At 37.0% G+C, this 72,089-nt stretch overlaps 1 protein-coding gene across 1 annotated transcript; it reads left to right on the top strand.

Annotated features, from left to right (window-relative positions):
• The first annotated feature begins 12,337 nt into the window (after positions 1–12,337).
• LOC149280798 (nuclear receptor subfamily 5 group A member 2-like) lies at positions 12,338–48,985 on the top strand. Its single transcript, XM_089500079.1, has 7 exons — positions 12,338–12,419; positions 16,496–16,614; positions 18,088–18,229; positions 21,353–21,999; positions 35,226–35,345; positions 36,786–36,933; positions 48,738–48,985. The coding sequence occupies exons 1-7, from the start codon at positions 12,338–12,340 to the stop codon at positions 48,983–48,985; spliced, it is 1,506 nt and encodes a 501-aa protein (XP_089356205.1).
• Positions 48,986–72,089: the final 23,104 nt, after the last annotated feature.

Here is a 72,089-nt window from a genome sequence, read left to right as displayed (position 1 = left end):
CCCCCCATTTAACACTCCCCCGCCCCCCCCAAACTTACCGGTGCTTCTGACTTCCCTGTCATGTAGCCGGGGCAGCGTGAAGATCCCACGCACTTATGCTGCAGCCGGAAGGGGGCGTGGCTAGCAGCGGGGGTTGTCTGCGTCCATCGCGCAGACCTTCCCCGACTGTCAGAGATCAGAGTTCCCCGCACCGGTGCGGAGAACTCTGATCTCTGACAGTCGGGGAAGGTCTGCACGATGGACGCAGACAACCCCCACTGCTAGCCACGCCTCCTTCCTGCTGCAGCGGAGGTTGTCTACGCGAATCGCGTAGACATCTACACGCTGCCCCAGCTACACACCGGGGACTCAGAAGTACCGGTAAGTGGGGCAGGGGGGGGGAGACAGGAGGATCCAGGTCCCCTGCATCGCTGCGGGGGATCTGGATCTTAGTCATCTCATAGTCAGACCTATTTGAGGTCTGATTATAAGACGACCCCGATTATAAGACGAGGGGTATTTTTCAGAGCATTTGCTCTGAAAAAAACCTCGTCTTATAATTGAGCAAATACAGTAGTTGTTGTGGATGCAGCCTGAAATTTGGTTATATTTAATAGCCGAAGTATGCTAGCACTTAATAAATAAAGGTTAATAGTAAAAAGGTTAATAGTAGCGACACTTGTCTTAAAGAGGGAAAACATTTTCAGAAGCCTTTTATATTACTTTAATGGCTGCAGTTTTTTTCCGCTGTAGTAAACGTTTGATAAGTTTGCACAAACAATGGCTGTCCATATGGGGTATTTGCCTCCCCAAAGAAGTGTACTATGTGTCGAAGTGTCTATGTACTGAGTGGAAAGCGACTCCATAGGTAAATAGTTCTCTCGTTCAATGAAATATATGTTTTGTTCCTAAATCTTCCATTTTTGGTATTCTGGTGTTTTTGGTACAAAAAAATAGTGTTTTATTACTTCTACATGCATCATTATGAGAATGTAAGACATTGAAAACCTCAAATGTATTTTGAATATAGATGAGAGTCCAAAGGACCCTAAATAAACATTTATTAGATATTTCGAGATATAAAGGGATAGAAAATATGGTTGTGTCTCCGAAACAATGATACTAATCCGAATCATATCCTGTTCAGTAATCTTATCAAAGTACATTATAAAAACAATAATAATAAAAATAATAATTCAAATTATAATCACGCTTCAATGTTCTCAAAAACAATTATGTTATCTCTGGACATGGTGTAAAGCCTGTGCATCAGATTATTACACATATCAATTACTTCAAGTACAAAAAACAATATATTTTCTCTACAACGTTAACTCATCACTATACAGAAAAAGTAGCATAGTCAAATTATTTGTCCCAAGAAAATTCCAACCCCTCTAAATTTCCAACTACATAGCATGCTTTTCTTTATGTAATATGTCCTGAAATGTATCCCATGTGATTTAAATGGAATTTAAATTATATTCTCTATTTGGCCACCTGGTCTAAATTGTGAAGGATTTGACTGAAAAGATGATGCTTTTGGTGTTGAAAGGATGCCAAATCAACATTAGTAAAGCCAATTAGATTGTTCCCTTCTTTGTTATATCAATAATACTAGGCCTGCAAATCAATCGATGTGGATCTAGTTTTAAATTTGGTTATATTTAATATACGGAACATGCTAGCAGATAATAAATAAAGGATAATAATAATAAAGGTTAATAATACAAATATCACTGATATTGACTCTTTGGTATTCAAATATAAGTATTTTCCATCCAAAGTCTTAAAAAAAACTGATATTATTAGGCAGAACATATTACAACAGCATTTTGCTTTTACTTTATATACTTTTTAAGCTAAATTTGACAAAACTTTGCAGTATGGGTTACTAAACGTAAAATCTTAATTTGGTGTTCATAATAGTTCATTATGACACATGAATGTCCGTATACTGACGACCAATACTCAGGATCCTTGAATTCTCAGACCACCCAATATCACTGAGTATAACACAGCTCTGTATAAATTCTTATGGACTCTTACAGCTCAACCCCTTGCAAAAGGAAATAAGTTCAAGATGTGGGTCTGACAGCACTACAGAGGGGCTAACACCCTTCTTACCCTTACCTCCCCTCCACCTCAATCTAAAATATGTTTACAAGTGCTTGTTAATTTCAAGTCTATGAAATCATTTGCCTGGTGTGTAAGGGGAAAGAACTTGAAGCCAAAGACAACTTGGTCTGGATATGAGTTGCCAAGATGAGGAGAAGCAAAGGATTTAGCACAGGAGTGTAAAACATAAAGTGTACTAACAATCAATGTGTATTATATATATTATATAGAAATGCAGATGAAAGATGAAGTGGTTTGTGGGGTTAGTACATTGAATGAGGTAAGACAGATAAGAGGGAATGTTAGGATTGGCATAGACAAAAAATGTCAGACCGTAAATCATGCTCACAGGAAGTGCATCAGAATTCCAGAGGTCCATGTCAGCTCAATTCCCTAAAAAAGAACATAGACATAATTAATGTTTTTTTCTGTCATGCTTACTGTTTTTGCATCTGAGGGTATTTGTTTCTTCAGGAAATCCAGGTTTTAACCTGAGCCTTTTTATTTGTTTCACCCCAAGATACTGATCACAAGACCGTTGTTAGGAGCACCAGAGAGGACACCGTCCAAGGATGTCTCTTGGGTTGGATGTAATTTTGTTAAGAACTGTGAAGGCTTTATCTTTGAAAACCTTTTACCGTCTGTCACAAACATAGCTAGCCATCTCCAAACCCTGCCAAAGACAAATCATTTTTGTCAAAATTAACACTGTTTTCTGATGTACCCAGATGTTCTAAATGTGGGTCCTAGTGTTAAGCTTTTTTTACTTTTAAACAATCCCAGTTACCGTCAAAACACAAGAGCATCTTTATAAAATTATAGCTGAATCTCCCTCCACGCATGCTTAACAGACTATTATAAGTTAGATCTCTCTGCTTCTCTACTTTGGAGTTAATCATTTGTTTGCTGCTATCTACTAGAACTTCTTATCTCTTCTCCTGTCACTTTACAACCTGGGTCCTCTTATCGCCCAGGCAAAAAGCATGTGACGCAAAGCAGCCAATGGAGGCCCTCATCCTTCTTATTACATCCCATCTCTAAATGGGACGGATGGTTTACAACAGGTCAGTAATGCTCAGAAGAGTACAGAGTCCAGGCTGAGAAATACCTATTACTTTCCATACTAGGCATTAGTGTTTTTAAAGCTGTATGCTAACTTTCTCTGGAGTATCCAAAGTCATCTTGTCCCAAGGCCAGCAACATTTTCGAGTCACCCATTGCCACAATCGATGCAACTTCCAAGGACATTGGCATTACGCTTTACCTGGAACTGATCATGGCTGTAAGACATGAAAGTGTCATAATGCAGGATACCATGAAACATGGATGTAGCACACAGGGTGAGTCTGTCTCCTGGAATTTATAGGGTTAGTCTGAATACGCTAAGAGGAATTTATTTGATTGGCAGCACAGAATGTCCTATCCACGTTTTTCATTTCATTATTTATTTTTTTAGGATATCTTACATTGTTACACAGCAGCTATGAATGTTTGCTATGTCAGTATTAGCTATGATGGTAGACCCCAAAAGTTTTATGTATTGAGTTTCTTTAAAAGGAAAAATAAACAAGATTTGATACAGATATTTGGTATTTTGAGTGTTCTGATACATCTTTAATAGCCACAGGGGATATCGCCTTATTCAATAAGGGAAATTAAATATATGTATTTTTGGGATTTATTCACACATATGTATAGTAAGCATTGCATGCAGCAGGAATGAATAATTTGTAGGGTTGGTTATATAGACATGCAGGTGGAGCTATAGGTAATTATTGTATGAACTAATAAAAAAGACATAGAGACTGGATAAATGGAGCATAAAGAAAAGTTGTGCGGGGAGGGTTACAGATATATGGCGTTATATGTGGTTGGTGGGTGTGATTATCTAGAATAGGAGGAGTTCTACGAACAATGCGAATACACACATAGAGCAGTTAGATTACAAGAAAATGTATCAAGGTATATACTGACGAAGCTTACTGTATATTTATTAGAGATGTCTCACGTGGCATCGCATTGATGGTTATGACATATGTTTCATAATATGTGCTGGATTTCCTTATGATATAATCCAGATGTTCTCTGACTTCCCCTTCAATCACTTATAATGAGGTTAGGGGAACATCAGAATAGGACCAGCAGTGGTGGGCTCAACCTCCCCATTACCCGTAGACTACTGCTTTCTCCTATGTTCACCTGCAGATCCTTCAGTGCTCAAAGAACCTGCCTTATGTCAGCACAGGAATAGGATTGATTTGAAGCTGTACTGTATACTTTTTTTTACCGATAACCAAAATGTTCTCAAACACAAAAGAAAAAATGGTTCATACATATGACATTTAAAGTTGTTTAAAGTTTGTCCTACTCCCAATGAAGAATTAAAGAAAATGAGATAGTTCTACAAGTAAGAAATTTAAATGTCATTTAATTTAAATGTCTGGAGTGTGTCACTTTTAGGTCACTATAGCTGTTTCCATTCATTTATGCTGTCTTAATTAGGTAATGATTCCAGACCTTGTCTTATGCCTTGCTAAAATGTCATCCAAGTGTGAATTTGAAAGCAAGGTCACACCCCAGAAATTGCTACCAACATATGTTTAAGATGATGATGTTTTAAAGAGCATGCTATCCAGAAAGCAAAAAAATCTTCCTATTAACCCCTCGTAAATTAATTTCCATGTTGTATGCTGAACAGAGTGAGTGGCTGTCAATCTCACTTGGGCCTCCTATGTTGCAGACCTACTGCTTGACAAGAGAACATCTGGAAATGTGTAGGGGGACAAGGGAGAGATAAGGGCACTAACCTATAATTTTCAATATTTTGGGTTTCTAAGGAATTTTTAAATTGTCTTATGGGGCCACATGCCACAGAGTTATATGGAATGGTATATACATCCTAAAATACACAGAGAACCTAGAAATATACAATTTAATGGGAAATATAAACCACAGAGCCCACCCAGTCTCTCTTAACTAGACTTAACTAAGTCTAAGTTGAGATGTTTGCTCTTTTATATTCAGGATATTCTTACAGTGTAAAACAAGCTTTACAGATATAGTGGTATCCAGCAATATATTTATGTGGCAGCCTCCATCACTCAAAGTCTTGCTTACTAACACACTGCATCATTGGTGTGAATGACAAGATGTGCTATAAGGAAAAGATGTGGCAATTGTGTTGGGTCTGCCCTCGCGTATGGCCTGAGCAAGGTCTCTCTCTAGAGTTCTGTGTCTATATACTAGGGACAACTCTTATTATTAGAGCTATGGCAGATGTAAGGCCATAGCTTAGGCATGCACAGACAGATATCTTTCTGTGGTAGTCAATATCTAAATCAGTGGTGCTCAACCCTTGCTTCCAAAAATACAAAATTAATAGTACATGTAATATTGTTTGACACCATAATATTAATTGAATGTGAATTATAGAAATCTTGAAACTAAAGATCCGCATAACAAAAGTGCAGGATCTGAGACACTCCCTTATGTTAATGGTTGTGATCCTAGGAATATTGGTTCAAAACAAAGGATTTGTGCCTGTTTCTCCACTAGGCTACAAGCCTCATCCTTGCACTACATTGTACATATAGTACAAATGTTTGCCTTAATTAGGACATATTGGGAGTATAAATAGTTTTTCCCATGGAGAAGTTGTAAACTTGGAATAATCAGCAAGGACTAGTTACTATGGGTTTTGCTCCTCTTTTGAAACTTTGCACCAGAACTGCTCCTTATACATAACCACCATTGTCTTTGTGGGTAGAATATCATAAAACAGGAATGTTCATTCCATTATTTTTTTTTTACTTGCTCTTCTCACAGCATGACATGTTTTGTGTTCTCCCTCTGATTGTACTAACATGATATCTACTGTACACTGCAGAAGGGAAGGATATGGTGTCTAATGTATATGGTGATAGCTGTGAAGCAAAATACTCATTGTTTATTAAAGTTTTTATAAATACATTGTAAATTGAGTCTTGTTAATCAGTTATATGATTGCCACCATATGCAGTTTATTCCAAGTAGATTAGATGTTCTCTAATACAGAAGACAGGGGGGCACCGTTAATTTATTCACATTTGATAATTTGCAGTGTCTGTTGGAAATCTGCCAACCTTTTTATTGATTGAAATCTAAGTGGTCTAAATTCCCTAGTTCTCTACAATGAACACTTTCTACTTTTCTATACTTGACTCATTGGCTTTTTAAAATAAAATATAGTATATATAGCAAAATAATACTTACTGGAGAAAAGTACCCACAACGTTTTTCCAATTAAAATGTCACAGAGATGCAGGAAACAATCTATTAGTTATTCTTCTAGGGCATAAGTACAAAGAACACAAAGTGGATCCCCATTTGCTATTTCAGTCAGTTTTAGCCCTGATCATTTTGAACTATTTATTTTGATATGTTTATACACAAGTGTCTGATCTCTCTTTCATTGTTTAAGGTATGTGCGTGCAGGAGTTAGTGTAATCTACGTGGATACACACAGATCACATACTGATACAATGATAAAGTTCCTAGTAACTGTAACTGTCAACCAGAGCTGAACATCTTGTGGTTCTCCTGCTTTTATCAGCTCTTTTTCCATCTACACAACCACCATATACATTATACATCAGATGGTTTCTGACTACCCAATCCTCATATGTAGAGAGGAGAGCTCTCAGTACCACATCCAACACAAGTGTATGACATTCATACATTGACATTAAATGAGTTACATAGGTATATGTTATTTTGTTCCACTAGATTATTATGATACTATCATGGCATTTCCATTTCTGGCTGTAATCTGTGAGTTATATTAAGCATTGCCATCCTCTGATTCAATGTTATTGTCCTAAAAGTTAGCAGATTACTATCCATAAATGCTTTTCATATACTGGGTCCAGGGATTTGTGTCAAATTTCTGAAAGGAACAGAGGCAATCCAAGAGGCAAGCCCACCCAAGTGACCCAAGACACTGTAAAGAAAATCCATTAATGATCACAGAAGGGAACCACTTCCTCTGTGAAGAACCTTTTAGCCTAAGCACTCTAATAGCTAGCCTGGAAATGCAATCAACACTAGAAAGGCAAAAAGCTTTTGGCAGAGGCCCAAAAATCTTCCAGTTAGTGCAACCTATGGGGTAGCTGTCCCTACTGCCTGTTGGACTCACCTACAGCAATAGAGGGAGATTTCACCAATCCAATTAATTTCTTATTCATATGTTGTAGATATGCTCAAACCTGAATAACCAAAAAGTAGCTTTACAGCTTTTACTAAACTGTCATGGCCATTAGGTGGTCTCTAGCTGTGTAAATCTTACATAAGAACAGATGCCAGACATCACATATAATGGTTTGGGGCTTTGGGCCATCCACCCTATACAAAAGAAGAGCTCTGGATAAACAGGTCTAGACACAAGTGATGACCACTTGTCAGATTTTTATATGGCTCCAGAATGACAACTCGTTGTAGCCAAGCATTAGCCTGGAGATGGGCTCAAGCCCACATAAACCCACCCAGCATATACTGAATCACGGAAGCTGTAGTTCAGCAACAGCTTGACAGCATTCCTCTACCTAGGATGTTGCTCCCTCAATGGGCACATTTCTCCACCACAAAATAAGTAAGCATACAATAGGCATGTAGGTATTATTTTTTGCATGTGATTTTACTATGTGAAACATAGAATTTGACAGCAGAACCAATTAGCCCATCTAGTATGTCTTTTTCTTAATATTATGACTCAAACATTAATCAGTCATTGGTCTCGTCTTACCTAGATTTAGGATAGACATGTGCCTACCCAGGGACAGTTTAAACTCCCTTACACTTCTGCAGGTGCGATGGGTGTAACAGAACAATTTTACCATTGTTATCAATAAAATATGAGACCCTTTTTCAATTTCCTTGTGAGGATTCAGTCTGGATAAAAAAGAAAACGTTTTCTTTCTTTCCCATATTAAAACAAAATTGCATACAACGGTATAGTAATTTGTTCTTGTAGAAAAAAAAAAATCTGCTAATAGCACATCTTATATCTGGTTTACTATAGGATATATACAGTATGTGTATCGTATGTATTTAACTTTACTGGGATTTCTGTACTTGATTAGATTGTATTATAGATGTGTGTATACTATACATTTATTTATTTGCTGTCTAACATTCCTTATCAGTGCCACCTTTGCTGCTACTGTGTACTCTGCAAACACCTTAACAGATCAAGAGCATATTGTCAGATCTAGACTTACTCTGAAGAGCTTGCAATCACTATATCCCAGTTTTCTTTCTTTCTCTGGAGCAGTCAGTGGGACTCTGAGGATAGTTTGTTTCTGGGCAGCTGTGACTTTTAAAATAGTTGCAGGTTTAAAACATTAGCATGTAACATAGAGAGCATATACCATATACATTTTGTGTGTTATTATTTCTGGCATAGAAAGGGTTTCTGGTAAGAGGTGGATTATAAACAAGATAAAGTGCCCATCATCATAACCTATGTTATAAGCAAAATCTGTATTAGGCATGCAGAATAAGTATTTAAAAAGGTATTGAAACATAAATAATGCAAGTAATAAAGCAATTTATGAGAAAATATTAATTTGATTTTTTTATTTAAAAAAGGAATGTTCATAGTAATTTAAAAAATATGGTAATATTGCAATAACTGAAAATAATGATTAATACATTTAGTGATAGGCTAGACATAAATTGCATGGACGATCTTATAAGAGTCCTCAGAACACCTAGTTTAAAGTTTCCTTGCTGGTTTTCTTAGGAGCTAAAATATATTTTTAGCTGTGAAAATACACTGTAAATGTATATATGATGTAGATTTGACCCTAAGGCTCTTAATAAAAATCTATTTGCAGTGTTTGTATACATCTATAAAGCTCTTCTAAGCTCATTAAGGAAAATCTTTATGATGTATGTCAAGCACAGCAGTGGAGGAAATGTCATCTAGAATTCTTTAGGTACAGTAAACTGGGTTTGGCTGACAGTTTAATACCCTTCAAGTCAAATGTTTTGCTATGAGGTATGAAAGATTTCTTATCTCTCTTGGGATTTTTTAAATAAATCTGACAAGATCTATGTAGTTGAATACCAAAAAATATACAATTATACACTTTAAAACATAATCAGAACAGAAATATTTATCCAAGAAAAAAAATCAGTTAATTTTGTTTTGTCAAAATTAATTCTACAAATGGGATTATAAACATTTATTTAATTGTAAATTATATTCTATTGTATTCTATTACATTTATTTATTTAGCGCTCACAGATTCCAGAGCACTATTACAATAGTAGACAGAGAAAAATATACTCCACAGTATGTTTGTAAGTTCCTGACATTTTAAACCTTGTTGCAAAAAAAGGGATTGTTTAAATATGACATCACAAGCATTTATTTAGATAATACTTAATACAACTATTGTGACGTAAACTGGCCAGATCTGGTACCAAAGTAAATTTAAAGGGGTGGGGGGGATTTACATACGAAATCCTTTAGATTAGTGCTACAAAACGTTTTCTTAATATAAAGCTTTAAAGTTTGAGCAACACAATGGTGTAAATTATATTGCCCTTAATTAGGGTATTGTTGTAGATTCGGCTGATTGGGGGACTATTAACCATCTTTAGATAAATAGTATTGTTAATAAACAAACACAAATGTAGACACAACTTAAATATCTATTCAGAAATAATCAATTTTTGAGATATACATAAAAAACAATTGAAATAAAAAAACAACTCATTTTGAGCATTTTTATTTATCAAAAGTATCTAATTTACTAAAAGTGCAAAAATTGTTAAAATTAAATGTTTTATTGTGAATATAAACGATGATACTCATTTAACTGTTAAATACCTTCCCCATATATGTTCCATGCCAGAGTCATAAATCGTCTGAGGTTTGTAAAATTGTAACTGTGTTGTTAAACAATCCTAAAAAAATTAAGTTTATTGTTGAATTCATTATGCTATAAAATCGCATTAAAATTATATATATATATATATATATGTATTTAGTATTTTAGGGGAAAGAACGTTTAATTGTGAAAAAAAGATTTAATTTCAATGGGAAAAATACAGATTTTTTTTCCCTTTTGCTCTGGAATGTCGGTAGAAATAATATATCTGTTTGCACAACCTCTTGACTCCTGCAGTTACATGGTGATAAGGTTAATTTTTAATTAAACTGTGATGTTGCATTGTGTAAAGATACATTATTTGCACTAAGGGAAATGACAACTTTGCAAAAACCTTAAGCCAAGAAAAAAAAGTGGCCATTTTTTCCAGATTCTCCAAAACTAAACTTAAACTTAAATTTACCAGTTTATATTCATAAACACTAATATATTACTCAACTCTCTGGCGCTAGATGGGTTAAATATAATTCTATGTTTCAATGAGAATAACTAATTTATATATTTCTTTAGCCAGTCTGCATATATTCTGGGAGTGGCAATTCGCCACTATATAATAATAAATACAATTTACTATCATATAATTTATAAATACAAATATTCATTTTAAAAGTTTTTCTTTCTCGTATAATGATACCAGATTTTGGCATCTAATTATATACAAGATGGTAAGAAAACCAAAATATAATCAATAGTAATAAAAATAACATAATCAATAGTTGTTAAAAACATGATTGTATAGCCAATACCTGTGTTCTAGACATATACTATATATATGTAATATTATATTAGTAATAATGTGTAACTATTAATATTTAGGTGTATGCTATATGTATGCATTATATGTTTAGTGCTCTTAACCCCGACAGATTTAAACCTATATGTCTTTATTCTGTAAATTGATTTATATATTTGGGGTATATTGGTAACCAATTCAGTACGATTTAGCTAAATTTCATTCATAAAGCTAACGTCTATAGTGCTAGTAACCTTCACCTCTATACACTAGCCGTATACTGTTTTCCTGTATGTATTTTTTTTATATACATTTAAAAGCACTATTGACACTAGGGGAACTCAGTGTGATCCATATGATTTTTTAAAGCAAATATAGCACGACATATTGGATCACCACCTGCACAGGTTTATTATGTTTGAGGCTGGATCGGTATGAAGAGAGGGTGTTTTTATAGGGTATTTTACAATCGGTACATAGGTGCCATAACACACATTGATGTTAAAGGTATGTCACATTCTGCAATGAATACACAAGGCGATGCGTGCAAATATGTAACAAAGCCACTGGAAATCCAGCAAATATATTATTATTTATTTAAAAAAATACAATTCAATTTATTGAATTATTATTAAGTCAAGAGGTCATAAATCGGGTGCTGCTGTTCTTAATGAATATCCCTTTATAAAAGTTATTTTATAAAGCGATACTTTTTATCTAACGCATTCTGAGGATGTTCCTATGGTGGGGTTAACCCTTTGACTTCTTTAAGAGATCATTTAAGGACCCTCTGTACTCATGTGCAGGGGCCATCAAGTGATGGCTTGAAGAAGCTCTTTCTAGCATTCGGTTTATAGAAGGGGAGATCGCTGTAATTGGAGTTTGTGTTGCGGATTGGCTGCTGGGATGAGTGATGTAAAGCTCCAGTCTTGATCCATGTGAGATAATGTGTATCGCTGCTCCGGGTAAACAGCAAGGAGCGGAGCATGAAGTTCGCAACTCAACACTTTGTAGAGCGATAGACACAACAGGCGAGTGGAAGGGGGGGGTGTGGCCCAGAGTGGGCGGGCCGGAGACCAGAGCCAGCCCCCAGTGCGCTCCAGTGTAGAGATCAGAGAAGAGAGAGCCTTCACAGTGTCAGCCGCGATCATAGACGGACTGGGAGGAGAGGCAGGAGGTACTGGCCAGAGAATTACCCCCTGACCCTTCAGCTCCTCCCTGGCACAGATAGTGGTACTGAGTATCTCAAAGCGAGAAGAACCTTGCACACCAGTCCTTCACACTAACCCCCCAAGAGGAGCTCTGATCCGACACGAATGGACCATCTCAGTCCCGTTTAAGCACCAAGTAGACTTTCTGCGAGATTAGGTACCACTGCATAGGTTCAGAGGAAGCCCCAACCGAACTTCAAGAAGAGCCGCTTACTTTATCCTGCAATAACCCCAATCCATACCCACCCAGAACATTTACCCCTCCCTAGAAGGCGCCCTGTTACCCTCAGTGCTGGGGTCTGATCCTAGTCCTTCTGTGTACCCCAGGTGGAGGTACCCGGGAGCCTCTTCCTGCCCGAGCCATGCTGCCAAAAGTGGAGTCGGAATCCCTGGGACTATCGAGGTCGCACGGAGAGCAGGGGCAAATGCCGGAGAACATGCAGGGTAAGTGACAGATGTGCCCCTATGCGCTTTACTCGCTCCTATACCATCCCTATACGAGCTGTGCTCCCCTGTAAGATCCCGGCTGCTATATAAAGTCTAATATATACCCTAAAAGTGACATTATACTTTCAACGTAAACATTGCGAGATGGCTATAGGCTTCAAACTTCATATGGAAAACCACTAAAATATATATATATATATATATATACCTGTATAACTGAATTTACCACATATGTCTACTACATATATTTTGCCTAGGGGACGAAATGTATTCTTGTGACAGCACATATGTACACATGCATGTCATGCAGGTGACTGGTATGTATGTAGAATGTATAGCGCACACGTGCGATCTCTCTGCCTCCCCATCCCCACTTCCTATAGAGGATTTGCAGGATGTTCCAGTATATGGGGATATATAGGAAGATGACAGCGTATTCCAGCGGATGATCTCAGGGGTCATACATCTGTCATACATGGCGCCTGCACAAGGAGAAGCCACTTTATTCCTAAATACAAGGGAGCCTGCAAAGTGCATCTGCCTCAATTCTACATATTTTTTTTTCACATCAGATTCATGTATTTTGGGTTTTATCTATAGACGTGTACATTTACACACGCATTGTATATTGAAATCAGACACATAGAAGTTCACTATATATATATAATAATATACATTATTTTTTTGTGTGCATAATTAATGCAATGTACTTTAATATTGTAATATTAAGTATATGTTGTTGTATATAAGTGCTCTTTAGGTTGTTTCTTTTATGAAATATATACCGCTTGTTGGCTTTTTGTCAGTGGAGAACTGTAAAAAAATATTGAAGATAAATGGCCAGTATTTCAGTACTCTGTAGAATATACAGTATTTTTTACTTCTACTTTGTTAAAAACATTGCCTTAATTTTTAAAATCAACCAATTTTGTAAAAAGGTATTGCATATATATATATATATACATAGATATATGTAGTGTGTATATATACAAGTAGCAGGCGATATCTGGAATCAGAGAAAAGAGAATTAAAGCCAACATTTTCTGTAGTCTTGATTACTTGCTAAAACAAATATATCAAAGTAACTGGATTTTTAGGTTTTATTTAATTTTTTTAACTTTAGGAACAGCAGTTCCAAATCTGGTTTCTATTACTTTTTTGAAGAGCTGTGTGCTAAGACGCAAAATAATCAGATCAAATTTTTGTGATTTTAAAACAATTTTTGGGGGTTAATTAAATATGTAATTGAAGGAGACTTTGAGCAAAATTAAAACGAAAAATACAATTTTCATAGAAACTAATGTAGAATTTGCAATCAAGTCAATTCACTCTGACTTGTTAGCCACAGTAAAGTATTCAGTCAAGGTACTGCTTCTAAATAAAGTTTAAAATTAACTTTCTTTCTTTTGGACTGCAAAAAAGTTAATTTGTTTTTTATTATACTACAAATTAAACATATTTATTACCCTTACATCAATATATCAAATATATTGTTTTTTAGTTGGATAAACCAACTGAAAAATAAAACTAAAGTATTTCTACTTTATATTACAAAGTTAATGCGGTGCCTTAAGCTAATACCAAATCCAGTGGATTTTCTATGGGAATTATCTATTATTTTTATTTTGAGTACTTTAAAAACGATAGGTAATTTCAATTGGTGGCATTATGTGATATATAAAATTTGAAAAAAAAATACTCTTTTGGTAAAATGGTGTATGCTACTCAACAATAAGTTAAGAATACTAAGTTTAAATATTCGCTGGTTTTGAAAATGAAAAAACACGTACATTAGTATGGACATGTAGTTATAAAAGTGTAGAGTAACCAAAAGCTATATTACTCCCTTGAACTTGGTATAGATGCAGTCAACATAGATTAACTTTTTTAATGCCTTAAAGATAAATTTGCAACATATATTTTCTTGTTTTATATACATACATATATATAAATATAAATATATATATATATATATATATATATATAATTCAGTGGAAAGATTTATAAAAGTAGAGTACACTTTACACGTTTTTGGAAGGCAGTACATTCCTGAGAATACGTAACACAAAACCAGACAGTGGAAATATAGCTTTGATGAGAAACGTTAACATGCATTTGTCTCAAAAGCTTACAGTCTATTAAGGCTATAGAGAGACTGACAGACACTGGAGTTTGACGTGCGCATGGAAAGAAATCAAAGTATGCATTAGTAAATGGATGTTATCCAACTCTGGATGAAGTTCTTTTTAGTATAAGTTTGAAATATATGAATAGAGATGGGTTATTCCCTGAGTATGTCCAGACTATTAACCCTACGGGGAGTCACAGTTTATTTACTCTTAAATATCTTGTTTACTAGTGCTATAAAGCAACATTTTTTATGTTGATATATGTTTGGAAGCAATGGTTTCATTGTTTGTAATTATTGTTGATAAAGTAGAAATTAAAAGAAAAATATTATGTGACATCAGAATGCAGCCTATGCCATATAAAAAAGAACAGCCGTAAAAGGTAAAGTTAATTTGTGCGGGGCACAGACTTCTCTTATAGCCATATTCATTTCTGAACCGGCTAAGCTTGCAGGGCTTTTAAATGATTTTCTACCAGCAGATCATCGGGAAGTAAACAGACTATTAATGCTGAAGACAGGAACTCTTCAATGAGAAATCCTATATAGTTTAGTGTAGCAAAAATAGATTTTATACCCTAATGAAACCATATGTATGATTAACCTTTTAACTATCTGCACAATTTATAATGAATCCATACATGAATAAATATTATATGTGATATTTTACTGCAGCTTTATGTCCAAGTAATGCAAACATATAATACATAGGTGCATTCTCTCGCTTTAAACATTGTTATTTCCATCTTGTCTGTATATCTGCCTATCTGTACTCATTTAAGTTTTACATATATATATATATATATATATATATACTTCTATAAATACATATATGAAAATCACTTTCTATATGCAACCTTAATCTATATATATATATATATATATATATATATATATATATATATATATATATATATATGGATTACGTTTACATAAAAAAAGTTTGCCATCTGCCTAATGGACAACAACAAATCAGAGGTCATATATATATGTAAGAAAATCACTTGCTATATGTAACCTTAATCCATATAAATATATATGGATTATGTTTACATATACCAAGTGATTTTATATATATATATATATATATAAATATATGACCTCTGATTTGTTGTTGTCCATTAGGCAGATGGCAAACTTTTTTTATGTATATATATCCATCAGACCGAGGCAAAGGACACATTAATTAACGTTTTCTGGTTAACATTAATTCTTCTGTATTTGTTATGTGACAATTTGAGGTCATTGTATAGCAAATGTGATGGATTGTTTAGAAGGAGCCTTTAATAGACAACCCAAAGTTATGTTTCCAAGGGGAATTTATATTAATGCCGCAAGTATGTAATGCTGATGGAGATAACCAATATAGCTGTCTGTGCCAAGCATGAAAATGTTTAAACTGAACTTCGTGTGAAAAGGGACTGACATGTAAGGCTAACTTGAACTGATCCCTACCTACATTTAACACGTAAATGGTTCTGGGTTTCTGTGGAAAATACAGTTTTAAAAAAAATGACTTAGGACCGTCATTATGCTTTTATGCTTTAGGTGCGCTTTTTTTAATTTGTTATAAAAAAAGTTGAAAATATTGTACTAAGTGAGGAAGAATAAATAATGATTATAATAAATGACTAGCAAGATAGAAGAAAGAATATATGTTTACACTGTGCATACAAAATAAATGTTTACGTTTGTACAGTTCCTAATAAAAAAAAATTACAGATTTTTTAAAATAAAATAACAGTTTTTCCAGTGCATAAGTATTTCATACAAATAATTCCCAATGAAGCCTTTAGTGATAAATATAGATAGATAGATAGATAGATAGATATACATATGTGGATTCTTTGCATTATTAGTCTACTTGGGAACAAGTAGTACTCTTTGTTGCTGGTATTCTTGTAATCATAACCCACTGTTTTGATCTTTTTACCTCTTTCTGCAGTTAACCAATTTAAGATGATGGGTTACTCTTATGATGATGACCTGGAGGAGCTGTGTCCTGTCTGTGGGGACAAGGTGTCTGGATATCACTATGGGCTGCTTACCTGCGAGAGCTGTAAGGTGGGTAACTGATACTATCCAGTGCTTTGGCCAGTTGTATTCTTTAGTAATACTGGAATTTCAAACTATTATAATCAAGGTATAATATATATATATATATATATATATATATATATATATATATATATATATATATATATATACATTGTATTTTTACCATTTAAACACAAGTGTTTATTTTTTTAAGGTACTTTACTATTGAAAAAAGAGATATTTTATGACACACAATGTATGTGAATATAGGCATAAGCTTATTTTAGTCTATAAAAAGTGCAATATTTGCCAAAATATTTATAGAAGGAATACATTTATTTTATAATCTTGTAGGTTGTTTTTTTTAAACATGTCTAATATCGATTTCTTTCATTTTATAAATTCCATCGGTGTACTCTGCATGCACATATCTGATCTATCATTTTCTGGACAAAATAAAGACAAATGGAACAAAGCTACATTTTATGTGAATAATTAAAATATATTAATAGATATATTCTACCCCCAAAACAGAGTGCATTTTTAGGATTTGCTTATTTTATCATTGTCACCTTGCATTTTTGCAAACCATTATAATTAGTATAAAGTATTAAGTGGATAGAAGTTGTTAGCCACACTTGTTGTTGCATAAATCATGATGGTAGATGGCATAACACTTCCCTATCCCAAACGAGTTATATTGTATATGAAATAATCACCCTTTTAAATATATTATTAAATTAAAACACTAAGTTGTCTAAGTATGTGCGCGATGACTTATACATTCAGAAGCATACTCTTATTTCAACCCCATTTTCAAATACACTTATTGTGTAGGTGCACCTCTGTGCCCTGCAATTATTTTTTTAATATTACATTTAGCTTGTGGGAATTTTTTTTTGCAATATTTTATAGTCAACTTGCTTGCAAAAATGTCACTCATTTGAGAATGCTTTTTTCCCTGTAAACCAAAGCTTCCATCATAACTTCTCTGCTGTGATGAGTTTCTCCATAGACATTTTGTGGGTTAATATTTTGGAAAGTTCAAAGGTACGGGTATGAAATGTAATGCAAACAATTCAGTGCTCAGCTCTTTGGTACAGAAGGTAAACAGTGATTACAAAACCTAAAGTAAGCTCCGCTAATATCAAAAGGGACTTTAGGAGAACTAAAATCTGTACTTTCACTATTTGTGCCTGTACTGTTTCCTGAAAGGCTCTTTCTCCTGTAGGACCAACGTGTTCTTATGACTGTGCCATGTCTCTGAGGTCAGGGTATGCTAGGATCAAAATGGACAAATGGCAACCACAACAGAACGGACTATGCTTGATCTAGTGTTTACTAACGGGAGGAACATGTTTAAATCTCACCTATGAGCAAAGTGTGCATGTTTATCTTATGAAAAGAAATGTGTCCTATCGACAATCATGGTTCAGCATTTCATACTACAAAGGGTTAAGCGTATCTGCCGACTGCTTTAAATCTTTGTTATCTGTTTAGGGTTTCTTCAAGCGTACAGTCCAGAACAATAAAAGATACACTTGTATTGAAAATCAGACCTGCCAGATTGATAAAACCCAGAGGAAGAGATGTCCGTACTGCAGGTTCCAGAAGTGTCTGAGTGTGGGAATGAAACTAGAAGGTAAGAGAACAACAGTTGGGTTAGGACTCTAACCTTAGCACTTGATTCTGGATTCATTGACTTAAAATAAGTACCTTATTTTCATGACAAAGTATGTTCATGAAGTTGATTCTTCGAACTGTTGCTTATAAAACATCATAACAAGAACTCTGGCAAGACATCACCGAGAAAAAGAAGGAGTGCAGAGGCTGGGTGAAGAGAGTCGGTCACCAGCCACCTATACTTGGGTTAATCACAGATTATAGGAAATATTATTTTGAATTTATTTTTGTAGGGATGGTATGCATTTATTCGAGCTACAATTAAGGCTCTCTTGTATATTTTGTGATGATAATTTCTGAAGTTTAAAATCTTTTACTTTTTGTTGTCTATCTTTTTTTCTGGTTTTAGCAATTAAAAAGCTTAGTACACATTTCTAAGTTTCCAGATGTGAAAAGAATAGCATATAGCAAGCATGAAAAGAAAAATAAACGAGGCAGACAGGGAAATGTGAGAGTGCACTGGGTTTTCTCTTCAGGACTTTTTAACATGCCGATCTTTTTCTGCGTCTAATTAATGTAGGAATTTCAGACATCATGGTAAAAATTAACACACAACCTTGTGCTGTATTATAATTCTTCGGATGATATATAAAATCATATCCAACATTTTGTTGATGCAGATGTCTGAAGGCTTTTTGGCTGGTGGTAGGCCTTAAAATGCTCACCCTGCCAAGTAAATTTGTCTTGAGTATAATCTCTTCTCTCGGAGCGAGAGGAAAAGAAGGCAGCGGGAGGTGAGCTGGCAGACACAGGTAGTGAAAAAAAAAAGAAAACGAGACAACTGCAGGAAAGAACGGGGCAGCGCAGGAATAGAGGTCAACTATGTTAGGAGAGAATATGACAGGAAAAGTGTAGGCTAAACAGTAGTCAGAGGAAAAGAAACAGCAGAATGCGAGAAGCGGAATAAGTGACACGCTTGCACACACACTGGACTACTGATAATAGTAGTGACGAAATGTGTAAGCACGCAGAGAGCAACACATGGGTCAAACAGATGTTGTGAAGACTGGCTAGTGTGCTGCTATGTAGTTAGGTGTTGTGGGGCCCGTGGTCTTAAAAACCTGTGGCATCCTGCCACTTTATGTCACTGCGCTCCCACACTTACCTGTTGATAGAGGAGTAGAGATCTGTCAATATTGAGACACGAGGAGCACCGTGCTATGATAAGTTAACCCTAAGGCACAAATGTTCCTGCACACAACTACCCTCCGCACCTCTTATCTGTAGTCCAGCTGGGCCTTTTTGGGATTCAGGGACAGATGGGAGCCGCACCGCTTACAACCCATATAGTAAGACCAAGTGACAAACACAGGACGGACCGAACTGCTCAAGGTTGAGAAATCAGATACAAAGCATGGTGGTAGCAGGACAAGGCCTTTCCCTTTAGGTTTCTACCTGATGGGTGTTTATAATTAAAAAAACTGGCAATATACAAAATTAACAATGAGATTAACACATGTTAAGACATGCTGGTTCAGAAAGACAAACTAGCAAACTGGTCCTATGGTTTCCCCAAGAAAGTAGAACTTAATGTGCCTAGAAATTTGTATTGTGTTCTATGAAAAGACAGCTATGACAGTATCGTGACTTTTGATATGGTTTGGTTGTTCATGGTCACATTTAAGGTATGAATCGGGCTCTCCTTGCCTAATGTACCAATATGAACAAACATCTCTCTCCCCCCAAGTACTTAATGCTTGTGTGTTAAGCCACATTTTTCTTATATCAATCCTTCTGCAAGTTCTTACATTATTGTTATATGTACAGCAATTTTAAATTAACCTCTTATATTTCATAATAAAATGACTCTGTATACATAGCTTATAGCCCCATTAAACATATGTTGCCATCTATAAATTAGTGACTAATTGCAGATTTCTTTATGCTAGATATGTATCCGATATCCCCATGCATTTTTAATAGTGTTATAATCTCTCCTTTGCATAAGAGCCAGTGGCCAAGGTGGGCTCTGTGTCACCAGTTATCCCATTAAAAGTTCACCGCAACAAAACGCACCGCTGTGACAATCCCCATTAAAATCACCCCCCTGGCTGCAGCTCAAGCACATTTATTTTTAATTATTCCTAAAACTGAATATCTTTCTTTTTTAGAAGCTGTGGCAATAACAAACTAAAATTTGTTCTTCTGTTAAAATGCCAAGTAGACAGAATAGTGGTGCATGCATACATATATACAGTACATATAAATCCCTTGAACTGCTTCTCAAGCCAGAATGTAGCAGAATAATTTATGAATTAGGAGGATATTTTTGTACCAGTTAATAAAAAAATAAAATTAAAAAAAAAGGTGTTTTTGAGATTGTATATGGTAATTGTAAAATATTAAAAACAAAAACCATTGAAGCTATATTAAAATACCGTAACACGTTACTTTTTAGAATTACTTCGGTTCCTATTCTTAATGCAGTGTATTAAAATGCCTAAATTGAATTTATGAACATTTGAATAAACATTTTTTTCCCGTTCATCATAACATCATAGATGTAATAGCGTGAAATCATAGGCGTCAAAGTTAGTTAAAACTATTTTTAATAGGCTTTTATATATATCATCATGCAAATCATAATTTTGAAATATCAGAAACACTGTTTTTGGAATGACGTTTAATAATATTTTGACAATACAGGTTCTTTAAGTAATGAAAAAATAGCACTAAGTAACCAAATTGTAAATAATGCAGAGACTACAATTTAAAAGCTAACTTAGTTGGTAAGCACAATAGAGAAGCCACTTTCCCCCCCCCCCCCGCTAGATTTAGACTTAGCTTTTGCATTCCAAGTCACCTTGTTGACATCGGCAGTAAAATTAATTGTTCACTTAATTTTCTTCTGTTTTGCTTAATGTCAAGCAGCCATATTCAACTAACAGAGTCTTGCAAACTCATACGATGTGTCTTTCAACCAGGTTGTTTAAAATATCTCCATTTTGGTGTCATTCAAGAATATTGGGAAACTGAGAATCTGTAGAAGGTTTTTTTTCCCCAACACTACACCACGGTGATTATGTGAGATAATACAAACTCTAGAGACAACTCTAATTTTAGACATTTCTTTGTTCCACAGCCGTACGGGCAGATCGGATGCGTGGAGGCAGAAACAAGTTTGGGCCAATGTACAAGAGGGATCGTGCTCTCAAGCAGCAGAAAAAGGCTTTAATTAGAGCAAATGGACTCAAATTAGAAGCAATGAGTCAGGTCATCCAAGCTATTCCCACGGACCTAACTATTTCATCTGCTATTCAAAACATCCACTCAGCCTCCAAGGGTCTACCTCTAAACCATGCTGCCCTGCCCCCATCAGACTATGACAGAAGCCCCTTCGTAACTTCACCTATCAGCATGGCAATGCCACCTCATGGTAGCCTACAGGGGTATCAGACCTATGGGCATTTCCCCAGTCGTGCAATTAAATCAGAGTACCCAGATCCTTATACTAGTTCCCCGGAGTCCATCATGGGATACTCCTACATGGACAGTTATCAGTCAAGTTCTCCTTCAAACATCCCGCACCTTATTGTGGAACTGTTGAAATGTGAGCCAGATGAGCCCCAGGTCCAAGGGAAGATCATGTCTTATTTACAACAGGAGCAGGCCAACAGAAGCAAACACGATAAACTCAATACATTTGGACTCATGTGCAAAATGGCCGACCAAACGCTGTTTTCCATTGTTGAATGGGCAAGAAGTAGCATCTTCTTCAGAGAACTTAAGGTAGGACAGACAACTCACAAGAGCTTGTTTATATTATTGCATTTCTGTTTTCCGATAAAACATTTATACCTCTAAGAATGTGATGCGGCAGAATATATGCTTATATGGGTTAAACCATTTTTTGGTATAACATTTACTACTAGCTGTATGTATTGTAGGTCAGGATATCTGACATAATATTTTTAAAGTTTAAAAGTCATATTACCAGTATAAATGGTAATATGACTTTTAAACTTTAAAAAATATTATGTTTTCTGTTAAACAAGTTAGATTTTTCATATAATATAATGTTTGTGCCAACCATGTATTTGCAACACAAATCTAATTTAGTTATTTTATCGTATCCAAATTCACTAGACCCAAATACTGCTTTCTTATAAAACAGCTTTGTTGTGAACAACGGAATGTCTCAGTATTATCTTCTCAGATAGACCGTCTGCCTAATCACGATATATAGGGACTTGATTCGAAACAACAGGATTTAATTGGTCCTGCCATAAACAGTAAACTCATTGTGGTGTTTCAGTACGGAATATCAACCAAATATCACATGACAGCAGGCCAGCAGATAAACAAACTTTATTGGAAAAGTGAGATACAAAACTTCAGGTAGGCAAGTCAAGCCAAGTCTAGCTCCTGTCCTCATCGCCTAGTCTATCTACGAGGTGAGCCAGACTTATTCTGCAAATACCAGGTCATCGTGAGTAAACCTACAAAAACATAGATGTGATGGCAGATCAGAACCATTCGGCCCATCTAACTAGACTATTATTCTTGGTGTAAAAACGTACCTTAATTGGTCCTTGATTTTTTTTGTATTCAGGATAGCCATAGGCTTATCCCATGCAAGGGTGCTGACATGGAAGAGGTCTATTTATTTGCTTCTAGTTCACACCAGCTTACCCATAATGTACAAAACACTCTGTTCTTCAATAATACATTTAATTACTATAGAGAACACCACATTTCATTTTCAAGGACAAAATATTTATTTTTCCATGTGCACTCCCCTTGATGGAGCACTTTTTATCTGTTTCCGATTGCAAATGATACGACCAATCTTAAAATGATTTACAAAGGTGAAGAAATATGGGGGAGGACTTTAAAAACATGTATTTTTTGGATCAGCATGAATAAACAAATAAAAAACAAAATAATATTGCATACAAATCAGGAAAAGAGATCAGGTGTTTTTGAGACATGTAGATATTACCTGCTCATATTTAGCAAGCTCAAGCTTCAAAGTGTGACTTTACCCTGGGTACATCAAACAAGACTACACTGTCCCAGCACATAGGTCACAGCATTGAAATTAGGTCCAACCTCAAACTGTGCCTTTAGTTTCCATAACCCAAATTACACCTTGACTCATTCTTCCAAAGTACACTTATAAACTCATCGGAGTTATTGAAAATACACTTTGGTGACCCCATGGGTCAGGATTTTCCGCAGCGGCGTTGAAAGGATGTTTAATTATTTAGGCTAACACGTCACATATAATTAGGTAGCTTGAATTATCTTTTTTTTTTTAAAGTTTTTTTTAAGTTATAAAAGCAGGAAATGTTTCTAACGGACTTGATGAAAGGAGCGTTCAGGTCTGTTCTTTCAATTACCGAGAACACAGAGCAGACACAGCAGTGTGCCTATTGTACAAGCGACTGAATTGTACGACTTCCCTGCCAGTTGTTAAAAAACAGCAGTAATTTTTCCAGCCACTTGCCTTGGACAGTGAGGATCTGCTGTGTGTTGATGTGTGTATTTTTTCCCTAACAGATACAAGCCTCTGTATGTCAGGTTGTTTTTAATACTATCGCACATTCAAGTATTTATTTATATTTATAAAAGTGAACTGGTTGATATTGTGATTTTTTTTTTGGCAAGATTAACTCCTTGAATGTGCCACTAACATCATACATCTTAAAATATTTATAGACTTTTTATTACCTTTTTATTATTAAACTCTCCCTTGCTATATAGTAACACTTTAAAGTAACACAATTTTAATATATTCCAAATAATATAAAAATAACCTTACTGTGTTACTCAAAAATGCATGTATTCTCTAAAAACACAAAATTTTCACTACTCACTATGTATTAGCCGCCTAGAGAGCCACAATAAAGGTCCGGGGGCTAATGATTTAGGTATTTTTGGCTTTAATGCACTTTGATAATGTTTAAAAAAAATGTTCCTTAAATGTGTTATTTTACCTTCTATTAAGCACTTGCTCGTTCTCTGAAAAGAACTAGAGAAATCTCGAAGTTTCTTAAGATAAAATACGTTCTTTGGACTAAGAAGCTAAAAATTAACTATTTCAATGTTGTTTTTACCCTTAAATAAATACAAACTCCTACAAACAGGAGAGTGAGGATCTGCTTAGGCTGATTATAAACAGAGGAAATATAAATGAATAAAGCTTTCTGGCCCCCCCATCCATATATATATTTAGCACTTCCAGTAATATGAGCCAAGCAGGAACAAAAGGAGTGTTAAATATAGAAGCAGTATAATAGATATTCTTAACCTAGTGTTCCCATCACAAGGAGCATTCAAAAGGGCAGCTACATGTGTCGGGAATGCTTATTATTATTATTATTGGTGTGGGCATCAATTCAGTGCCGTTGTTTTAAAGTGTATTAATGACTGTGACAGAATCCGAGGTTTAAAGGGTTAATGGCTTTTCAGAGGCAAAAATACTAATGACATATTTAAAGACTCAGACCGTCCTATGGAGTCGCCAGTTTATGCTAAGTCTTTTCCTCAAAGACCCCAAGTGCACCAGTAACACGTTTAAGTGGTAGGCCTGTCCCCGATCTAATGCCTGGTGACACGAGTAAGTGTGAAGTTCCTCCTTGATCTGATGTGTGCTAATAGTGGTGACATATTTAAGTGGTCAGTCGCCTCCTAGATTTAATGTGTTTTAATGTCAGTGACATATTGACGGGGTCAGTCCCTGGGGCGTTCACCTAGACAGCAGATGGCCCCATGCTGGATCATTTGTAGTGCCCTTTAGCTAATTTCTTCAAATCGTTCTGCCTGGGGCAACATTGGAATTTCATGGCGTAACTTTCGTTTAACTGGGACAGAGTTGTACTGCGTTAGCCGTGGAAAGAAAACGAGCAAATCTGGTAAAGATGATAACTTGATTGGCTGATGAATTGCATTGAATGTATGCTTTCAAGATGCCTGAAGATGAGACCTAAGTAGTTTGTCCTTTAGTAGAATTCCGCAAACCAAAAAATGTATCGTCTTTATGAAATCTGTTACCAAATGATAATTGCTTGCTCTGAGAATTATGGAACAAAACAAAACATTTTCATTTGTATTGGTTAATAATGAAGCAATTACCGGTACTATAGTTCGGTACACAAGTTCAATATCTAGAGTTTACCTACATCTGTATTTCATATTTGTGTATATGTGTCCATAATTAATTACACTATTCTGTTTATATATTTATCAAACTTATTATAACCAATATAACAATCCCATTGATATGCATGATGGCGGACTGTGTCCTGACATCATATTTCAGACATGTAAGGTTTTCGCAGTGTGTACAGTATCTAAAGTGTGTACACTAAGTATTAACAGCAGCAGCCGTGCACCGGCGATAGCCAAGATTGTGGTGACATGGGGGGCGTCATTGGCCCTCCAGGGATGTTCTCTAATGATGTCCCTGGTACGTCTTCGTTGCAAAGGGGTTAATCAGTCTTTGATCTTGTCTTCAGGATCTGTGTATGGCTATGCCATGCATGTTTAAATTCTGTATTAGCCTCTACCACTCTTGGTGGGAGGCTGTTCCATTTATCTACCACCCACTGGGGTTTCTATCACTTCAGCCCAATTACTCCATAGGTTTTATCTATTATTTTATGTACAGAAGATGCATCACGCGTGGGTCCCCATGCATCAAGGGGATGAGGGCAGAATGCACAAATTCCAGCTAATTAATCCAAAATCTTACATTAAGCAGGTAAAGGGTTTACCTGCCGAAAATGTTTGTGCTTTGTGGGGATTTTGACCTTAAGGGCTTTATGATAAATGCCCCATGACATATATTTACATACAGCATTAGTTGACAAATTAGGTTAACCCTTTGATCTCAAATATATTCTGATAGACCTGTATGAAGATCAGTATAGGAGAACCATAAGAAACTACCTGTTAAGTCTGAGACCTTGACATGCTAGTCAAAGTCTGGGACACACACACGTCACTGGGTAAACTATATTTGCTGTTCATCTTTAAAGCATCAACTGTACGTATAGCATCGCTGAGCTACAGCATTTGTGGCACCTTCAATTCTAGCAGTCTATGCAAGACACTGACTAGCAAATGTAATAAATACCATTAACAAGAACACACTCAAACACACAACCCTAATGAGTTGTCTTTTAGCTGGACTTGGTCTCAAATTAATCAAATTGTGGCTCCGCTAAATATGTAGCTATTGGTTGATTTAATACAATCAGAAGTAATGTTCACTTTAACCCCTTATTTCTCTCCTACTTGTCTTTAGTGTTTGTTTCATAGTCATCATTATAATGCGTATTTATCATGAATGAAAATTCAGTACTAATAAAAAAAAGAATCTTCCCTGCATTTTACTATCATTTGCATATTAATCCATGAAGTGTGAATTATTTAGTAAGTAAATGCGGTTTGACAGATTACAGCTAATAAAGCCCATGATTAAAATAACCTGTGCTACATTACTAGGTCCTTACAAACTTCCTGATCTATTTTTCTTATATTGCTATCCCTACCACCTCAGCTGAGAGTCTATTCCAGTATTTTGAATTATGTTTCCATCTGGAAGATGACAGTTTTGTATATGCGTTGCTGATCTTGGATGCTGTCTTCCCCCATTAGAGGTTATCCTTCTGTATAGTCACAGCTCCAGTAGCTTAGACCTGTCACAAGCTTCCTTGCTCCATTGCTTTTGAATTATCTCAGAACCCTCCCCATCTTCTGCATCTCCTGCTAGCCTCCCCTCGATAGATGAACTACAAATAAGAGGACAAGGGCAGGGTCGTCCTCTGAAGGACTAGGGTATACCAGGTGAAGTGTTAATGGACCTGGAGCGCATCCACTCTCTTGATATATGGGTCCCCATCTTAAAGCCGGCATTGCTTTTCAAAGATATATTATTTCATTTGAGCGGAGCCGTCCGAAAGTGGCTGCGCTTTTGTCCTGATAGATGATCCTGTGTCCACAATCCGTTATGGAGTGTGAGATTTTCTCTGCTGCCCTTTCCTGCAACTCATAAAAATTGTGCTGAGCTCTCGAAGTTTCCCATGGCTTTCCTTTAACCGTTCAGGTCACAGGTTCAAGCAAAATAGTAGAATTAGCTGGTAAGTAGATATGGATCTACAGCACCAGTGATATGATGAGCCCTGTAGTTATTGCATATGTGAAGGACTGCAAAAGTCTGGCAGAGTAGCTTAATCAAGCAAAAAAAAAGAAAACACTTATTATATTATATTTAAACTATTGTAAGGGGTATTGGTTTAAACCGTATACTATCATATTAATATTCTGCGCCATCTATATCTTTGATAGTTAATTTCCTTTTGGTTTGTGAAAGCGTTGACGTTTACGGGCAAATCATGTAACAATATATATCTATATGTACTTTTTACTTTTTTTTACTGTTATGTAGTTGTGAGAGGGATAATGGTAAAGAAAGTATCTGGCTGGCCACGCATGATGGCATACATACTACACACTAGTTTAAGTGGCAGGATGGGCAATGTTTTCCAAACCTTCTCAAAAAGATCTTTATTCTTGACTTTTGTGGTTGGTATCCCTTTTATTTGTGGATAGCGTGGTCTCATCTTGTTGTTGCTTTGTAGTCATAATGAGTCATACAATCAATTTAGCCAATTGTAGGCATTCTAGATCAATAAAAGCAGGCTCTTATAGTTACTGTAATAACCAGCTATGTGGCTGTATATTGGAAGAGAACTGAAATGTTACAGATTTAAGGTTTCCTCAAACAAAATAACGGATATTGCTGTTGCATTCTATAGAAGTCCTGAAAAGTTGGGGTTACCATTTAGTGGCCCAACATTCCTAGAGAAGGATGTTGAGCCAGAACCTCTCAAGAACACAGAGGTCCCTTGTTCAGATGTTATGACACCTGTTGAAGGGGCCGATGAGGAATCTCAGCTGTAATTACGTTAAAGAAATGGTCTCGGAGACTTGCCGTTCAACAACTACGAACTATGGCCCACAAGACAAAATTGTCGAAACTCAGCTCCTTCTCTGATGTCCTTTAAGTCCTCCCTGGGCTACTCTGATTTTATTGGCATATCAGCCAATTCAGTGTTTCTATTGGTTGTTATAAGACCTCTTTTTAAACTTTGTACCATGATTCCTTTTTATACATAGCCTACATTTGACTTCAATGTAATCTGTTTCCTATATATAACAAGCACAGGTATTTATGAATATTTTTAAAGACGGGTTAAATCGGTTCTTGTTAGTATAACACAGAATATAGTTAAGTGTGCAGTCTCATTAGAATTCTTTACTTTCCTAACTTTATAGATTCAAAGTCCAACAGATACATATGGTTAATCCTTATTGGTTACAGTAAAAAAAAAAGTTGATGTTCCGGTTATTACTAAGGCAAATATTCTCTGCCTTGGGGAAAACACCAATGACCCCAGAAGCGGACAGATACTAGGTTTTGGTAATCTGAAAAAAGATTATAGTATAGTGACTACAAGAAATGTATCGTAATAGTGATCTAGCTCCATGCTTATTAGCTGGAACTTATTTGATAACTGCAATAACACCCAACAATGTATAGATACATCTACGAATGGAGATAAGGAGCTGTCCTATTTACTGTAATAGAAAAAAATACGTGTTTAGTTCCCATTTCCACAGAAAACAGGTTTAAGCGTCATTGCACATAGATACGGTTTAGTGGCACCCATTGAGGGTCCGTTATCTATTTTATTTAAACTAATACTAATTTATAAGGAAAAATGCTTTCAGGTGTTATTTAGTCACATTGGCACATCTTAATATATTTATTTAATCCAGGAATAATAGTAATAGTAATTATTTTTATCAGGCAGTACATTGTAATCATTCATTATATACATAATAATAAATTCCTAATTGCAAAGTGCAGTAATGTTTTCTTGTACCTACGCACTCTATTACATATAGAACACGTGAAACCTTTTCTTTTTCTGTAAATAAAATATTTTGCACAGCGCTGAATGAGCTGTGTAATTATTAATAATAATGAATTGCTGTCAGTGATAATACATTACAATTCACTTCTCTTGTAAATTACAATATTCTTCTGTCCAACTTACTATCTCCACAGAGATGCCTGCAAAGCATTGTAAACTATTAATGTCAGACATATATGTGCCAGGGGATGTGGGACATGCTGCGAATGCCCCACCTGATACCTGATTCAGTTAATATTAATCATTCCGTTCTCAGTGCTCTGACTTTATGTAATTAGCTTTGTAAAAACACTCATTAGTGTCTCTTCTTCTGCTCTGAATAAGAACCCTTAATTAAATCCTGAGTAAGCAGGGGTCAGGACCGTGTCATTGGATAACAGCAGGGGACCACCATCCCTTGATTCTGTGTCTATTACAAATATACGCAGAACTGGAATATGCTTAGGTTAAAAAAAAAGGTTACTGACTCTATTTTACTACACAAACATGAAACATATACCATCTAGTTTAAATATTTTGTATATTCAAATATTATGCATCAGTAGCCCCGTCTACCCATGTAGCTATTATATTGCACTTATTTTTTTTCATGTATTTAGAATGCTCCTATGTTCCACGGTCATACTTGTTTAAGAGGGAGAATGTGCCCCCAAATCTCTCTGTGCCATTTTTCTTCCCCTGGTTTTCCTTTTCTAAAAAGATCAGAATTTTAGCTGGGTATGATTTTTTTCATGCTCTAAATGTCACAATAATGTCTGTATATATATATAAACAGCAGAAAATATCTTTTTAAATTAACTTGTGTAAATAAAGCATAGTGTTCTTCTTATGAATGGGCTATTTTGTTACATTAATAACTATTAATAGGGCACAGCCTCATTGACCTATTAATAGTCTTCAGAAAGCCCCGTTGATTCTCTAAATATACCTCTTAAAACCAGAGTATTCCTCTTTGGCTTTTTGTAATGTTGGTGGATACTTAGGGTTGCCACCTGAGTGCTGTTCTTCACTCTTTATGTCCCAGAAACCGCTGGGCTGGTGGTGAAGTCGAGGTTCAACAGGGTCACGTAACATCCTGTTGTGGTATGACATCACGTTAAACCCCATATGCCCCAAACAACACACGAGAGCTAATTAGTAGAATATAAGACATCTACTTATACATCAGTAGTTAAAAGATGGGTACGTGTACTGATCTTAACTGAGTATATTAATTTTGCCTCTGGAGGAGTGCAAAACCAATACAATAATGAGTTAAGTCAAGTTAGTACAGGAGATTACTGTGAGGTTACTCATAACAGATCAGTTATTCTGGGACAGGAATTTCTATTGTCAGGAAGACGTTATTGTCAGTGTGTAATTCTATGACTTTGGTCACAATACATAGACTAATGTTCTGAACATAGACACAGGAGCATTCCACATCCGAGGCTATGGGGGTTGTGTATAAAAAATGATTGTAGAGCAAGGTCTGAAAACTGGTCTTATAAATAAAGAATTATCCAGTAGGACCATAATCACTATGGCAATAAAATCACTTTTAAACGCTTTCTGTATGTAGAATTCTCCTTATCGGACTCTTTCACGGATGCATTTTGCATCTGGAATTGCCGCCAGGTCTGGTCAATGGGACATGGGCCAGGGCAACGACCAGATGGTGGTCCTGTCCTGGAGAATCCTGGTGTGCTGCCATCTTCTGCGGTGGGATGTTCTGCAAAACCCTTATTTCAGGTTTTCAGTATAAGCACGAGGAAGGAGCATCCTCTCAAGAGGATACATAGTGGCCCAAAACCATTTTGACAGACTGCCTTAATGCTTTTAATCTGTCTTTTTCATAGACACACTTTACAGAATATGGGCTTTATAGTTCAATTTCTGTTTTGCTTCCAGACAATCCTAAACTGCTGTTTATATAGATAATAGGTACCTAATATTTGTCTGAATAATTGATTGGATCATGAGACGCTTATAATTAGTTCCTAGACATGCTGTAGAAGCAGCAGCCTGCCAGTCTCTCAGCTGATTTAATTTATTAGTAATATATATAAGGGAAATATATCTAGAGGTTAACAGAAAAGCTTTTCTAATTTATTCCAGGGGGATAATTAAGGATTACAGTGGTGTGAACAAGGAAAGATCTGGCTTCTCAAAGCTTCTGAGTATTCACATTCTCATACATTTTACCCCAGGAATTATATTTTTGGGGAGAGCTAATATTAGCATATTAACATATTTCTTTGCTTTAACTCCTTAAGCTACACTGGCTCCAGCAAACCATATAAACATAGTACAACATGGAGTCATTTTTTTTCATAAATATACTTTGAAGAGGCAATATTTATGAAAAAAATCGATAATCGATAATCAAGTTGTCTCATTCATTATATTTGCTGGGAACATTTAATTATCATGTGATCCAGAAGCAGCTTGTTGTCATTAAAAATTCAAGAAAAGCTTCTTAAAAAATGGTGTTATTTTCATACGATAAACGCTTATTAGGGAAAAATATAATAATAGACTTGCTAAGGTTTATATGATTAAAATATTAGAGAGGGTTTTGTCAAAGTGGAACAGCACCCTTAAAAACAATTCTTGCTCAGTTTGATGCCAGCACTTGGACATTTCAGGCCACTGCGCGTGTAAAGCTGCCAACATTCTCAATGAACGGGACCTTGGCCAGGCTGGAACAGTGGATCACCTTCAAATATGTCCGGTATGGAGGATTGTTATTGCAAATTTGTGACATTTTTCAGCCACACAGGACTTTGAGTGAACATCATAGGGTTAAAACTTTTGCAACATAACATGTACGGCAAATGGCTTTAGGGAGTATCTGATGCTGCTTTAAAAGTAAATCATTAACATAATACACAGGTTGTGTTGTATGTTTAAAATAAAAAGCATACTAGATCTTTAGTATTTACAACTAGTTATGTGTCTTACATCCTTTATTGCCCAACAAGAACCAGTGGTGTCCTTTAGTGAAAACTGACATACGTTTTATGTTAATTCTGTGAAATGCAGTCAACTGTCTAAATTATGGCAATCTGGGCCATTTTAAGTTTTGTTTGTTTTTTTGCCCATATCTACGTGGCAAAAGTCATTATGGGTTCTGTTTTGCCAGTCAGTATCATGTCTGCCTGAACATGTAATAAATTCTTCTGTTTGTCAATCCCTAAAAGTTCCCCAGCACCCCAACTTCCAGGCTACTGTTATCCCAATTAGCCGTCCATCAGAGTGTCCCTCGTTTTTTCCTCCCTACAGGGCCGCGGAACCCACTGCATGGTTTGCCAGTATGTTTGCCCTGCTAAGATTATGGCAAAGAAATTTGACCCTACCTAATGAAAATCAGTATATATATATATATATATATATATATATCAGGCAAATGGAAAAATTATAACCGAAGGCATTGCATAGCCTCAAGCATTGAAAGCTTAGGAGCATCTTACTAGTAACACTGTTGATTTGTAATTTTTTTGTGTTTTGTTATCTTTTTGGTACGCAGATACAAAAAAAAAAGTGAATATCAATTGAATTTAATTCTGCTTGATTCAAATTATATTTTGAATTGTTAACCATGCTGATATTTAGCAATTAAAATGTGCCCTGTAGGCATGCCTTAGGATGCTTAATATAAGACAACCAAAAATCTATATATGTCGTATTAAGAAAGGTATAATTTTCAGTTCTAGGAATGAGGTTGTCAAGGAGGAAGGAAGGTCAAAGGTCACAGTGATGAAAACCTTTTTTCTCAGTTCTAGCATAGGGCTTAGATCAATTTCCTTGTTTTAGGCTATTGATCTCACATCCATTGGTATAGCTCTTGCTGGATTGATTGGCGTGTGTGTGATATGGGGTGGGTAAATTTCTGACCCTGAACATCATAAAAGAGAGATTGGGTGACAGGGTGCCCTGATCTATTGTGGGCCTAATGTTGGCGGTTATTGTGATTCGGTTCGCTGGGCATGAAATAAGAAGCAGGGAGTTATGGCAAGAAGTCTATGGGTCAGAACACGGCCACCACAGATCTGGTGCTTCAAAAAGGCAATCCTTCTCAGCGTTCCAAAAAAATCAATATTATAAACAAAGTAGCCATGTCATTTCCTGCCTTAATTACAAGTAATTGGGATTAATGTTCTCGTATAGCTGCTTCAGTGTCTTTTGGAATTCCAAAATGGTGAAAACGAACGCGAGAACATTCACAGGTTCAAAAGTCCAACAGGCAAGATACTATTTTCTCTCTTTTTTTCTAAATGGCATGAATTCTGTAGGATCTTTTATGCAGTTGACCCTTTACCCCATCAAGCAGGTCAACGGCATTAGGTCTTCTTGCTTCTACACAGGGAAGGTGATTTAACCAATTAGGTTCCAGATCGGTACAGTTCTCTACCACATAAAACTGTTCTAATTATGCAAATCATTGTTTTAAATATGACATAATGTAAGCCAGAGAAATGGAAATTGGAACCCAGCACTGAGAGCCTCACAAGTGATGGGTCACTCAGATCTGGCTAGGGTACCGTCTTTTGGTTGTTGAATTTTGTGGATCATTGGCCCATCTACCCTATATTTTTGTGTTTTCTGCAGTAGTTACCCACGTACAGTATAGTTTCAATGAAAAGGCTAAATTAAGGCCAGTCTTTGAGACAATTTATGAGGATATCTGCAGAAAAGCAAGATGCAAGACAGACACCCAATGTGTTTTTCCCAAATTCACATTTTAAAGTACACTCCTCATCATTGAGTACAGTCTATCAGGCTCTTTCTTTGTAACTTTTATAGTACGTAGTTTAACGTCTTTTTCCTACTGTTCATCTCTGTAAATGTGGATCTGGATCTGAGGGCAGCCAATGTGTCAGCACGAGAATTCCTTCTCCTGTGATCCTGTAACACAGGAAGGAAGCCATGTAATATACAGGAAGAACCTGCTCTGTCCCTTCAACATCATCGATTATAGACTTAGTCCTCTGCTGTTACATCCTCCGTATAGCCCTGCTTTATCCTAAATATCCGACGCTGTATCCCATGACAAGCCCCTGCTATATCAAATTTGAAATCCTGGCCAAAAAATAAGCAATACAGCTTTTTGAGCCTGGAGCAAATGTATCATAACGTTTTCCATCCGTTCATGGACATCAAAGTCTTATGCTTAATTTTATGAGCCCAGGTTTCAAGTCTCCTTATTTAATGGATGTCTTTTTAACAAGATAAATCCAGAGTTAGAGATGTTTCTTAAAGGACGCTTTACAAAACCCTATATTTTAGACTTTTCCTTATTGCATTGATTTTAACTATACTGTATATACACTATAACTATTTTATTAACAATGAATACGCTGTACATGTAAAGAATTGTCCATTTGAAATCATGATTAATGTATTTCTGTTGATTACAGAAAAACAGATATTTTGACATTGCATTTTTCTCGTTTGTTTACCGAAGTTTTTGCTCTTTCGCGAAATCAGGACATATCTTTAATCATTAACGATTTTGCCCCTGGGAACACTCACCCCTCTAACAATACGACTCCTGTCTGACTTTTGTTCTTGCGCACAACATCAATGCCGAGAATTGTCACATCTCTGTGAGCCAAGATAATTCTGCCTACCTCCTGTAATTAATGAGAGATATGTATTCAGGGGCTGTTGGGATAGCAGCTAGTTTTCCCAGAGGACAGCACAGCTGGTTTAACTGATCATTAGCTTGCTATTTTCCAGCCAATATACCAAATAGAACATTAAAAAAATATATATTTCCAACGTATTTATTGAGATGTCTTCCTCATTCCTTTTTTTGACCCTAAATTATAATTCATACTGTATTGATTGTATCAATATATTTTAGACTACAACGCAATGAATACTGTGAAACCTTGTGTATAATTAAAAAAACCCATATCTAAGTTCTAATGTAACCATTTATTGTACATAGGTTTAAATTATACCTGGGATCTTACAGTTAATACACAGGGAATATTTATAATAATCTAATATTATTTTATTTAGGTGGATGATCAGATGAAACTGCTGCAAAATTGCTGGAGTGAACTGCTGATTCTGGATCACATATTTCGGCAAGTTCTACACGGGAAAGAAGGTTCCATTCTTCTGGTTACCGGTCAACAGGTAATTTTTGAACTATTTCAGGAAGCAAAGGTTACAAACTACGATAAGAGCTTCTCCCCATTGCTATTCTTGGACCGCTCAGTGCACTAAAACAGGTGCACATTGTCACAGCTGTCACTAATACACTCAACCTGTCACCTGTTTTCATGCCTGCATTTCTCAGGCAGAACTCAATATGACTTAATGAAAATGGGGGAAGAGGTCAGTGCTATTGAAACGTGAAGTGACTGTGCCAAACAATACTGTGACATGTTTACCTCTACAATGCCAGGGTGCAAGAGAATGATCAGTGGGTTAACATGTTAGCACAGTTTGGTCTGGCATTAATAATGAATGAATTGTAACATAAAGAAGTCGAAGCACAGACAACACTCGCTTTGGATTTTAAGGAACAGTGTGATAAGTTAAAGCAATAGTTTATGAAGTAAGTAAAGCAAAACAAAAAGCTTATTCTAAGCCTCATTTACAAAGTCATGAAACAGGAGCATGGGGAACCAGACTAACAGGGGATCAGCTACTGGCAAGTGAGATTATTAAGGGCTGGAAGGTTTTCAATACCAAGCGTGAAATAGGCAGGTTTAAGCGACTTCAGCCCCCACAGATCAAGGGCCACCATGCTTTGGCCATTCCAAAGAGTCTGCTGGTGTGACCATAATAACTTAAAACATTAGCAGCTACCTTAAACATTGTAGATATTTGATGATGCTGCAGATGTAGATACACATGTTCGAGAGCAATTCCCATACTCTTTGGAATTGATTACTTGCTCTCCAGGGCAGTGTGGCCTCGTCCTGCGTCGTTAACCAAGACACTTCTTCTTCCTTAAGGAGAAGGAGAGTTCTGGGGCCAAAGATCCATGCTAAAGTAGAAAATGTTGTTTTCCCCTTTAAAATAATCTCCAACCAACATGTACAGATACGCATTGCATGCTTGACACTGGCTTAATTTAAAAATAAAATTAAACTATTAATTAGACTGGTCCTTATTTTTAATTGCTAATTGTGAGAGCATCTCCAGGCAGCTCTCATCTGTGCTGACGGGAGAGGCTTGCGCAAATAATTATGGAAATTAGCCATCAATATGTATAAAAAATTCATCTGACTTCGTCTGGCTGAGTGGCAGGTGAGAGAAGGGGAAACGCATACCAGGAATATTTTGCTGGGGCAGCAGATATTAACTGGACTGATTGCTTGTGGTTTGATGGGTTAACCCACAATGGTCCCTTCAATATCCTAGGGTGGAGGTTGTGCAACAAACCACAGAACTGGGGAAAAATAATAAAATATAAAACCAAATACAAATATTATATATCCACACTGTGCTTCTTTTTGTCACATAAGTCATTTATTTTAAATGTATTTTTATTTCCTCTAACTAGCTGAATTGCAAGAAATACATTTAATGTATCTCTAATCGAGCAATGCTTTGTATCTCTTACAGGTGGATTACTCTGTAATTGTCACACAGGCAGGCGCCACTTTAAACAACCTAATGAGTCACGCACAAGAATTGGTGGCCAAACTACGCTCACTTCAGTTTGACTTAAGAGAATTTGTGTGTCTGAAATTCCTAGTTCTATTCAGTCTTGGTAAGTCCTGTATGTGTTACCCGTAATTTAATGTGATTTTGATTTTTTGTGGAAGGTGAGGATGAATCCAGTATGCGCAAAAAGTTTATTTTTTGTTTTTGTTAGGTTGTAATTTTGTAAGCAGATATGGGTATTTATGGATTAAAACAAATCACTTGTTATGGAGTCTCCAGTAGTACTGGTGAGAAATGCCCCATTTCGTTTTCATTCCTATTTAATAAAAGATACAGAGAATATTGACCTAGCAGGCAAAAGGTGATTTAATCAAATGGTTTTTTGCAACAAAGGTCTAAATGGAATAGTAAGAAAACCAGGCTTAGGCTGACCATCTAGCCCACCGAGCAAGTGGCCACTGGCCATCGGCACCCCATACTCAATACCCCATGTATACCCTGTGCTGCAGTGTGTGCCATTCTCATGATGCATTAGCATAAACATGTAATGTAGAGCTGCACATATCAATACATTGTCCTCTCTTATGTCATCAGGTGGCCATCAGCCATAAAGCCCCAGGACTACCTTGTCATTGCCAGTCTGGCACCAATGAAAACTAAAACAAATTCTATAATGCTATTGGTCAACAGCCTGACAGGAACATACCTATGAAGTATGTTTTGTCAGTATTATGCTTTATATAAGCATACCTGGGAACTCTCAGGTTTTGACCCTTGAGTCTCATAGTCTTGCCCCCCAATTCAGGGTGAAAGAGCAGATTATCAGGGTCACGCAGTCTGGAACTGACTCCTTCCATGCTACATTGCTGTGATCGTATACTACCAGTTGGTTCATTTGCTAGTAGTATGTTATGTTTGAAATGTCTGCTTGAATGCAGGTAACTCAATTAAGTGTATCTTTAAGAAATGACAAGTCAAGGTTTGTATCAGGACAGGCAGTAACGACATTTGGTGAACACATCAAACGAGTTAGACGTTAGAAAGACTTAAACTTAACTGATTAAAGTTCTCCGGTTGGTTTCGCCTCAGAGTAGAATAAGTTCTGTGGGGTTGGCAATGAAGACCCCCCCCCCCCATTAATTGTCATTCTGCCTCAGCACCTAGGATGAGGTTCATGATTGCAGTTTGAGGTTTTGACCAGAAGGGGCACTGTAGTGTCACATAAAAGGGTTGATTGCAAAACGAATGCAATTGAAACAACTCCAGCAATGAATTATGTTCTAATTTGTTCAACTGAAAAATTACACTTTTTCTGGTTACATTATTTTAATAAATTATTTAGAATGCATTGCATTTTCACGTGCTATTAGAGTGAATGAGAAATTCATATTCTAGAATTTTAGATTAATTCACTGTGTGAATTCAGTGTACTGCTGGGCAGTGCTTGTCAAAGACTGGCCCCCAACGGGTACACTTTATAGGTGTCTAGTATAAAAAACCGATCATGATGTTCTGCCTGCTAAATAAAAATTCCATTATTAAAAGCAGCAGCAATTTCATGTTCATCTCCAGACAATTTAGTCACTAAAGAACACACTAAAATAACAAAATAATATAATTCTATACTGTATGAACTTGGCACCGTGGCAGTTCAAATACTTTGTTACACTTGCACAGAACGGAACATGGAGCATGTGTCTCTTTAAGGGGCTTTTACATTGAAAATGACCAAAGATCTGACCCCTCACAGACCTAGGACAGATGGGCTCTTAAACCCTTTATCAATGAACAAATAATAGTCCCAGTTGGTATTGATCGGTCACTTATCAGGAGACAGTCGGGGGAACCAAATGATAATCTGCGACATCTTAAATGTACTATTACAACCACTGCTGATTGAGATCGATTTACCTTTGGCATGTATGTATATATATATATATATATATATATATATATATATATATATATATATATATATATATATATGAGGGGGTTGTTTAAAGGCAACCCACATATATAGTTTTGCACAGAGCTATGTAGAGCGAACCAGTCTTTTGCATAATTGACCAGTTACACACAAATATGATGATTAAAGCTTTAAAACTTCCAACTATGCAGACTACAGCTGGGAGAGATGGGGTTAACATCTCCTCTGCATGACTTGCATCTTTATTAAATTGAATATAATAAGTATTTTTTTGTGTGTGGCAAAAGCAGATCATTGATCATAAGTCACTGTGAGGTTTATGTTCAGATCAATAATTATTTGTTTAGCAGGAGAGAAAACTAATATATGCAGAAGGATGAGTATTTTTAACTAGCTTAATAAAAACATTTTGATTGCCACTCATTCGTTTTAACCTCTAGTGAGAGGGAGAGAAAACAGAATTGCAGATCTGTTTTACAGAGGTCAAACAGAAGGTGCAATCATTCACCTGTCAGTTCTCTGATAGAGAATAGGTTAGACATTTAACAATTTATTACTAACCTAACATTCTTTTGTGCCCTGAACAGTATTTTCATGCAAACCACTATGCAAAGCTGCAGGTATCCCCTTCCAAACATCCCCCATATGAAACGTTTTTTAGCATTTTTAACCTATACCTTTATCGGTTAAATGTGGGGGGCACTGACCATTTAATCCCCCAGGGGTAGGGCCACTCATCGTTTAATGGGGCAGCAAGGATTGGAAAACAACCTTATATGTTTACATTCTTTGCTGCTTTCCATGAGTCTTCCACCCCTGAGGAACAAGTTCTACCATTAACCCAATTCATTGCCAACATAATATGAACTGAAGAGTCCATGTTATTCGGAAGCTTATTCTTCAATTATGTTCAATTTTATCTGTAGGGTTTTCAACTCTGATCACCGAGTACACTACCATTCGAAAGTTTGGTTTGACTTAGAAATGTCCTTGTTTTTGAAAGAGAAGCATAATGTGTTCATTAAAATAACATAAAATGGATCAGAAATACAGTGGAGACATTATGTAATGCTGTAAATGACTATTGTAGATGGAAACGGCTGATTTGTTATGGAATATCTTCAGAGGCATATAGCAACCATCTCTCCTGTGTTCCAATGGTACGTTGTGTTAGGTAATCCAAGTTTAGTATTTTAGAAGGATTATTGATCACTAGAAACCCCTTTTTGCAACTATGTTAGCACAGCTAGCTGTTTTCAAGGGAGACAAGGACATTTCTAAGTCACCCCAAACTTTTGAATGGTAGTGTATATCCAAACATTCCTTCAGGTATTGTTTTTTTTAATTGGATATATTCATTTGTTCTCATCTGAGGAGCTAAAAAATGTTGTGGCTGCCACTGCTCTTATTAGTTTCAATGGGAGTGCTACTTAACACGTGTAGGAAGCATACCTAAGTACACTTCCTGTTTGTAGAGACACCCAAGGGGAGGAGAAAAATGAGGATCACAATGAGAAATGCTGAACAAAAAATATCTACAAATTATAATGAGTAATACAGTTCTCCAAAAATGAACCCAGATAACCCTAATAAAAGCCCCCACAAAGTTCAAGCCAACTAACATCCAGGCTATGGGAATTGTTGTTTACAGTCCCCATAATGACAGTGGTTCCCTATTTCAACGACTGAACAAAATTACCAAACTGACATATCAAATAAGTGGGATTTTTTTATCCCGAAATCTTATCGGTTTTTACATTTGCTTCTGCTCTAAAGTAATTGAACTCCTTGATAAATGTGTCCCCTTCCAAACCCCGGAGCAAGAGTATATTATCTGTATGGATCTTTGTGCTCCCCAAATTTTCTAACCATATTTGTTTCCACAATTTGCACCTTTCCTTTGACTCTTCTCTTCCAGCTGTAGTTGTAAAACACTGGGCATCGCCCTCCATAAGTTACTGTCTAAAACACCAAGTAATCCTGCTTTTCTCCCCCTGAAACATTTTGCTTTCTTTTTGTATTGATGTAACACTTACAGGCGGCCGTAGAAAAATCAATAGAGCCTTTTCATTTAGTGTCCGCTTGTGGAGCCATCCGGGCCGCATGCTAGCCTCACGATTAATTGCTGTTATTCCACTTTCGGTAAAAGATGTCTGCGCGTGTCTCCTTTTTATTTAGACATAACAGTGTGATCTGTCATGTTTCTACAGTAGAAATTCTGTGTCTTTAGAATTTACTATGTTAACCTTTAGTAGAAGTGTCCAATGGGGATTATCCCATTAGATTACCAGGGATACTGGTTAAAAGACCTAGTGGGTGCTTTACCAGGGGCCACATCAACCTTTGGAGGATCAGGCATGTGGACCACCTCTTATTGTAGATCTAATGATCCAAGCAAGGGAAACCCTTCTTCAGGGTCAGCAACATCTTTACCTGTCTCTGATATACGAGTTAAGTTATTACTATTAAACATTATTATTATTATTCAAGTAGTAGTAACTAGCCCTTAAAAAAACATGAAATCTCCGATTTAATACTTTTTTCCCATTTTGTTTACTCTAAGATAAAAAAGTCATCTTTAACTCCAAACAACTGTATATATAATAGAAATGTATGCATTTATTCCCATGAATAATACAGATATAAGATTATGCCATCACTTTAAAAGTTGAACATTTTTTTTTTTTAAATGTATTTAAGCGTAATTGCCATCTGTGAGAACTATATATAAAATACTAAATCAAAAATACGTTAGAAACATCTGAAGATCATTATTAATGTTACGAATTACGATTATGTTTTATAATACACTCATAATGTCACTACAAGACATAACATCTTGCCCACCTATCATGGCTAGTGTACCATTCTCACTATTAAGAATGTTGGCATGTATGTATGTGTATGTATATATATATATATATGTATATATGCATGCATGTATATACACAGGGCCTGACTGGCGGCCGTCCCAATGACTTTAGTGCGGCCGACTGCTGTGATGTGATGTCGGTCAGCGGCCCTGCAAGCATTTGCCCAGTTTGCCAAATGGCCAGTCCGGGACTGTATATATAAAAGCCGTGCCTACACTCTGTAACATTGACATCACAGCCCCACAAACAAAGTATTGATCTGTGCAGCGTGGGATTGCAGACCTGGATGTCACTATGGGATTCCATCGGCTTGGGCTGTCCTGGCATCCCTATCCACCCATTCTGTGGACACTGAGATGAAATGGGGGGACATCTACCATTATTTTTAATATCACCTAGTTATGTATAATGACGATTCAAATATCAATTTGACTACAATGGTTGTAGTGCACGTTTCAGACACGTAACTGTCCTGGGATAGTGCAATCAAGGAATGTTAAAAGCAGCGTAGAAAGTCTTCAGTCAGCACTTGGTGCATCTCCAGCCAGCCAAATTACAAGGCCTCCCTACAATATGGATTTACTGTCTCCCTCACACAGTATACAAAATCCAGGCTAATGGATGGTTTATTACATGTAATGATATTAGTGTATTATTGATATAGACAGCAAATAGGTGGCCTTGTTGTATCGGTTCAGATATAATAATTGATTGTTGTGTTTCTACCAGTTCAATGTCTGCGGAGCGTTAACATAGTGAACCATATTAACTGCTTCACTTCCTATCTGGTAAATAGGCAATACCTGGTAATTGAAGTGTAATACATTTTGGGGTGGAAATTAAGGACAGTTCTGATTAGCATGATATCACAAAGCCTAAAGAATGACGTTGAGTTACAAATATAATGATACAAATATGGTAATAGTGGATCCAGACCCAACATTTCAATATAATAACTCACAAATTATCTTAGAATGATTTAGATACTACTAATTTCTCTGTAATCATTATATTTAACTTAAGCTCCTCACTCAAATCTCCCGGGGAGAATTGAAACAGCAGAGTTTAAAATATAGATAGACTATATAGATACAGAAGCCAAAGTCACTTTTTCAAGGCCCCCACATTTTTCAGAAGGCAGCCTGCACTAGAAGTTGCAGGCTGTTTTCTGAGGGCAGCTGGCATTGCCTGCTTTGCAGACAGCGATTTGATTGCCAAAGATCCTGCAAGCAGCGACACAGTTTTTTCTAGATCTTGAGCCAAAACTACATTGTAAGCTTGCAATTCTTACTGCAAGAGCAATGAGAGGAGAATGCTTCATCAGTCCCTGGTCTCAAGTCATTGGCGCACATCTACACCCTGTCAGTTGCCTGTTGGACAGCTATGGAAACTAAGGTATATCTCATTAGATACACATCGTTTTAATGGAAATTTCAATGGGAAACGAAAAAAATGCTTTAGGAGTCATTAACAATGACAAAATACTTTACAAGGATCATTTATCAGCTTTTTTAAGCGTATGCTATTCAATTGTCAAAATTACGAATATGTACACATCCTTAACATAAAGTGAAGCTTTAGCCATTGTCATAATTCCAGATAATTACATGCAATTAAATTGAAATGCTGTTTCCTTCCCGTGGAGCCCAGCATTGCCCCTCAGCTGCTCCTGCTAACAAGTCGGATGTGTTCTACATTCCTGTAGATGTACCCTGGGCAGTTTTCCTTCATTTGATTAGCTAGAATTCTGAATTTACCTTGAGGCCAGATAGAGAGCAGTATATTCACCAAGAGCATGTTCAGTACTAACTAATCTATCCTCACTGGGATGTTCCTGTTTGTTTCTTTGATATCAGAAAGCAGAGTATTATTGTGATCTCTTACCAGTGAGTGTTTGAAAATAGATACCAAGCATTTCATGGAGGCTGCAGTCAAAGCACTGGGGCTGGTTTACAAAATGGGACAAAAAAATAGAATCACAGCCATGAGTGATACTTTGAAGATCTTTGAAGCAGGCCTATCAAATAAAGTCACTTAACACTAAGCAGTGGACCATTCAAACCGAGTGTACATTGTTTAAGGAATTGTTTTGAATGAACCATTTCTATATAGATACGATGGTTATCTCATAGGGCATTGTACTTGGCATGCTAGCAGGGGCGTAACTAGACGCCTCAGGGCCCGGGTGCGAGAATCTGTTAAGGGCCCCCCCACCCCCCCCAAAAAAAACATGATTTTTACCCAACAATTTTTTTTTAACTAATTCAACAAATTCAATTTACATATTGAATCATATCTGTAAAAAAATCAAAGAAAAAGGGGCGCATGTACAAAGGGCATAATCCAGGGGTGTCCAAGTTTTTTCTGCAGTGGGCCACTTCATCAGAATTGTATACGTGCGCGGGCCGCACTCATTTTTCACTGTGACAAAAAATATGGCCTTTAATAAAATATGCAGATTAAAATAAAGTAAAATGACACAAAACCTTTACTCTTCCTCTCACTGATTTCTGGGCCTTGAAAGTTTTGCGACTACAAATTCAGGATTCCCTAGATTTATTCTAGGGATGAACTAAAATGAAAATTCTGGACCAAAACATTCAGGGTTCACTTAGCCAAAACCGAAAATGACCCCCACCTTTAAAAATAATAATAAAAACTCACATGTTTAATAAAAGTAGGTAACATACAATTGGACAAAATTAGCAATATGACTTGGCATGATAGGAGTGTGATTGCTAACAGCAATCACACTCCTATCATACCCAGGCAACCAGTAAATGCTGGTACCTAGGCATGATGGGACTGTGCTCGCTGTGATTGCTGTTAGCAATCACACTCCTATCATGCCAAGTCAGCCAATACACGCTGGTACAGGATGGCTGTAAGTGATGTGCAGACCCCATACTGCTGGCAGCATCAATACACAAGGGGGGCAGCTAGCCAGGTTTCAGCATGTACTGGCTGACTTGGCATGATAGGAGTGTGATTGCTAACAGCAATCACAGTCCCATCATGCCTAGGTTCCAGCACTTACACATCCATCCAGTAAATGCTGGAACCTAGGCATTATGGGACTGTGATTGCTGTTAGCAATCACACTCCTATCATGCCAAGTCAGCCAGTACATGCTGGTACAGGGTGGCTGTAAGTGCAGACCCCATACTGCTGGCAGCATCACTACACAAGGGGGGCAGCTGGCCAGGTTTCAGCATGTACTGGCTGACTTGGCATGATAGGAGTGTGATTGCTAACAGCAATCACAGTCCCATCATGCCTAGGTTCCAGCACTTACACATCCATGCTATCACACACACACTCATTCATTCATATAATCATTAATTCACAGATTCATTCCCTCAATCACACACACTCATTCAAACACCCTCCCCACCCCCTTACCTGTACTGCAGCTCCTTGATGCCGCTCACAGACTTCAGCAGGGGGCGCGGCCTCCCTCTGCCTTCTCTGCTAAAGCACAGAGGAAGTAGGATGTCACGTGAACTCCGCTTCCCAGAAGACCCTCCCACAAGTAAGTAGCAGGGCTTGAGGTGCGGCTCGTGTAAGATCGGTTGCCCTGGCTGCCGATCTTACGCGGGCCGCACCTCGAGGTCTCGCGGGCCGCATTTGGCCCGCGGGCCGCATGTTGGACGCCCCTGCCTTATTTAAAAAAACCAAAAAAAACGTAAAAAAGATTTCGGGCGGCCCCTTGGCTTGGGCCCCCCTGCCGCCGGGGCCCGTTCGCAGTCGCGACCCCTGCGACCCCGGTAGATCCGCCACTGCATGCTAGCCAGACCTATCCAACTTACCAGCAAGTACCAGGCGTCAATTTTTAGAAGCATTTCTAACTTTTATATGTTTGTGCATTTGCTGTGCCAATATTGGATTAGATTGGAATAGGCACAGTCAAAATGCCAGGCAAAAAAAAAGAGAGAGGAATTAGGATCATGGAAGGGCTGGCAACTTTCCATTTGCATTTATATTATGTTTGTATATTTGTTGCCACCTTTATTAGGGTGAGAAGCGCAGACAGTTTTTGTTTTTTTTATATACATTGTACAGCCAACACACTGTTTGGTAGGCCTCATATTATACATTTGTATTATTTGAGCCTGAGACATTTTTTCTTTTCTTTTCCCTGAATAAAATATTTGACAGGAAAAGACTCTTCCCCAACCATAGAGCTTATTGAGCTGAACAGTTAATATTATATGTGGCTAGCGTAATTTGCTTGGTGACCTTCTTTGCTAAATAACGCTATTTTCTTTACTCGATTAAGAGAGCTAAACACTGGCCTGATGCTGTATAATTAGCAAGCTGAAGGCTTGATTACAATAAAATATTCAGCTTGGCGTGAGTGCTTGGGTTGGGAATCACTACGCTGTCTGGCTGTATGTTAATATATCCAAAAGGACCTTAGGGTCTACTGTTCAATAACGATAGAGGAGTGCACGTACCCGTTCTGCACTCTGAGTTTGAGGTTGTTTCATAAAAAAAAGAGGTAATTAATCCCAGAGTGAATAAATGGGAATAGATTAGAGGGAAAATGGTAGGGGGAGAATAATTTTGCTTAAGATGTTACCATGTAAAGTTTTTATTTGTAAATAAACATTTCTTGTTGAAAGCTCGTTGTAGGTGGATTTGGTGTCCATCAGAAAATCACACAACAAAGGGCAATTATAGCTTTACAAACCCAGGGCTAGAGTTTGTGAAGGTTGACCATTTTAAACAGTTTGTTTTAGACTTTAAAGATGCTATTTCACATACTCTTTTGAATTTAATACTATGGTAACAAAATGCAGGCACTGATGGGTTGTTGCTATAGAAACTGATAACGTATCCTTCATCTAAGAGGAAGAGCACTTTTAAGGTATTAAAGGCTAAACTGTTGTAAATCCTTAATGGTTGAAATACCTTTAGATAATAAAGCCTGCAGTTCCACAGACACAGTGGATATGATTAAAATTCTTACATATCAAAAATACCTTTCGATAATAAAGTCTCTTTGTAAACAACATTTAGGGGTATAAACTGTTTACTTAAGAGTACCAAGCAACCCTGAGTGAGAGTATGAAGAATTTTCACCCCGACTACTTTTTCAGCTGTAGCTCTAGAAAAAAATTACATACAATTGTTCCGGACTAAATACAGGTTGGGACAAATATATACCAACCTTACTTTCAGGACCCCTTCAAGACCGGGACGTACCTGGTACTTCCGGGTCAAAGGTCAACGGCAGACCGGGACGTACCAGGTACGTCATCGATGATGCGCTATCCAGCGTCGCTATGAACGCTGGGATCGCAAGGGGCGGCTGCTACTGACCGCTGGGTGTCCCCAGCGATCCGTAGCAGCCACTCCCCCTCATATTTTTTTTTAAATATTTAAATTCCGTGCTCGTGATTCGCTGCAAAGCGATCACGTGCACGGAGTTTAAATATTTTAAAAAAAAACTGCGGTCTTCAAGGGAAGACGCAGTTTGCCAACGGCGGTCCTGAAGGGGTCAAAGCCTGACCCTGGCTTTTGTTTATTCCCATTGCGAACGTTTCTTAGCCTAAATTACACACATATACATAGGCGTAGAAGCTATCTCCAGTAATGTGGTGAAAGATATGTGTCTGATATACTAAGGCTATAAGATTTACTCATTTATCACAAAAATTAGAAATGTAAAATGGCAGGTGGCAGCCATTAATGTCTTGCATTACAGAGAGAACACTAAATTCCACCAGATCAGCTGCTTCTGTCTGATTAATGACTGCTCCAGGAATCATCTGACAAGCAGGGTGGTAAACATATTGTAATTAATGCACCAAAGGCCACCATACTATAGTATTAAGCCAAAACATGAGTGATTAAAATAATAAAACTGTTTCTTGGTGGATTTTTTCACCTTTTAGACTTTTTACTATGTACCAATCGACTGTATTTAAGCCATGAAACATGACATTGCCCTTGGTTCATGTTGGTCCTAGGAGAGAGTAACACTTTAACCTTCCACTTTATATCTCGGATGAGGATATATTGTCTATTCAATATAAAAATAAAAATGCATGAGAATCTTCAGCAAGGTCAAAGGCCAGCAGTCCATCTATTTTCCACCGATGATCAGTCACAGAGACATATTTTAGGAGGTGACTTCTTCAGGACATCATTCTGTTCACCAGCTGAGTGTAGCAGATGGTTCATTAGCATAGTCTTGGCCTGTCCTAGGATTTCGCTATCATTTAGAAAAATGTCTCAGGGAAACAAGACTTCTTGTCTTATTTTATTAGAATTAACGGTGTGGCAGGCTGGACTCCAAATTCACCTTGGGTCAGAAAAATTAATACAGAATGATATGAATTGTGTAGCACTCTGGTTTAAAGATAAGATGGACCCCGGAGACTCATTAGGAGACTATATATTATCATCTAGCTGAGAATCTACAACCTTTATATTACTAAAGGGTTTGACCTTGTTCTATTAAAGTTATCCTTGATTGTGCTTGATTAAAGTATTGAAAAAGTTCACAATTTTAAAATACAATATCTATTTAATATCTATTAATATATTTTAATTAATCATTAAAATAATATTAATATTTTCCTTAGATTTCACACATCCCCGGGTTAATAGTGAGATGAGACTGCATTTGTAACCATGGAAGTAAAATAATAATTGCATTTATTGGAACTAACGAGAGTGCATCTGATAAATATGTATTTATATGTATATGTTAGGTGTAAAAAATGGGAATTGTATCACTGTGGTGCAACAAAGCCTTGGTAAACACATGGCATGCTTTTTGAAGAACAAAGCTATTTAAGACACGCCAATACAGGAATCAGCTTGGTTTCCATCAAAATACAAACCACCACTGTTAGGCATTCTTGGTACATACCTTAGTGTTTTGATGCAAGGACCAATATTTCCTGTGGTCAAAGGGAGGCATTAATGTATTTATCCAGGTGAAACTGCCAGTGAAGCCACTTAATTGTCCCAAATATGTAGACTGGCCAGGCTATTGCTAGAGGTAGGCAGACTACATAAATGTATAGAATTTTAGAAAGGGAAAACATAGTTGATTGATCCCATTAATAAAATCTCTTTTTTTCTGCTTATATTTAGATGTCAAAAACTTGGAAAACTTTCAGCTGGTGGAAGGAGTTCAAGAACAAGTCAATGCGGCTCTTCTGGACTATACTTTATGTAACTACCCCCAACAGACAGACAAATATGGACAACTGTTGTTACGTTTACCAGAAATCCGGGCCATAAGTTTGCAGGCGGAAGAATACCTATATTACAAACATCTCAATGGGGACGTTCCGTGTAATAACCTTCTTATCGAAATGCTCCATGCAAAAAGGGCCTAACTTTTACACACAAAAAAAACTGTGCACAGATAAATATAAAGACTATTTAAAAGACATTTAAACATTAAAAAGGTATAATAATCAAAATTCTTAATAGTCAATAAGTGATGTATCAGGGTATTTGTATTTCAAACTGTGAACAACATTACATATTCCTGAAGGATTTTGCACGGAACATGCTGACTGAATTCAAAGCAGCCAACCTGGTGGGAATGGATTCCATTACTGTGTATGCTGAAGAATGGGTTAATCTTCGCTTACAAGAGACTGGACACCTAACTAGTGGTACACGGGTGGCATCAGAGAGGAATTCTGGATACAAGAACAATCATTCCTCACTGTCTTTACATGCAGAACTGTCCCATTGTGTATCCTTACGCTTTTCCAAATGTGGTTTTTGTTGAGGTCAGCCAAAAAAACCCCCACAAAATACAAACCAAAAATGTTTATAAAAATATATATATTTGCATGTAAAGTACTTTCTCGATTTGTTGGGCAAATATCTCTTTGTGGAAGCTACAATACAATGATGAAGACAACAGACCTCCATTTGCAAAAATACATATATCCTCTGGTTACTCCCCTTCCCTCACCAACTCTGTCATTAATCCCCCCTGGCTACAGATAACCAAATTAAATTATGATACTGTGACTCGCAGGCCGCAGCATTCTGTTTCCATTGAAAAAAAATGTTTTTACAATATCTTTGGTTTTTGCACTGTGTTAATTTCTATTTGTTACATGCTGTTGGTTACCACAGATATGTTACTTAAAGACTGCTTATCTGATACTTTCTAAATACAAACATAAAAAGGTACTAAAGGTTAGAAATACCACTAATTTTAATGTGTTCCAAACCACTACAGGAAGAAGAAGAAGAATACTTTTTTTGTATTTGAGCTTATGGGAAAAATAGAAATTGACAGAATGGACTATTTAGTCATCAGAAGGGAAATTGGTTCTGCAGGGGGCTTTGTGGTGGAAGATCTAGTGCTATTTTGTAATTAAACTGCAATTTTTCCAAGTTAATATGACATTGAGGTCCCTTATGTACCCAGCTCTGTAGGACCATACAGTTTATGCACATGCTTTCTTTGATGTCGCATATGAACATCCCAAAACTCCATCTTGGAAGATTTTAATGAGAGCAGTCTCCTGCTGAATAAAAATTGTTTTTAATCCCCGCTCTGAGGGCTTTCTAAACCTTGGGAAACACTCTACACCACTTGCTTACAAAAGGTGCCTTTCCACCATTCTGAGAAAATTAGAAATGCTATCATGAGAAAAAGCAGGTCACGTGGGTTAAAACTGCCACACATTATCTTTCACATTGGTTCAGAAACTAGACAACAGAGAACATTGTCTCAAATCCTACAGTTTTTATTAAACTGGTTAAATTATAAAGTGCTTAGTTATGATATACAAAAGTATAAATAAAACTACAGAAATTGATACATTTCTAACTTTTTACCATGTCTTCCATCTGCCAATACTAAATTTGGGAGAAATACGAAAAAAACCCACCTATTCAAGTTGTCTATTTTGCCTACTTCCGCGGTAAGTTAATGAACACAAAAGTGGGTGGAAAGCGACAGTTTTCATTTGTTTGGCGTATCACTGCACCCAACGCTTTGCCAGAAAAATGCTGTTTGTAAATATGGTATAGTATGAACAGAAATACGCCCAAATTTAGTCATTGAAATACTATATTTGTGTCTATTTCAGACACTTTAATTATACATCTTAATTTAAACTAATTAGACTAATATAAAAAAATATTACTTAAAGGGCAACTAAGTACTTTTTGACCAGTATGAAGATCATAACACATTTATGTTGTGCAAGAAAGAAGAAAGTAACATCTTAATGCATATATAATAATTTTAGTTAATTTGTATCATCTATTCAGTCGCACCATTGAGTTGGCAGCTCACATACATTGCTTATCTGTGACTACTGTTTCCTGTCATCCTAGCTACATCTCCATTGACTAATGGAAACATCCAATGGAAAAATTCAAGTTGTTGGCACGTTATCTTCAAATTCAGCATGTCATGGCAGTTTCTTGAATATACCCCCAAAATGTCAAGGGTCCAGTTCTCCGTACAGCCTCCGTGATGTGCCATAATAATGTTTAGTGAATGAAACCATTTAGATTGAATATGACCAACTTAGATGTTGCCTTGTGTTGGCTGAATATTTATAGATCTTGTCAATCACTATTTTCGCACACTATGCACGTTAAACTTTACAAGCAATACTGTGGGGTAGAAAAACACAGAAAACCCAAAAATGAATAGGAAAACTCATTTTTTTAAACTTATCTCTCAATATTATCAATATCATTTCTCAAAATAGTTCAAAGCTTATAGTAAAGGTTAGGAACCATTTGCACAGATCTGATTTTGAAAGAGTTAAACTCAGTAGTACAACATGAACCTATACCAAGCTAGCAGGTTATTAGCTAGTAATATTAGATGGTTATATTTTTGTTGAACAATACGCAGAAAATGTCACCCACCACAAACCAGCGATGGCTCCTTCAGACACACAGCCATTTGGATAGAATGTGCATTCACATTATTTTTGAGGAACTGTTGGTTCCACTGTAAACAATACAGATTTTAATTTATTGTTCTCATGGTTTCATCATCCTGTAAGATATATAATAAAGAATCCAAAATGCCACCACCTTACTGTATGTTTTATCTTTTTTTTACATCTACTTATGTACATATACTTTTCATGTGTGTAAAAATAACTACTTTCAAGGGGGTCCATCATGGAAAAATGATGTGGTCTTTAGTCGTAGTCATAGTAGTTCCTTTTTTGTAAAAACATTTTTTTTAGGTTGGTAATGATTTTGGGGGGAGACCTCAGTCTAATTATGGGTCTATTAAGTAACTTCAACATGTTTCTACACTAAAACTTTCTACGTTCACGTGTGATGTCACACCCGTTAACATTGCTAGGGTAAGGGGTAGTCAGTTCCAGGATGTGTAGAGGACATCTGACTAAAAGGTACCAATGGCCTGCGCAAACCTCATAGAAACATAACATTTTACAGCTGATAAGAATCATTCGGCCCATCTAGATCACCCCCCCCCACACACACACACACTGTAAAGACTGACTTTAATCAGGCCTTGGTTTCATCTTAGATTAAGGATGAATGTTTAAATTCTCTAACACTTCTCTAAAGCACATACTGTTAGGCACTTTATTGTCGGTCTCTAGGCGAGTAGAAATGTGCCCTGCAAATGTGTGTTACTTCAACAATAAATGTTGTTTTATGTATTTGTATTGCATATGTTTATTGATATAAAGTTTCTTGTTTCATCTTGTATTTCATCTATGAGATATTTAAAACATCCAATTTTCTTTTTAAATTTCATTATTTGCCCAGGTCAAGATATTACAGTGACCTAAAATTCACAATACACAATTCAAGAAAACATTGGGGACTTTATAAACAAAGGGGTAAGTATCAGGAAGAATCAGAGAAAATATTATATTAGTTTCTATGTTTTATTTTACAAATAGTTGTTCCCTAGAATTGTTTTAATATTGTCACGGGTAAAAATGGCCTTGGGTGGAAAAGAGGCATACAAATTAGCATCTTGCTGAAAGTTTTGATTATTCTGAACATACAGTATATATGTATATGCAAAAAAAATGCCTCTCCTGTAGCCTTAAAGTCAATAGGACAATTTATTGAGAACAGTCTCGTTCAGGCACTAAACCGTTAAGAACAAAATGGTACATTTTTAAATTGATCTTTGTAAAACTAGTGGTTTCCCACTTTTAATTGGAGATTGTATTCTGGTCAGAGAGGGGTCAAATGGTTTGTAATTTTGTATTACATTTCAGGAAATCTTTAAGCTAACAGCTCGTAGTGAAAAGGTAAGGCCTATGTGCGTGTCCCATATGGGATACTTAATCACAAACTTGATGTATTTATGGGACAATCTCTCTACAAAGATTCTCTGGTTCAAGGCTACTGTCCTTTAAAAAAAAAAAAAAAAATTGAAATGGGAATAAATTTAGGTCCCTTAAAATATTACTCTGTAAACTTCTAGGACCAAGGGGGGGTTTCCTTTTTTTTTCCTAAACATAGGTATTTGTGGGAAATAGAAGAATTGACCTTCTATGGATCCTAGAATTAATAACCATTTGCTAATAGCTTTTATTATTATTATTATTATTACTACACCAACTGTTGTTTTTAATTTAATATGCCAGATACCGGCATTTAATTTGGAACATATGACATACAGTATAAACACTTAAATCAGACAGACAGTTTAATCTGAGAGCGGCACATTGATCTAGCTTCAGCCCACCAGCAGGGAGGGCAAACCGTTAACATGTAAGTACGGAAGACAGCATGGGAAAAGGGGCAAATTCAGGGGAAGTAAAACTAAAACAAGAAAAATAAGAAAAAATGAAAGGGTGAGCTAAAAAGCACATATTTGGTTGTGTGGACTGGAAAGATTGGAAACATGAGGGGAGATGTGGATATCCTTTAGGTCATCTTCCTACATGTAGAATGGTTGGGATGCCTTAAAGGCAGGCCACTAGCTGTCATGAGGGTCAGATGTACCAAGTGAAAATGTTTTCTGAACCCCTGATGAAATGATGTTTGGATATTTTCCCCACCAGAATCTAAAGATGTAAGACATTCAAAAATAAAATAGCTAAATAGAATAATAGACATTAAAAAACTAGTCATTACATTTTATTTATGTATTTTTTAATATTAAATAGCCATCTATATTTCATGTACCATATTTGTTTCCATGAGGAACATTTAAAAAGGTACCTCCTCCATTGCTATGTTGGCAAAGCCTGTTTGAAAGGCTTCCATTCCAACAGCATGGACAGGGAAATGTTGGGTATGTCACCAGGGACAAAGCACAGGTGGAACGTTTAAGCTCAAACACCCGAAATAACTGGGGTTAGAGAATGAACTTGTGTGCCGAATGGTCCTTATCTGCCTTCAAATTCTATTTTTCTAAATAAGACAGACACTTCTTTATTAAATATAGATATAAGTACAGTCATGGTTGCTATTTCCCAGAATCCTTTCGTCATGTACGTGTGTGGATTTTGCCTTCTTGAGTGTAGACAATGGTATTTTCATACTAAGATGAAAGCATCAGCTATCTTTATACCTCGGTAGCCATCGCATAAGTGGCACTTTTTGCTCCCTTTGTCCTTAATTCCACAGGAATTAAGGAGTTATATATACTAACAACTATGTACAAGACACAAAAAAAAATACATCATTCTCATCTTCTCATAAATGTGACCGCCATTTCTTCTTTTCTTCTGCTCTTCAAAAAATAAAAATCATTTATCACAAAACTTCATTATCCCTAAAGCTTCACCCGTCCGTCTCGCTTCAAATAAAAAAGATTCATTTAATTTTCCGTCCGGAGAGTTGGAGACATAAAGTGAGCGGACATCTGAACCACTTATCAAACAATAACCAGCATAGTAATGTCGAATCGGCCGTATATTCATGCCATCTCCCTGAATCTGTGGCTATTTCTCTTTCCAATGCGACAAGCAGATGACAAGAAGACATTTTCTGAAAGCTTTTCAGATGGGATCCCCTGCTCTGCTATATGACATCCTTCAGTTATATGTTTTCACCCTAAATGGATGTTTTGGAGTTGCTCAGGCAGAGCGATTTCAGCGTATCTTTTTTTCCATTGTTGCTGGGTGAATTGGCTCGTAACATTTTGCAATATTCTGTGTAAATTTGGAAATGCCTTCCTTTTTTTTTTTTAAAGAAAGTTTTTCCTTATGCAAGGTTATGTTGTCTGAACTTGGGTAGTTTTTGCTATTCAAGTGCATAATGATACAAAAGTTATGTTAAATGCATTAATATGCATTCTTTGCCTGTAAGAAAAAAAAAGTATTTACTGGTGAAACCCACTCCTTCATTTGTCTGCATTTTGCTCCAGTTTTGTCCTCTTTATACAAAAGTAGAATGCATTTAGTAGATTTTGCTAGACCTTCTGGGATTCTTGCACAAACCTGTACTGGAGCCAACATTTAGCCTACAAAAAGTTGGGTTGTAACTGTACGAAGATAAGCGGGTTATTTACTTACTTACTAGTCTACCTGAACTGGCTGGAGCTTAGTGCACCTCGCTACCCCTTCAGGATGGAGATCACCTTGTGATTTGCCCAAGTTATAGCCATAAAGGCAAATTTGCTGGAATACAAGTTACGTCATCCCACTGAACACGCTGATGTTTCAATGTGCAATTAACCCCATCATGTTTCTCCCACTAGCCGCACCAAACTTGTGCTGCATAATATTTATAGTAGAGGACTGCATTGGGATGCAGGTCCCACAGGACCCACCATAAAACATGCGAGCACAGGCGGTCTTTCGGGTGTTGCGGGCGGGAGAAGTCGGTCAGACACTGTACCTGCGGGTCCCGGTAATCCCACGCACTCCCACAAGGCTGCCTTTGCGTTGTCCCCTCACAGCGTCTCTTCTCTTGTTCCGCCCAGGAACCCAGCGGAGTCATGTGATTTTATGTCACTTCCCGTGACTCCACTGTGTTCCTAGGTTGAACAAGAGAAGAGACGCTGTGAGGGGACAACGCAAAGGCAGCCTTGCGGGACTGCACGTGAAATCTGCAGTTCAGGTAAGGAGGTGGGCGTGATTCACCACATATGTGGCGGGAGCGGGCAAGATTGACCACATATGTGGCGGGAGTGGGAGGGATTAGACACATATGTTGCGGGAGTGGGCGGGAGTGGTCACAAAATCAGCAGGAGCAGGATTAAAAAAAACAGTCCCGCGCAGGGCTCTAATTTATAGGAGACCTTAAGGATGGTGAAGTCTCGCAGATCGCAGCTAGAAAACAAAGGCCTTACTTGGTATATATATATATATATATATATGTGTGATCTTGAGGCTCCCATAGCTCTATGCTATTAACGGTGCCTTTCCATTAAACAGTATTAATTAACACTAAGCAAAGAGCTTAGCTGATCTGTCATTTAATTCTTTATCTGAAGATTTAAGCACATACAAATAACACATATGCTTTTAAGAAGCAATTTTTTTCAATGGCAATGACCTATCAGTGCTGGTTTTTGTGTCACATGACAATGAAGTGTTTCCTAAACAATTATTCTTGGGAGAGGTTTGGGCATTCACCGGTGCATAGAATGATGTTTCTAATGCTTTATTTAGTTAGAAATGTTTTCAATTAAGCACAGTAGGTACAAGAAAAGATAACATAGCAAATCCTTTGGATCACAGTTAAAACAAGGAGATCGCAATACTTAACTTATGAAAGAAACCTTAAGGATGGACCTCATCTGTACCCTTAAAACTGACAACTTTGTTTAGTCCTTAGGTGTGTGTTGGCTTGGGTGACAGTCGGGAGTGCCCAACTTTCCTTCTGATGAGTACTCGTCATCTGGGACCTTCGTGCTGGCTGACCCTGGCTGCTAATTATTTTATATAAGAATGAACAAATGTATGTATATATTTTTAAACATTCTAAGTTCAAATGACCATCCCCTAGCAAATATGGTGCAAATTAATTACCCACTCAAGTCCAGGGTTTTGTGTTCACACAAACACAGGTCGTGCTAAACCAGTAGCTAAAACACAGGGCTTAGTGAATTGACCCCTAGGAGGGTTCATTTACATGCCATTACTCATAACCCATCAGCTTGGTGGAAACACACAATGCATAATTCTCTTTGAGAAACATACGGTGGAAAGATTTTAATTGGCTTTTTACAATGTCTTGGCAAGATGGATATGTTCGCTGATTAAAAACCTATTCATATAGACTTGAATCCTTTGCTGCCAGAGGGCCTTCATAGCAGTGCTACAGAAGCCCCTCGGCAGTAAATGGGTTACAGAGGTGCGGGAAAAACCTGCAGGAAGCCGAGGATGTGTTACTCAGACCTGAGAGTAAACAGGAAGCGGAGTGAAGTGTCTCTGACGACCTGGCACACAAAGCCTCATCTCCGCCAAACTCAGAGTTCACTCACCATGTCAGGTAAAGAAAAAGAAAACACAAAACAAAAATATACTGAAGTGTGACAATGGTTCTAGTATGTTTACATTGGGATCAGAGGTGGTAAGGTCACTTTCCTTTCATTCTCCACTAGAACATTGCTTCTTAAATCAATGTTCCACATCCATTACACCCTTAATTGTTATGTTTATAGACACCAAATTAGTGGCATCGTGCTTATGGTGTATGTCACTGGTTAAAAGAAAAATCATATATTAAAAAACAGATCATGGCCAATAATGAGAATGCCTCTAACCCGCATACTGACACTGTGAAATGTTATCGTCATTCGATCACATTTGTCTCGTGTGTTTGACCCTTAATTCACTTTGGGGTTTATTCATAAAAGAGGGAGTTGGCAGGAGAGTTGCAGTTTCATCTCAATGACTTCCCTTTCTATTATAAAGGACCAACCACAGCTTCTACTACAAAAATAGCTTGAATGGCTCTGTATAAAGCATATTTAAATCAGTGGGATTTCTTGAAAGTCAACTCACTGATTGCACTATACATTATCCAGGGTTACCTTAGCTCTTCTTGCAGATAAATCTGCCATAGATCCCCCCTTTATAATGCATTGCACATTCAAGGAGCAAAAAAACATAACTCTCCTGCCAACTGCTTTAGTGAATAAACCCCTTTATGGCACTAGCTCATTATTTTTCCATATGACCCATTAGCAATGGGTTTCTACATTCAGCCACACAATATCTGCATTCTGTGCCTTGCTTAAAAAGCTAACGTGACCCCAGAGGAAACACCTCCAACGCAGAGTTTGGGAGGAAGCCGTAAGGAAGCCCAGATCTGTGCAGATACCTAAGAGAGAACAATCCTCATCCCACGCAATAGCGATAGGAAGCTTTTGCCACCGATAGTTAAATCACAGGAAAAGTAACAGATTAGAAAAGATGCCTCAATTTCTAACTTGCTTACCTTCTTAGAACATGTAAACTTTAAGATGGAAAAGAAAGGTAGTTGACAGTCAAAGGCACACTACACGTGCCACTAATTGGCCAAGCAATAAATTACAGTATTACATTGTATTACATATTGAATTGCCAATGTCAGTAAATGGGTTAACCTTACTGCCTACTATAAAAGCAATCCCTATTATGTTTGAACAAGACAACTTAGGAAGGGGGGGTTGGAATCACCATCCATTATCCGTATCTCACACATGTGACATTATGTAAACTCTGCAGCAAGACCCTTAGTGTTGATACAACAGGTTTCCCTTGCAGTGAAAAATCTGAGTGACATGTCGATCTCAGCGGGACATCCCCATTGTGTGCCCTGGTGACTGTTGATATACAGAGAGCACACATGCAGTGATTACTGTGCTTTGGGGTCCTAGGGGAGTAAATGGGACATGCTGCATCCTCTCTGGACAGCAGCCAAATGCTTGTGGCATTCAGAAAATGTATTGTATTCATAAAACAGGGGGTATTGTGTACTTTCAGTAAGGAAACATCTCTCGGAGATATACCAGGAATACTAGGCTTTTCCCCTGCTGAACATTAAGGAAAAAGTTAAGAACATTAAAGGGATACACCGGCCATTCTAAGCACATTTATACAGGAAAAGAAAACTCTACTAACACAAGTATTTTACTACAAACCGTGTGAGAATTGTGTTATTTGATTTAAAGAGGAAAGGAGAATCACACCTCTTTAATGTGCCCCATCTTTATGACCAAATCAGTAAACTGGAAGTACACATACATCCCAGAAGATCAGGGGTTTCCAACCTTTAATTAGAGCAACCTATGATTAATGTAACTTTATGCATAAAAAATGTATACAATTATTATATTATGTTTCCCAGAACTTTTCAATATTGTTGGCTTCTGTTAGCTGTGTTAGAAAAGACATGCATTTATTCCGCATGCAGCTGAGAAGCAAACCTCCTGTTCATATATAGATTGTTATAAGAGGTAAATCACATGCATTCAGCTGCACATTTACAGCTTTGGGCTGGATTCTTAAAGTAGGTGAGAGGAGTTGTTGGGCATTGGTCCAATGTGCCTGAATACCAGATAGACCTGTGCAGGAGGAGGTCCCCTATGGTCAATGTAAACAATAATGGTTATCAAAGATTTTTACTCCGCTGAAGCTTTCACCGGCAACCCTATTAGGCATCATGTATTATTATTGAGCTGAATGTACCAAGATGCAAGCTGAGTCAGTGCAGAGTCAGACCAAGCACACTTAAGCCTGACTCATAAATCTGGATACACAGGTGAATATAGACACAGCTTGCACCTCCCCTCCTGAAGAGCCGGCAAAGACAAGTGTTGGGTTTGGGTCTATTTGAAGGCCACACCAGCTTGACCAGTTCTAGAAAATGTTCAGGTTTTAAAAAGGTCAGTTGGCAGCCCTATACCAATCAAGACTTCAGTAACAGCAAAGCCTTTAAGAATGTTACAAATAAGGAATGGTTATAGGTTTGTTACAACGAGACAAAGATTAAAGTAGTGTGAGGAAGGACAACCCATAAATACTGCAACTAGACTTACGCATTTAACGCCACATTGAATGAAAGAAAAATCCTTGTCCATTCATCCGTTCGTCATTGCGGCCTCCATTTTAACTACACTAAGAGGAGGATAATCTCAACATTTTAATTCAACTTCTTCTACACGTTTCCATGGCAACCTAGACAAACAAATGGGATTTTCGAAAATGAACATGTTGGACGAATTTCATCTAATACAAAGACATAGATGGACGAATAAGAATAATTTGTTCCCCCGAAAACGAACATGAACTTTCTAACAGCACCCAAGTCTAACAGAAACATTTGATTTGACAGCCATCAGCAACCAGTTCAATTCCTAATCCAAAAGGCACAAGTTTCATTTTTGGTTATGGGCATCTGTAGGAATCGGTAAGAGGGCACAGCATGATTATTTTAATTGGTAGCAGAACAATGAGGGGCAGTTAATAGGGTTGTGATCAACTGCTGATATATTGTTGCTGACAGATACAATGAATATATCCTTAACAAATTCCCCTATATTCAAGTAGAATACCCATGAGGCAAGTGTAACAATGCTCATTATAAATCTCCCAATTGTAGATTACCAATTCAGCATTAAGTATGAATTTGCAACTGTAATTATCTGCCCATTCTTACAGAAAACAAGAAGCTATATGTCAGACTCTGGTATGGACATCATCTTCTCCCAGCTATAGGAAAAATAATCTCCATTCACCTAGGTGCCAAAGTGTGATCTATTCCGCATGCAGTAGGATAGGTTGAAAGTAGCCACATGATAGGATTTCTGCTTGCTGTCAGAATATCCCCCCAAAAAAGGTGAAAAAAATGTAGGGCCTACTATTAGTGTTGTTTTTACCATTGAGGCCACCGTAGGCATGACCTAGGGTAGCACCCCCAATCTCCTCCACCTCCATGGCCAACGTATCCTGTACAATAAAAGGTGATGCAAGCCTTTAAGAAACGGAGCTCCAGCATATGACATCATATCCTGGTGTGTTGAATCTTAAAGTTCCGCGGCATGTTTTAATGAAGTCTAAAATGGTGAATAGGCTGGTTGGAGAGATCTCCCTTGTATTCAGCCTATTGTCCAGTAGGACACTGGGGGGCTTGATCATCCAAGTCTGCCGCTTCCCTGGACCTGCCGCCCTAAGCCAAAATGCAAAGGGTTATACCATTAGGACCCATATACTACTGTTAGAAACAGTTTTTGGCACTTGTGTCTGTTTAATAGAAGTTAAAACCTGCACCTTGATTTATTACATGAGCCCTTCCCCTTTGAAACAAAAAACGTAATTTTATGTGAAGAATGTGCACGTAAATACTTATATAGAGCCTAAATATAAACACCAGTAAGGTTCTGGTTTAGATTACAGTAATAGTGTTATTGACAAGACCGAGTAACCTCTTGAGCAGAATACAATAAAGAAAGTATTATTTCTTCCAAACCCTCCATAATAGAGCGCTATGAGAAGGCCCAGAGATGGAATGTATCTTTTGTGGAACTTTAGCAGTAATTTCTAGTATTTATGTATAAGTATTTTACATTATACACTTCACAATTCTGTTTCTTTTCTTTGAAAACAAATAAAAGGATTTGTGATGTTTCATAAAATATTTTTATTCGACGTCTGAGCACCTGCTTATAAAATTAAGCCTTTGCAAAAGTATTTTTATATGTACCCTCCAGTGGGGGCAATGACCCTTTAAATCTCAAGCAATGAAAATGCCTTATCTTCCCTAAACATTATTCATGTTTCGTGAATGTGCACCCTCTAGTGGCAGACTTGGAGAATTTGCATTCAGTAATAGTGCTAAGTCTATGGGGACAAGTAGGAATTGTAACAGTAGTGAAATTCATTGTGGACTAAATATTTAACATGCTTGTCAAGATGTTACAATTAAATGCCAGACTACATTGCAGTTTTAGTGCATTCCCCAGATACTATTGTATATTTTAAAGTAAACTTTGACAATTGTCATTTTATCTCATAACAAGCAGTAATTGCAAAATGGGTACATGAAGGCACTATTATAGATGTTGTTAATACATGAAACAAAAGATACACATTTTCAGCACCTTAAGCACCTGAGATATGTTTTTGCTTCTCTGATGTATAATCTTGCTTTTTATCATAAACAAACGCAGAATTTGTAGGCAGAGAGGAACCTTTTGGCCCTAGTCTGTCCATTTTTCATGATATAAAAGCTTAATCTTATATTCAGGATAGCCTTATACCTACCCCGTGTATATTTACATTCCCTTACTGTACTAACCTCTACCATTTTTGCTGGGAGGCTGTTCAATTTATCTACCCTCCTCTCAGTAAAGTGAAATTTCCTTACGTTACACCTAAGCTTCTTGCCCACTAGTTCTAATATTTCTCCTCCTTTGAAAAATCTTCACTCCTGTACTTTTCCTCTTGGTCTTCATTCCTCCAAGCTATACATGCTGAAATCCCTTTGTCTTTACTTTGTCTTTGTTAGATGTGTACTTATAGATACACTTTTGTGAGTTTATACATCTCAGGGGTAGCACCATGTGAATTGTATTTGTGAACTTGAAAATGGCGGCCGTGGTCACTTTTCTGTTTTCCAACTCGAAGCAGCAGCTGGAATGATGGCCCGGATTGGTCATCTGGCACATTAGGGCAAATTCCAAGAGTGCAGCACACCCATCTTTCTAAGCTGCAAAAGTATAAAAACGGTGGACGTATATAGATGTAGCGTACAACTGTGCATATCTAGCCGGCAGCTGCACATACAGTACATCACTTAGCGGCAGCTGGCCTTAATGTGCCAAGTCTTTTCTTCCCCAGTCCAGCCGTGGTTAAAGATAAGTCAAAGGAGGAATTGCAATGAACATCCAATAGGTACAGCAACCACACTTCAACAGTTTCTTGGTCTGTTTATAAGAAACACACACTAAAGCTGCATGAGCTATTCAAGCAGTGCCTAGTTATTTCCATGGTACTCGTCAGCAAAAGTACTATAGGATGCCAACAAAAATGAGAAAAATAGATAGGGGCTGAGTATAAAAAAATTTTGTAAATAGGAAAAGAATAGGTGACGTGTTTAGCCAGGCGTGCTTGACCCCAGAGGTGGGAAGACCAGCCAAAGAGTAGCAGAAACTGAGCAAGCTCACATCCCAGGTCCTACAGCAAGGGTTCCCTCAGCAGACACAGGAGCAGAAGGACAAACCAAGGAACAACTGGCAGTGTGGAAGGTGAGCCTTTTATTCAATTCTAGCCCAGATTTCTCATCAAATGCCAGTCCAATATAATTGTATACATAACATGAATAAATGGTGCACTGTATGAGCGTAAGGGTTTATTTGATTTATTTACTGATTACACTAGGGATTGTAATCAAAATTAGCAACGTTATAAAAGTTATAGGCATAGCAACCAATGGCATGGTCCAATCAGAAGTACTCACACTAGTTGCTATAGTGGTAACACTGCTTTTCAAATGTTGCACCAAACCACTTTTATACATAATACCCAATGTGTTTCTATAGGACTTGCTGAGGTCTGAGGCCCCATAGACCTACCGTGCTTTCTGCTCCGGGAAGCATCTTCTTTGTGCAGAGTACAAACATATGTTGTCATATCCTAGTGCTGCGGCTTAGGATGCATTGAAAAGATACAATGGAGACCTCGGTAGTATAACTGAGCTGATTTCAAGAAAGACTTGTGATCTGCCAACCAACTCAGTAAGAGCTTCTGCACTATTGAGGCAAATCGCTTGTTAGAGAGATCACCCCTTAGTAAATTAGTCTAGGGGCAGCCCAGTCGGCCTAGGTTAGGTTAAGCCACTGACCTAAAATAGCAGGGAACCCTGTGAAAAGGGCCATTTTCACTCATTAGTCAAGGCGTAAACGAACCATATTGGACTAACACAATAACAAATAGACCATAACATAGTTCAGGTTAATATTTTTATTTGGGTAGTTGTATATATCATGGAGGACTGTCATCAGATCAACTACATTAATTTGTGAAACAAGACTTTGGGTATCATTTAAAACATCACCAAGGTTTGATTTTCTAAAAGAAAGGTAACAGACCCTTGATAGAGGATTGACAATCAGACACATGCCTGCTGAAAATTATCCCAGCCTGTACTATCTTCAAGTACACACAGACACGTAATAAGGTTTGACAAGATAAACACCAAAATCTGATGCCACCATGCACTGAGAACCCTAATACATTTGCTAAAGATATAATTATGTTCTCTTCATTATAACCCATAAAAAGTCTGTAAAGAATTCTCTAAAATACTTTTACAGATGAAATGGTTGATTACTGGTAGTTCTAACGTCTAAAGTTATCAAATGATTATGATATACATATAGTAACTAAAAATGGGTTCGAAAATAAAATCACACCAATATGCACTTAAAAAATATAAATTGTGATTGATTTTTCCAATGTGTACAAAATAGTCCTTTTTCAATTTTTTTTATTTATTTTTATTTAAGAGCGTGCAACGGGATTAGATCTCTTAATTCAAAATTGTCGAGGGAAATAAAAAAAAAAAACATAGTATATGAAGGAAGATATTAAAACAAACCGTAATGTTAATTTTGCTGATAAAGATATTGCTTTGCGTGCGTCTCTCCTGCTCCCTTGTTCATTATGCAAGACAGCAAAATATGAGGCGAATGAGTGTGGACTGAGAAATATAATGATTTCCCACACCTGCTCATCTGCGGCCAATTTAATTAACACTCTAAGGAGGTTTGTCAAGAGTAATCAAAAACAGTGTCACTTATAAAATCGTGGCAAGAAATCAATAGTTTTCATCAGAGGAAGGTATGGCCTGTCCTTACCCAACCATTTAATTACTTCATTCCAATAAACAAAAACTGCACATTTTAATGGCTTGATTCCGTTCATCGATTTGCACGTCCGAACAAGAGGGGCCGTTTAACCCTTAAAGGGAATTGGCTTTGATTTGATAGCGTTAGGAAACAATTGAATGGAGCAGTAGAAGAGTTAGGTTAAGAGAAACCATTTGACACGCAGTTGGGAGCTGTTACAGAGGATATTATCACAGTGATGTGGTAGAAGAGTATTAAGAAATAACCTAAGTACACAATGTAAGGGGCAGATTAGAGCAAGGACATCATTAATAAGGGCATGTTTCCCTTAATTGGTCCCCCCAGTACCACCCAATGTGCTCTTAAGACAACTTGTACCTCCTGTAGTGCAATGGAGGTGAAGGTCTATTCTTGTGTTCCACAACATGAGTTGCTGTGGAGACCACAAAGGAGGTTTGTTGCTACTTTTGCCTACCATAAAAGATGGATCCAGTTTGGAGGAGGTAAAATGTCTAATACTTAAACAAACTGAATCAGAAGTATACTGTAAATGGTAATATAAAAGGCAAATGGAGGGTCATTATGGGGAGGATGAGATATAAATTCCAATCACTAAAGATAAATAGTCATTCACAATATTTAGGTTTAATGTATTATATGCAATTATGGAAAAGTGGGAAAAAAAGATGGAGTTCTTTGAGAATGTTGTGGTCACCAACAAAAAAGGTGATGTGGAGGTTGTAAGGTAGCACTTTTATACACAATACCTTCAGCGATCACATAGAAGCTGTTGGAGTCTTGCTATGACTGTTGGGTAAGAGCCAGCATTCTTGAGTAGAATATAAATTATAAGAATTGTGGTATTGTTGATGAGATCAATAATAATTACTGTTAAGTCATTAAATAGCTTTATATAAAAGAAATATGATATCAGATGTCTTCCTCATTCCTAGTTAGTCACTGCGTTTATCATTTCTCAAATTCTGTAAGGTATTCTCCCTTACGTTTAATTTAAATGCACATTGTTTGTGACAAGAGCCGGCAAACGGAGGGATTAAAATTCTATCCCTAAAGCTGTATTGTGGAAGGGTGAAGGTAAGCCATTGATTTCCACAGAAGATGAGAAATACCTGCAATCTGAACATTTAAAAGAACAGTTAGTCTCAAGTACCTGGAAACCTTATCAGCCCAGGGAATAATTTTCAGAAGCAGTATTTGTGTTGCAGTATTAATTCCCTAATAAAAGCAGAATGTAACACAAACTGGATTGCATTCAATAACTCTAATAGAATAGGGCTAAGAATTAATTTATATTTTTTTACAGATACCAATCCCTTTTTGTTGCCATAAAGTACAGAGACATGTGAAACATTCCTTCAATAATATGCAGCATCTAATGTCACACCACATTTAATACTGAAAGCATGTCCTATAGGAAATCCATTTCCAGTGATTCCATCATGATAAATAAATCTCCATAACATTATTATAATTATTACAAGAGGTGTTCTCACATGTCATTGGTAGTGGTCAGGTGGCAGTGATTCCTGTTTATAGCTTATCGTTTTAAAGAAAACAGGCAATTGCTCCAGCTTCTTTTTGTTGCTGATGTACAAGCTTTGTACAAGAAAGCAGCCAGACCGAGCAGCGTGCCCAACATGCTTGTAAAACCCATATTATAATTATCAGTGTAGGCTAATTCGGCACAGATCACAGCTCCATTTCAGCTAGGAACAGTTCTTTCAATGTGTTCTCTTTGGCTGAAGACTACCAAATGTGGCCCACCAGAAAATGCCTGACAGGATGATCTCCCCCTGATTGTTCCATATTACCCTCTAGTTCAATTGCCATTAAGCACATGCCTTATGACTAGTATGGCTTTGCTTAGCATCTAACAGCAAGTTCCTTTCAAATTACCATGGACCCTGAATCAAACACACTACTTAACGTTGAACTTGATGCAATCTAGCTTCAGAAAATGAACTGGGAGAAGAATGTGAAATAACCAAAGGGCACTACTCATGTCAATAAGTGCCATAACCATCACTTTAAAAAGTACAGAAAGTAAAACAAAAAGATAAACACCTACTGATGTCTTCACCAGAAACTAAAGAACCGAAGAAACCTACTTTTAATGTATATATGATATATACTTAGTTGGTAGTACTGGGTCCTATCCAGTATCGCTCAGCATTAGAAAGGGACCTTCATCCCTTCCTCCAATAATAGCCAAAACTCCACACTATTTACAAATTAATAATGAAGATGATGCTGATAGAAGTGTAGCTATAAAGTAGTTATTATACATTATATTAGTGTACCCAGTGATAAAATAAGGGCATGATTTTTAATTAAAGGCTTCTACCAGGTTGTGCAAGTTTCATACTTAATGGTGCTTATACATATTTCCACACATAGATACATCATAGAGACACAAGGTAGCCTTTTTAGTTTGAGCTACAACTCTTATAATACTTAAACTAATAGAACAAAAGTCTTGTCCATTGGGAATCCTACTGGTTTTGTCACACTGATTCCTTATATTACATATAATATCATCCCTGATATTCTTCTAGGAAAGGTGGGTAAGAATACATTTGATTGAAATACAAATTCATGTTAGGTAGCTAGAAGCATATTTGTCAGTAAAGTGAAGACTGAGTCTTAGCACAGCAACTCTGGCACTGAAATTGTTAACCATGCTCCTTTAAGAAGCTCAGAAGAAATTGTAAGTCATTTTGATTCAGAATAAGTCTTCCCTCCCTTCATACCCGTTATTTCATGCGCCAATTCCTATGCAGAGCTGTGATTTATGGCAAACCACTGACCTCTGAAGAGGAGAGACTGGGATGGGTGACTGGTTTTGAATGGTGACACTGGCAGTTGACAAAATGCCCCAAGCAAAATGAATTTACTCCCAGTTTCCTCAATCATCAACAGACAACCACCCCCCCACCACTCACCCCCCTCTCTCAGCTGACCCCCCAACTGACTTCTCCTTAACAAGATCAGCCTGCCAGCCTGTGAGAAATTTACTGTCTGCTACTACAGTACGTCCTGCGCAGAGTTCTGTCAGGCTCACTCAATCCAATAAAGGAATGGTGTCACCCGACAGTGTCCACTCTGCTAAGGGCTACCTCGACAACTATATCACTATAGGATGCTCAGGGGGATGTCAGGTGGCAGCATCTCTATAATAATAATAACAATATTATTAATAATAATAACAATAATATTAATAATAATAATAACAACATTATGAATAATACTAATTATTATAATTATATTTTATTTTGTACATATGAAACTTTTTTTTTCTTTTTCTTTATTTTTTTTTTACATGAAAACAAGGTCTGATTCCATGTTAAAAAGATACCTGTAAGTCTCATGTGGTTTCCATCCTCTCTTGGAGCAATATGTCCATTTTGCAATAAACACAGAAACCAAATGAATCAGCCTGCCAAATTTTAAATATATAGCAACAGGATTGCTAGTTATAAATACGGCTCCGTGACTTATATTGATCTGTACCTGCACCAGGGTTCCTTTATCTAACCAGGTCAGCTTTTTACGTATGTCCCTTTATGTACTGCACACTTGTCAACAGTCCTGTGTTTGACTTGACAGTCCTGGGTACTGGGTTTATGTTTTAGATGTCAGCTGTCCCAGCAGCTTATAGGCACTGTTGGCAGTTCCAGATCTACAAAGCCCAAATATAACTAATTAAGGCATGCCATCTTAATTTACAGTTTGGGTCAAATAGAGGCACAAACTATATTACTGACTTAATCCCCATTGACTTCAGTGGGAAATTAACTCAAGAAAAATCTCAAGAAAAATCAGGAAACTCTTAGGGGCCATGTTTGCCATTCAAAGGTAGATCCAGCCTTTCAAACTTGCTACTGAATATCTTAAAATAAAAGTTTACTGTCAAGGCTATTCCCAAGCTGACTAAGTAAACTGAATAGATTTTTTTTATTGGTTTTTTTTAGGAAAAATATTTACAACTTTCATTTATAATTTTTCTTAAAATCAGTACCACTAGTATATTACTTAAGGATGGTAATCAATAAAAGTAATTGCATTGTTTACACAAGAACTTGGAGCACATCCAGGGAAAAATAATTTCTTGACACCGTTCCTTGAAAACAGGAGCATCTAGTCACCTTGTCCCTAAGACATTTATACAGTAATTTGGTTTGAGTTGCAGATTGAAGAAGCGCTCTTGGGTTACTCAAATAACAAAAGCTTTCAATAGCCACTCACTTACTGGCTATTGAAGGGTTAACACAAATATTTTTTTTAATAACCCCCTCCCCTATCTCTTTCAATTTTCAATCCCTCTGGTCTACCTGCTTCACAGCTCTCGGCTATCGTCTTTTACAATCTGTCCCGAGAGGGTAAGGAGTTATTATCCTTGTCTGCAGAAGAAAAAAAGGGATGTTATAGACTGTCACAGCTAAAGCCGAGATCCCTCTGCTGATCTATAGCCTTGGAGGACGTGGGACACCTGACACTCTGTTAACACTGCGGACATGTGCTGATATGAAGGACAGTTACAGGAACCGATGGGGCAATTCAGCCAAGAGGTTCACTTAAGAATCAATTTGATTTCCCCCATCTGTAATAGTAGAATTACAATATAATCCATAACATGGCTAGCTGTGCTGTAAAAGGAAAAGATGTTGGAATTTCTAGAGTTACTTGGTCCATAGAAGAGGAAGACTGAAATTCTAAGAGGCAGTAAAAAAACAATGTCTTCTTTAAAGTCAAATGTCGTTTAAGATCCAACAGGTCCGAGATGTCAGAAACCCCTTGTTGGATAGTTGCAGTCTAGCATTCACTTACTGAAGTGCATAGCTATTCATATTAAGTAAAGGCAGGGTGCATAATAGGTACTCAGGCCTGGGATATACAGTAACAAGCACACTATGTACTATGATGAGTGAGAACAAGTGGAAACAGTTTCATAAATAAATTGAATCAGGAGATCATTCACACCAGAGGAAATGAACCTATGGTTTGTGAAAGTCCAAAACGAGGAATGGAAGATCCAAAACGATCACATTGTACAGGTAAAATCAAATAGGCAGTATAAGGTGCAGACCAGTAGTTGATACATGTAATAAGAATTCCACGTGATAGCATGTATATGTGGTCCAAGCGACAAGCCAAAGGTCAATGATGAGTCTGGCAACGCAGAAAAGTGCGCTGAGTGAGCATGGAACAGGTACTAAGAAGCCGGAACAAGGGGAAGGGACAAAGAGCAGATCAGAAAATGCTGAGTTGCACTCTGGGTACATTAACAACAAATGAGCCCCTAGTGGAGTGAGTCAAAAGGTTCAAAGAGAATGCCAACTGTGCATGTCCCTTAGTTATTTGAGACACAACCTTTAAAAGGTTCCAGCAGGTGGATGTGCAGAAGCAGCCTAGTTTTAATGACGTAGAATCTGTCCAGTGAAGGATCAATGGTTATAGCCATGGTGTAAAATAGGTAGGCCATGATGTCACGGTGCCCGTGTTTAGGTGGGACACATGGAAGGTGGAATCCCTCTCTCCTGATTTCCTTCCTCCGTTTTCTAGGTACCCAGAATGTTTCCTGGATATGAGTATCAGAAAAAATGGCCCTTTAATACACTTTAATAAGTGCTAACGTAATTTGCAGAAAACAAAGTACACGATACAGTCTTGTCCAACACACTTGCATCAGAAGAGGCTACAAAACCAATAAAAGGAGCACAGCATTAAGCAGACATGGTGTTAGTTGTGCCTAAAGTAGGGTAATGTGTTGACTTGACTCCTTTAATCACATGCTTTATACAGGGCAGCAATCATTAATGCAGTCCTAGTGGCTGCTGGTCACCCCAAATTAAGTCCTGGTTACATGACACATATACATATATGTGGAAATAATAAGTTGCATACATACATACATATAAAAAGGTTTGTGATAGTTGTTCAATATCTTAAAATCAGATGGCACGCGGGTTCCCCTGGCCACCCATCCAGCCTTTCAGGTACACTGATCTGACCATTGTACTACCGAGGTGTCTGCTTCGTATGATGGGAGTTGTAGAGCAACAGCCAAAGAATCAGCACTGACCAGCCCCATTACAAAGTGATGTTACAGAGGAGTTTTGGGAAGGGATCAGCCCTCCTCAGCATGTTGAGAAATATCTGCAGCACCAGCATGATACAATAACCTCTCTGGCCCAGTTATAAAAGATAAATGTCAGCACCACTGGGACTCATTCAAATGGTTGTTGTTTTATTTTTTATTTTTCTTGTTAACTAAGTGATTCGTCAACAGTCTTCTATTAATTAACATAGATGATTAACACATTCCCTTCTGGACATCTCTGTGATAAGTATTAAAAAGAAAAAGATCAACAAGAAGAGGGTGTCCTTCATGCCAATTAATACAACAAAGTCTACTACGATAAACTGACCGAAAATTATAAGTCTCTCTCATTCCGGTGTAACAGCTCACTTTACATGATAACTTAAGAACCGTTTCTCATTCAATTAAAAGTCTCTTTCTATAATAACTACAGCTCTAGTGCTTAATTAGAATCCTTATAATTTAGAAATAATTTGTATTAAAATAATGTACCGATATATAAATGCTATGTAAAACAAAAAAAATATAAAAATAATTCATACTATGCATAATAGAAGAATAAATCAGGAATTTTAAAAACAGAGCCAACCATAAAAGGTAAAAAAAAAACCCCAGCAAATATTATAAAATGTGATGATACACGTTAATGATGTGTTGTTACCCAGCTAACTAGATTCAGTCCTATGATTTACTGTGTGCCTGCATCGTTCAGGCTTCATTTGAGTGATTGCATGAAGATATGATATGGCACTATACGCTGTTGTGGACAAACCCAAGAGTTCTAAAGCTGCTAAGAAGTTTAACAAAAGTTAACAGACATTACATGAAAATTAACATAAAACAGAATTTTGATACAGATAAGAACCATTCGGCCCATCTAGTCAGCCCCTTTTTCCTGATGTAGAGACTCAAACTTGGTCCTTGGTCTTGTATTAGATTCAGGATAGTTGATAGCTAATTCCATGCATTTTTAAATTCCTTCAATGTATTAACTAGATTTAGATAAGTAAATTTTTCTTTGTACTTACTACGTTAAAGGGTTAAATATGCATATTACAAGCTGCTATAAATGCCAAGGTCATTTGGCAACCCCTTCTTCTGCCAAGCAAACCAACAGCACAAAGTACTACTGGAACCCCCGGCAGCAAAAATATTAAAATTCAAATGCCTGACCAGTATTCTACGCATAATAAGTATATATTACAGAACCACCCAAGTGGGACACATAGTATGCAGATCAGGTATAACTAATACTATACAATGGAAAACCCTGCCTTTCTGTTACGTCTTAAAAAATTAGAGGCAGAATTAATGTAAAAGTCTCGGGACTTGAAGCATTTTCTTCCATCTTACTGAATTTTTTATTGGATTATTTATCGATGGGCTTTTCCCCTTGTTGCATAAGTTTTACGCAGTAACTTGGGTTTTGAGCCTGGTGATTATAAAGTCTCTGTTTATGAAATAATTCTTATGCTGCACGAGTCTGCTTTACAGGGTCTACTTACTAAACAGTAAGAAGGCCAATTTAATGGATGCTTAGTTGCAGAGGTCCCTTGCCACTAAAACACGATCAATTAGATTACAAAAACATACACAT

Source organism: Sceloporus occidentalis, unplaced genomic scaffold, assembly GCF_023333645.1.
Source record: "Sceloporus occidentalis isolate IW3139 unplaced genomic scaffold, rSceOcc1.0.p SCAF_147, whole genome shotgun sequence".
Taxonomy (NCBI): Eukaryota; Metazoa; Chordata; class Lepidosauria; order Squamata; family Phrynosomatidae; genus Sceloporus; species Sceloporus occidentalis.
Note: the sequence above shows the minus strand (reverse complement) of the source record. Positions and strands in the feature narration are given on the sequence as shown.

What these genes read in the sequence shown, in the direction of transcription:
- LOC149280798 (XM_089500079.1), top strand. Translation starts at nt 12,338, where the DNA reads ATGCTGCCAAAAGTGGAGTCGGAATCCCTGGGACTATCGAGGTCGCAC. An exon ending in AATGCCGGAGAACATGCAGG is followed by an intron (nt 12,420 to 16,495) that starts GTAAGTGACAGA and finishes CTCTTTCTGCAG; the next exon opens with TTAACCAATTTAAGATGATG. An exon ending in TTCTGGTTACCGGTCAACAG is followed by an intron (nt 35,346 to 36,785) that starts GTAATTTTTGAA and finishes TATCTCTTACAG; the next exon opens with GTGGATTACTCTGTAATTGT.